The sequence below is a fragment of the Bidens hawaiensis genome, unplaced genomic scaffold, assembly GCF_021521415.1.
Source record: "Bidens hawaiensis isolate Kalapana, Puna unplaced genomic scaffold, B.hawaiensis_p1.1 tig00026781_1, whole genome shotgun sequence".
Taxonomy (NCBI): Eukaryota; Viridiplantae; Streptophyta; class Magnoliopsida; order Asterales; family Asteraceae; genus Bidens; species Bidens hawaiensis.
Genome location: NW_027494307.1, coordinates 140,288 through 201,704, shown reverse-complemented (window position 1 = coordinate 201,704; position 61,417 = coordinate 140,288). Strand labels below are relative to the sequence as shown.

At 34.8% G+C, this 61,417-nt stretch overlaps 2 protein-coding genes across 2 annotated transcripts; both read left to right on the top strand.

Annotated features, from left to right (window-relative positions):
- The first annotated feature begins 15,120 nt into the window (after positions 1-15,120).
- Positions 15,121-18,247, top strand: LOC143573965 (uncharacterized). Its single transcript, XM_077058718.1, has 4 exons — positions 15,121-15,345; positions 15,442-15,647; positions 17,401-17,659; positions 17,736-18,247. Exons 1-4 carry the CDS (start codon positions 15,166-15,168, stop codon positions 18,198-18,200), a joined length of 1,110 nt encoding a protein of 369 aa, XP_076914833.1. The 5' UTR covers positions 15,121-15,165; the 3' UTR covers positions 18,201-18,247.
- A 5,926-nt stretch (positions 18,248-24,173) lies between these two features.
- LOC143573960 (uncharacterized) lies at positions 24,174-25,630 on the top strand. Its single transcript, XM_077058713.1, has 2 exons — positions 24,174-24,614; positions 24,707-25,630. Exons 1-2 carry the CDS (start codon positions 24,174-24,176, stop codon positions 25,628-25,630), a joined length of 1,365 nt encoding a protein of 454 aa, XP_076914828.1.
- Positions 25,631-61,417: the final 35,787 nt, after the last annotated feature.

Genomic DNA, 61,417 nt, shown 5'->3' with positions numbered 1-61,417 from the left:
AGTTTAGCATGAGTACGGATTGTTAAAACTTAATTTGTTCCTAAACGTGAACAATAACCAATTACCGTACTAAAGTACTCTTGCATATGTAATTTGCGTATACGATACTAATTATACGTGTATATCTTGTTAATTGTCGTGGTTTGGAGGCTATATCTAGTCTGGACAAAATTTCAAATGAAGTAATTAGGTGTATATTTATTAATAAAAAAGCAAAGTGAAAACTGTAAAGGGCGTACATGTTGTTAGGTTGGATTTAATATAGCCAGAATTGCATGCCTTAATGAGAGGAACGTGAAGTTCATAAATGGATGTGAAATTTTAAACCACAATGCACATGCAATTCTTCTCTTCTCGTTGGACGTTCTTTTATTTAGTTATTAATTTATATTTATACTATTCTTTTTTAATTAATGATTGTTTAATACTATATTGCAACCATAAATAATTAAATATATATATATATTCCACTGATCCAGTTAATAATAAATCATATATTAGTTATATGTATTGCAACAAATGACTCAAAAGGTGGCTGGAAAGACATATAATATGATCTTAGTTAAATATGTAGCTTTGAATTAATGTCACGATTGTACAAGTAAACATATATAGTTAATTAGGTTAAAACTGCATGATAATAACTTCGTATACGTAACGGAATGTATGTGGAAGCACACACGAATAAATAAACACAGAGAGAATTTTGCAGTCACATAAATTTTGAAGAGACGCAAAAGGACGCAAACGTTTTTGGTCTTAACATTTTGGATTTTGTAGACTACGGGATTGCTTTTCTACAAGTATCAAAGTAAAAGGTGACGCTTTTCTAAATGATAATACGATATGTATGCCAGGTTGGCACCACTACAAAATTATATGAATTAACTCATTAAGAATATGTTCTTCAAATATAACCCGGTTGAAAAGAAAACTATTTTATATCAAACTAGCTAGTTGCTTTCAACCTGTGTGTTTGGCGCGGACGCAATGGAAACTCGGTTAGTAACGGTTAAACTCATGTGTTGCGGCGGCGGCTCGTTCGGTATCAAGTATCAGAACATGTATTGTTGCGGGCGCACACAGTGGGAATTCGATTGGTATTGTTTCGGTTCATTATGGTAATGCTCTATTTAAAATTAAAGTTAATTATCACTACTAGTAAATACTTAATTCAAGCAAGGACCATGAAGGAAGGGATTTGAACTTGAGCCATCACAATTCACAAGCTCATCAAGAACTAAGCCATTGAAAAATTTTCATTTTGGATCCATATCTACTATTCTAATAAGAGAAAATAACTAACACACATGTTATTTGGAGATTTATTCTTAGTATAAATTTCTTGCTCAAGCTATTTTCTATTTTTAATGAAAACATATTTTATGTTAGCGTTACCAAAACATAGCAATACATCATTTAATCAAACAAATAATTACCTAAATTATATGGATTAAAAATATGAGGTATTTATGTCAATACAATCAAAATGAAAAAAATTTAAATGATATTTATAGGTATAAGATGATAAAGACGAAGAAATTATAAATAAATAACAATTTTATTCTTACATATTAATCAACCTTTATGAATCAATGGAGTTTTCATTCATTTTGAAAATGTAATACAAAAGCGTATTTTATTCATGTTAATATTATATATGATGTTCTTTTTTTATTTTATTTATAATGATATATCTTATCATGTTTTGTTAGAATTCAATATTTCATTAAAAAATATAATTACAGCTTATAAAAAATCACTAAGTGCATTTTTTTCGTAAATATAAGAAAATTGTGTGAAAATACCCCACAAAAATTCATACGAATATTTCATTAGAAAACATAATTTAAACTTATAAAACCATTTAATTTGATAAAATACAGTATTTTTACTTTTTCTATTACATTTAATTATTTAATTTCTATAGCTTTAAACATCCATGTATCATAATGGTTCTAAAACCAGTATAAATCTATATATACTATTAAAAAAATTCATTTTGGCTCATTCTTATTGGTTGATTTTACTATATTCCAAAAATAATAAGTCTTCATAGAATTTGTTACTAGTAAAATAATTCAAAATTAAAATCATAATTATTTAATCTATATAATAAATACTATTAAAGACATTCTTTTTGGCTCATTACTATTGGTTGATTTTACTATATTCCAAAAATAATAAGCCCTTATAAAATTTTTTACAATAAAATAATTCAAAATTAAAATCATAATAATCATTTAATTAGATGCATTTTCTTCTAGACAGCCAATTATGGACCCGTATATGTTTCATAACCCTAATTTTCATTCATTTCCTCAATTTAACTTGCTTCGTGTCTACAATGCTATCAAGTTCTTGATGTTTTTGAAGAGTTTAGAATCGACAAATTGGAATCACTGGTTGGACTAATATAAGCAGAAGTTATTGTTTCTTATATAAAGGTCATCATAATCTTTCCTCTCTATATACTTTTGCATTAATTTTGTCTAAAGTTTGACCTTTTCTGTTAATAACATTTTTGTTTGGTATTTGCATATATTGAATAAACTGCATTTGCAAATGAATTTTAAATTAAAATTGAACTACTTTTCTTATCATTTGCTAATTTTGATTCACAATTGAAGCTTTAGATGTAGAAGATGAATTGCTATTCTCCACTGATAAGTCACTTATGCTCCTATAACTTGTTCTATTCTTGCTCCTTTTATTAGTAAATTATCACACATTAAACACGCGCACCTATGTTGCAAAATCAAATTTAAAATTTGGAGATTAAAAGGAAAAGAATATACAGCAATTGGCAAATTAAGAATTTATATGGACGGAAATTCCCAAGATAACGAGTTTGAATCAAAACTAGTTGTTTTAAATTGTAGAATAAACTTAAAAGGCAAATTTATTAATGATGCATTCTTAATTTTTATGTTATTTTAAACAAGCGGGTCGGGTTGGATGGAGTAACAGGCCAAATTAGATTCTGGTCAAAATGGGTAATAATGATCATAATGAGTTCGGGTCGAAATGAGTTATTAAAAAAACGATTAAATCAGAATAAGTCAAAATAGCTAACTTTATTAATGAGTAGGATATGATGGGTCGGTTTTGATGTGTATCAATTACATAATATAGACCAAGGGTATAGAAGTCGTAGCACATGCTGTTTACATTCAGACTTTCTTATCAGCTAAGGCTCATATTAGAAATTACATATTTGAGACGCCATATGTGACAATGATAGTTAGTAATAGGCCTGGCTATATTGCTGTATCCAATGATTTGGATTAGTTGATTGTTTTACAAAAGTATTGAGAATTTAATTACAAGAAAAGACATATTACAATTGAACTATTGATATTTTCTTTTAAGTTGATCCTTTCAGAGAGCTATATGTGTTTGGGGATTTTTTGAATCGCTACGTCATTATAATACTATTGTAGTTTTATCTTTCTTTTTTGATTGGTTAAATGCGATAGGATTTTGTGGATATACATAAATCTTCAGCGATAATATTTGGCAACATGACTGCAAGTTGGTCATCCTTTGTCGTAGAGGTGACAATTTTGTGCATGTTACTACTTATAATGTGTTGATTAATTTTTCCATGTAATATGTAATTTTAAGTAGCATTGTAATATAAAACGTAGTTCTATTAATAATATATGATGATTTTATTGTGTATCATATTTTGTTTACATTTTCTTAAATTGGTCAAAATCTAATACGTTTATTTCTTTTAGTAAAAAAGTTAGGGCCACTATAACCATCAGCTCTTCCAAATTACACTAACATTAATATTAAATATATAAAATAGCCACATTTGTTTGGCATACTATATTTATGATGGTTGAAATAGAAATTAGTTTAAAAAAAATTATAATTCCATAAAATGAATTTTTAACACGTATTGTTGTGACACACTAAATTAAATAAAATATATATGATTAGTTTTTACAACAAATTAATTATTCGAAGTAAAACGATCTAATTTATGAATATTGTTGTATCACGCAAAATTAAATAAATATATAGGATTATTTTTCATAACAAATTAATTGTTCAAAGTAAAACGATCTATTTTATGAAAATTTGAAAATTTTTAAGTGAATGAAACAAAATAACGAGCCCTTTTATATAGTTTTTTTTGGCAGATGGTGTTATGTTCACTAAAATGAATTATTAAAATGCATTTTTATATGTGAGTTAAGGACAAACATAACATTTATTTAAAATAATTTGACAGAAATACAAAATTTAAAAATTGTTAATATATATATATATATACACACACACACACAAAAACAATTGACACTTTCAGATAAAAAAAAAGCTTCTATTGACAGTTTCATGTTGTAGTTTGGTTTTACAATGATCATCACCAAAAGTCTAGGCCAGTCTATAGTAAGAGTTGGTATACTTAATAGACTTGTTTTACACATGCTCAACTTTATGTAGATTTATTAAGAGTGAAGAGTATAGACAAACAAAAAATAAATATTTATTTTAGATAAGCAAGAGAAAGTTGCAAACAAAGCAAAAAATATTATTTATAAGTAAAAATTTGTAGCTTTTGAAGTTTATGTTTTAAAGTATAAAATTTTGTTTGTAAACATTATGCTATGTAATGCCATTTTTTTATAAGTTCATGTCTTTCAATATTATGTTTTCGTTTGAATATGACTTACAATTATAAATTATATTGCTGTCTCAAAATACATATTAAAAAAAAGTTGTCGTTTGAAATTATATATACTTGGACGGTTTTTTATATTTCTGTCCGTGTAATACACGGGTCAATAACCTAGTATATACACTAAAACGTGGTGTATGTGTAATTAATGTTTGGGCATATTGTAAACCCGGCTATACATTCTTTTCATAGATATTATAATTTGGTGTCGAAGAACAAATAGAATCCAATTAATTTATAGTTAAAGTTAGAAACCCGATTATTAAATTAAGATTTTATAAACAGAATAAAAGAACCCGTTTTTAGTTATATTCATATATTGAGAAATTTTTTCTGTTTCCCAAATTTATAATGGCAAATGTAACATTTAATAACTTATACCATCCGGTTTTTGATATATATTGTAATCTAAGGTTAAGCCCATTAGGGTTATGTTTTCTAATCTAATTAAAATCTTGTATATGATTTGACTGGCTTTGACATGAATAAAGATACAACATCATTATAATCTTTCTCACTGGTAGCCGCCATAATTTGTTAGGCTAAGAGAAGACAATCTTGCTTAGCCGGTGTGTTTTTCTTAGCCTACAAGTTAGACAAGTTAAGAAAGTGTACTTGTAAGCTAAGCTTAGCATACAAGTGACTCGTGTAAGCTAAAAAGGTGTATTTGGTTGGCTAGTGTGACGTGGCGCAACCTGTTTTATTCTACACGAGGAACGTCTAGAAAGTTATAGGCTAAGATGTGTAGATATTTAAGAAAAAGTGGTCAACATTTGTCTATTTTAATAATTTCTTTTTAATATAACTCCGTTGTGTCGTTTAGTAATATTTTTTTTGGATTTTTTACTATTTCAGTGTTACAATGCAATTTCACAATATGGGTCTCACCCTAAACCACCTCAATTTAATCATGGCTAATGGTGTGACGTTAGAATGGTTTGTTTTAAGCCGATTATTCATGGTAGAGACTAGAGACTCATGATGCTAGTTAGGGTCTGGGGAAGTTGGCTATGACTGAAAGTTTACATAGATCCTGTTTCATCACTTCATGATATTAAAAATGAATATTAGAAAAATACACTACCAATTTTTACAAAAATATCTTTTAGCTTTACTTGTTTTCAACATTTGGACTCACAATATAATAAATTCTACCCACGTACATTGAAGATTATTCAAGACGATTATTTTAGAAGTAACCAATGTGAAGTTTTTACCTAATAAATAGAAGATGGTATCTTATTCGGCTAAAAAGGAACAATATTCTTGTGGCCTATGGGCCATGGCCCAGAGGGCTGAGTCAATTAAAATAACTTTAGTGGGATTAGTAATATGTATGGCCCAGAAAGAAAGCCTCCTTGCTCAATGCTCACAAATGAATCATGATAATGCTAAAATAAAAATAGTAGTTCACTGATTAATATTTAGGTCGAATACGAATCATAAAACTGAGCTATTTCCTAGTATCATTTTTCATGAATTCAGTGATTCATCCCCCTTCCATTACTCTTCTTCCCGACTAGTTTCCCGTAATCCAGTTTCGGTGTTTAGTGATAAGCATGCCAAAATTTAAACAAACCTTAGTCAAATGTTTTTGATATGCATATGAAAAAAATTCCTAGAAAGGGGGAGGCCCCGAGCCCATGCTTTACCCAACATATATATTGGGCGGGCTTTGCCACAATATATGCAACCAAGATCCACGACTCGCAAATAAGATTTTAGAGGGTGTTTGACCAAAAATAATAATCAAAACATCTAATCTAATCTAATCTAATCTATCTAACTATATATTAAAGCAACATGATTTTTCTACATAGCATCATTCTAGGGCTTCCACATAAAATGCCACATAGATGCCATGTGAGCAGTTTCCTACTTTAATTCTAAACACAATATGGAGCATCAACCCGTTTAGTTATATTATAACCCATGACCCGGTTTCTCATCAAATACAACCATCTTCATATGAAGAAAACACTTTGTAAAATTTTTAAAATAAATTATTGGTATGATACAAGTCTTGAACCCAAGACTTCATGTTTCAAACTAAAGATGCTTACCAACTCCACTTAAGTAGTTATTGTGTTGGATTTCTTGACTTATAAATAATATATTGTTAACTAGGATAGCGACCCATGTTACACACGGGTGGAAAATTTTCAAACGTCCTATATATATATATATCATAAGAATTCTTTACATTGTTTTATGCAAAACCACAAGATGTAGGAAAAATATGTATACATGGTGTGAATGAGAAACTGTATAAATATATAAATCATTGAATTGCTAAAGTAATAGTTATAATAAAAAAGGTAACAAAAATTAGTTATAAATAATTAATTGTAGTCAAAATCGGTTTTAAATCACTTGAAATAAAATAGTTGGTTATGATTCTAGAAAATATTAATCAGTGAAGTTATGATTCTAGAAAATATTAATTAGTGAATTATGTGGCAATTCTAGAGATGGAAACCTTGTAAGCTTATGTGGACATCCTATTTGAAGGCCATGTGGATATCTTGTTTTGCTTTAATAGTATAGTAATAAGATCAGCATTAGGATTAAAATTAATTGATTAATTATGTAGAAATTATAAGCATGGAAAGTGGATGACATGGAACATTAGGTGAACAACATAGGAGAAGGACAAGCGGACAAATTGGTTTTCCTTTAATATATTAGTTAGATGTAATAAAGTCAAAGTAAATGTTAAGGCGTGTCTTGACAACCAACATGTATTTATTCTTTTGATTTTGACACTTTTGGCTTCCTCGCGCGTGAAGCTGTGGAGTTACTTACCCGTGTTCAGCGGGTCATGCATACTAATGTTATGACTCAAAGATCAGCAAATGTAGTTTTTAAAATATTGGGTTTTGCAATTCAAAAAGGGGTAGCGACGCAGCTTGTTGCCCGCTTGCCTTCTGTATTGATGTAATCTAAACATTGAAATTTTTTATATTTAGATTGATTAAAAAAAATGTTAAGTTATGAATTCAAAACTTTAAATGTTAAGTTTGACCAATACATGTGTTATATATTGGTTTAAATGTTAATTAGCATTATGATTAAAATTAATTGATTAATTATGTGAAAATTATAAGCATGGAAAGTGGATGACATAGAACATTAGGTGGACACCCTAGGAGAAGACAGGTGGACAAATTGGTTTTGCTTTAATATATTAGTTAGATTAGATGTAATAAAGTTAAAGTAAATGTTAAGTTATGAATTCAAAACTTTAAATGTTAAGTTTGACCAATGCTTATGTTATATATTGGTTTAAATGTTAATTAGCATTAGGATTAAAATTAATTGATTAATTATGTGGAAATTATAAGCATGGAAAGTGGATGACATGGAACATTAGGTGGACACCCTAAGAGAAGGAAATGTAGACAAATTGGTTTTGGTTTAATATATTAGTTAGATTAGATGTAATAAAGTCAAAGTAAATGTTAAGTTATGAATTCGAAATTTTAAATGTTAAGTTTGACCAATGCATGTGTTATATAATGGTTTTACTGTTAATTAGCATTAGGATTAAAATTAATTGATTAATTATGTGAAAATTATAAGCATGGAAGATGGATGACATGGAACATTAGGTGGACACCCTAGGAGAAGCACAAGCGAACAAATTGGTTTTGCTTTAATATATTAGTTAGATTAGATGTAATAGAGTCAAAGTAAATGTTAAGTTACGAATTCAAAACTTTAAATGTTAAGTTTGACCAATACTTGTGTTATATATTGGTTTAAATGTTAATTAGCATTAGGATTAAAATTAATTGATTAATTATGTGGAAATTATAAGCATGAAAAGTTGATGAAATGGAACATTAGATGGACACCCTAAGAGAAGGACATGCGGACAAATTGATTTTGCTTTAATATATTAGTTAGATTAGATTAGATTAGATGTAATAAAGTCAAAGTAAATGTTAAGTTATGAATTCAAAACTTTAAATGTTAAGTTTGACCAATGCTTGTGTTATATATTGGTTTAAATGTTAATTAGCATAGGATTAAAATTAATTGATTAATAATGTGGAAATTATAGACATGGAAAGTGGAAGACATGGAACATTAGGTGGACACCCTAGGAGAAGGACAAGTGGACAAATTGGTTTTGCTTTAATATATTAGTTAAATTAGATTAGATGTAATAAAGTTAAAGTAAATGTTAAGTTATGAATTCAAAACTTTAAATGTTAAGTTTGAACAATACTTGGTTTATATATTGGTTTAAATGTTAATTAGCATTAGGATTAAAATTAATTGATTAATTATGTGGAATAAGCATGGAAAGTGGATGACATGGAACATTAGGTGGACACCCTAGAAGAAGGACGAGTAGACAAATTGGTTTTGGTTTAATATATTAGTTAGATTAGATGTAATAAAGTCAAAGTAAATGTTAAGTTTTGAATTCAAAACTTTAAATGTTAAGTCTGACCAAACTTGTGTTATATATTGGTTTAAATGTTAATTAGCATTATGATTAAAATTAATTGATTAGTTATGTGGAAACTATAAGCATGAAAAGTGGATGACATGGTACATTAGGTGGACACCCTAGGAGAAGGACAAGTGGACAAATTGATTTTGCCTTAATGTATTAGTTAGATTAGATTAGATGTAATAAAGTCAAAGTAATTGTTAAGTTATGAATTCAAAACTTTAAATATTAAGTTTGACCAATGTTTATGTTATATATTGGTTTAAATGTTAATTAGCATTAGGATTAAAATTAATTGATTAATTATGTGGAAACTATAAGCATGGAAAGTGGATGACATGGAACATTAGGTGGACACCCTAGGAGAAGGACAAGTAGACAAATTGGTTTTGGTTTAATATATTAGTTAGATTAGATGTAATTAAGTCAAAGTAAATGTTAAGTTATGAATTCAAAACTTTAAATGTTAAGTCTGACCAAACTTGTGTTATATATTGGTTTAAACGTTAATTAGCATTATGATTAAAATTAATTGATTAGTTATGTGGAAACTATAAGCATGGAAAGTGGATGACATGGAACATTAGGTGGACACCCTAGGAGAAGGACAAGCGGACAAATTGATTTTGCCTTAATGTATTAGTTAGATTATATTAGATGTAATAAAGTCAAAGTAATTGTTAAGTTATGAATTCAATACTTTAAATGTTAAGTTTGACCAATGTTTATGTTATATATTGGTTTAAATGTTAATTAGCATTAGGATCAAAATTAATTGATTAATTATGTGGAAATTATAAGCATGGAAAGATGATGACTTGGAACATTATGTGGACACCTTAAAAGAAGGACAGGTGAACAAATTGGTTTTACTTTAATATATTAGTTAGATTCACTTTTAATTAATACCAGAAAATCATTAAACAATTAAGTTAACATTCAATGTTGTATACAAAGAGGCTTTTAGAGATTTATGGATTGTAAAATTTTGTTTATCATTATTAATATCTTATGAATCTATAACGTATGTTATCATGTATATTAATAAATTTAACTTTTTTGGTGTTTTTAACCACCTGTATATCACACAAGCTCTATCTTAGTTTAATAATAGAACTCAACCCACACTTCAATAGTCCTTTCACTTTCCGTGTACACCAAGTTTACTCTGTGATACGTTGGTTTTGGTGTAGTATTTGGCTCTAAAGGCACCTAAATTAGCATAGTATGTTATAAAAGCTCTAATACAAAACCATCACATAAATAACCTAATGTTCTATCACATTCAAGTCATGTTCAATAAACTTTAGATAGCGTTTGATATGCAAAAATTACAGAGGAAATGTAATGATTCATTACATGGGAATGAAAAAAGTGATGTTTGGTTGCTCAATTGAATGGAATCATCCATTACACATGGAATCCCATTCCATCAAAGTCATTCCTTCCCACCCCCTATCTTTTTTTTTCATTCCATTCCTCCTTCACCCTACTTTCTCAACAACACCACCACTTAACAACAACCACCATCACTACTATCGCCACCACCACCACCTGACCGCCACCACCGCCGCCACCATACCACCAACGCTACCACCGCCACCACCACCACCTTACAACAAGCGTTACCACCGCCACCGTCGTTGCGGTAACAACCACACCACCGCCACCATCATTGCGGTAACCACCGCAACCATTGTCATTGCCTCAGCTTGGTCATCACCGCCACCACCACTATCGCTGCCTGACCGCCACCACCGTTTCCGCCACCCAACCGTCACCATCACTACCCATGCTACCACCGCTTGACCACCCCCACCACCTCCACCGTCGCCACCGCCACCACCATTTTCGTCACCGGAGCTACCATCGCCGTCGCCAATGTAGTTTTTTTTTTTGTAAAAAAATTATTTTGAGATAGAAATGTTTTTATTATTTCTATTTCATTCCTACAAATTTTTTGGATACCAAACAACATAAATTAATAATTCATTTCATTCCTATAGGTTATCCAAACAAGACAAAGGAATGGTAATTTTAGTGCACAGATTTGGTGTTCGCATCTGTTCGAATAGGATAGGGGTAGTTTAGTCTTTACACTTAATGTATAAAGGCTCATTCGCTAAGCATGTTTAGCGAATGAGGTCTCGTTCGTTAAAGACTAGGGCTATTCGTTAATGTAAGAGTCCATTCGTTACTACAGTGTAACGAATGGTCGCTCAATCGTTAAAGTATACCCATTCGCTAAGTGTGTTTAGCGAATGGGCTATGGAAAGTCATTTGTTAGTACTATTCTAACAAATGAGAGACCTCATTCGTTAATACAGTATAACGAATGAGGCATGCCTATAAATAGGCCTTCCATAGTGAAACTGCACAGAGATCCGTGTCATATTTATTCCTTGTAACTTTATGTTGCCGGATTGGCTCTAGATCCTCCATAACGTATCTTCATCCTCATGTAATGTATTGATTAACGTATTGATTGAACGCGAGTTTATGTATCGGTGTTGCGACTAGATTCCTGGCTCGTAAACATCCGCTTAACGTTTTTCAGGTAATGATCTATTTCATTCCCTTGTCCATTCCATTCCTTATCCCATTCCATTACCCCTTCATTCCATTATCACCAACCAAACATACCCTTAATTATTTCACACAACGTGTCTAAGACAACTTTTAAGCATTCCATTTCACAAAACCACACAATGTCATTCTTTTAAGCATGCTTTGTCCTTTACTCATGGGCACTCAATAACCGGTGGCGAAGCTTGGACAAAAACGACGGGCCGGACAACTTCTAAGCGTCATCACTAAAGCTATGATCTCAAGACAACTTCTAATGAGTTTCTTTTTGTTTGGGAACGCCGAGAAATTACTCAAACATTGCATGAATCATGTTTTTCTAAATGCATTCTTAATAATATTATCAAAAATTTCATAGTGAAATTACAAAACGAACCCAATTCCCTTGTTTAAAACACGTTTACGGGAAACAATTAAAAAAAGGTAGCCTGTAGATATACACAAAAGTTTGTACAAGAGTGGTGTTTCATAAATATAGGAAATGCACATATTATCAAATCTTAAGCACACAATGTTCTATGATATCCACACGTCACACTAAGTAATGCTCAAGAAAACTAAAGTTCTACTTCTTGATCCTAGTTCTCTCTTTGCTAACTTCTTAAAAGTCAAAATTGCTATTAGTATGCATCATGTACACAATTGCATAACCAGGAACTATTTCACTCTTTAGACATTAAAAACACACTCTCATTATATTTGGAGTGGTGTTATGTTCTATTTGATTCCAGTGAGTTACTTATTAAAAAAGATATGAATTAACTGGTTTTTAGATTAACTAGTTTGAACTAAAACATGTATATGTGCAGAGGCGGATCCAGTGTTGGGCCAGGGAGAGCGTAGGCACCCACTCAAATATCTAGTTTGTGTTATAAACTTCTAATATATTAAACATAACGACCCATGTGCCCCATCCTTATTATTTTCAGTGCCCCAAACCGAGCCTTTTAAGCTCAACTTTCCAAGCCTAAATTTTAGTTTGTTTTGAAAAATAACAACTAAGCCCAGATGGCTTAATTATCCAACCACATCATAAATTGAAAATTTAGATCATGCAAGTTATATGGGAGTGAGAGATGAAAATGTTTTCATATCTGATTAGGTATATGCCATTTAGATTTTTTTTTTAATTTCGGTTTCTTGTTTTATTTTGAAATATGAGATGCGCTCATCAGTTGTATATATTTTTTATTCTGATTTATGTTGGTTTCGTTTTGATTTGATTGTTTGCGTGTTTCTTGAAATTCAAAAGGCATGGATTTTTGTTGTCATTTGAGGAACGATGATTTGGGTTCTAGGTTTTTAAAACATTCTAGCTAATTTAGAGCCTAATATGACTATTATAATAATTAGACCGAAATATGAGTTTATTCAGAGTATCATTTTTTAATGATTAATAATTGTACACTATTTAAACAATGAAAAAAAGCATCTACAGGTGTTATGAATGAGGCTATAGTTGACCGTTTTTATAAGATAAAATCATCTAAAGGTTAATTGTAATATGTATTTTGTTTATTATGTTTAATGAAATTTGTTGCTTAAATTTCAATGCATAGTTCATTTAATGTAACTTTTTTACCCGCCCCATTTTGGATTGACTCGACCCATCTTGGGTTGACCCGTTTTAGTTTAACCTGACTCATTCTAGGTTATCTTTTTTTGGCACCTACTAGTTAAAATTTCTGGATCCATCACTGTATATGTGTATAATTAATTTAGATCATTTTCAGCCACATTTTTAACACTCTAAAAAGTAAAAACATTATGATAGAAGCAAGTGATCCTCTAAAACTAACTTTGAGACACTAGCATGTTTGGGATTGAGTTTGAAAAATGCTTATTGGCTTATTTGTTTTTTCAAAAGGGAAAACATTATAGAATAGTAACCAACTTTCAAGTTTGTTCCAATTAAGTCACTCATAGTTTGTTTGTCCCAATCAGGTCACTCAACTTTCAATTTGTCTCAATTAGGTCACCTAAATTTCAATTTGTGTTGTAAAACGAGAGGGACAACTACTATATTATCGTAAGTGATACATTTACTGATAAAAAATAAAAAAGTGTTGGTTTTAATGTCGTTTAAGTTGTTTATAAACATATAATATGAAGGTAAAAAAGATAGTTGAGTGACCTAATTAAGCTAAATTTGAAAGTTAAGTGACCTAATTGAGACACATTGAAAGTTGAGTGACTTAATTGAGACAAAAATAAAGTTGAGTGACCTAATTGAGACAAAATAAAATATGAGTGACTTAATTGAAAAAAACTTGAAACTTGATTACTATTCTACAAAGTTGTCCATTTTCAAAAAGCCATTTTGAAAAGCTATGATTTGAGGCTTTTGAAAAACTGTTTTTTAACCATTTCAAAAAACTAAAGTAAGAAAGATTTTTGTGATTGTCAAACACATTTTAACTTGTTGGCTTTTTAAAAACACCAATAAGCCAATAAACATTTTTCAAACTAAATCCCAAACATATAAAATCACTATCTCAATTTTTAAGTAAAGAATGATATAAAACAACATTCTCATCGAAATTTAAAATTCCATTCTAAAACTTAATCTTTAAACCCAAGTATATCTATTCGACCATCTTTAATCATTCTCAATGACATGCAATGATAAAATTAGTGAAAACAATCATTTTTGTCTCGTATTAGTTCTAAATCTTTCAAGAACACAAATAGATAAATCTTGATTTACTTTTATATATTGATGAGTTCTAATAGTCCTTAACTCGAGATGTAATATACTGTCAAATATGACCTTAAAAGTCATCTGAAACCGAACACTAAGAGAAAGCTCTATAACAGTACTCCAACTCTTAATGAAATACACATAGAAAATATGTTAATCATAGTTATTTTAATTTGTTATTGTTTTAACATTGTTGTAAGAAAACCATGAGCATTCCAATTGGAGTTGTAATGGTCCAAATGGACGAGTAGGCCTCGAAACCAACCAAATGAACTCGAAAAATGGTATGCTTGTATTTATTCATTTAACTTTAAACGAACACGAATACATGTGTTCATATTCGTTCATTTAAAAATGAACATGCTCGTGTTCCTTTATTCGTTTGTTTAAAATCTAAACGAACATTAACAAACTTTTTGTTTATGCTCGTCAATTTATTTTACATCGAACCGAACGGTTCACGATAAGAGTTCGGTTCGTTTGCTGGCCTATAAACGAGTGGAGTCGATTGAAACACAAATCGTCGACAGAGATATTCAAACTAACATGAAACAGAAGACGAATTGCAGAGAGATAAGGTGGTGGTCAAACCTCCAATTTTGACTTCTACACTATCCGAAAGAAAGCCCCTTTTATTACACACCAACATTGTGGCCTAACTTCCACACAGCTTCACCAAGCAACACCAGAAACAGAGAGCTTGCAAAAGCTTGTCAATCCATGGCAGCTTTTGCAGCTGCCTCTTTTCTCTCTCTTCCATCTTCACCACTCTCTTTCCGTCCACGTCACTCCATATCTTTCACCACGAATCTTTTCCCCAAACACTCCTTAACCAACGTCAAAACCCTAGTTTTCGCTTCAAATGGAATCAGACCGTACGAAGGCGATTCACGCTCAAAGGTTTGTGGGTTATTGAATTCAGTGGATTTAATTTGTGGGTTTGAATTGGTTTAGCGAGATCTTAATGGGTTTTCTTTGTTTTGGTTGGTTGATTAGAAATCGGTGCTGTTGAAATTGATTCAAGAGATTGAGCCCTTGGATGTGAGTGTTATTCAGAAAGATGTGCCGCCTACTACTGTGGATGCTATGAAGAGGACTATATCTGGTATGCTGGGGTTGCTGCCTTCTGACCAGTTTCAGGTGTTGATTGAAGCTTTGTGGAAACCTTTGTCTAAGCTGTTGGTGTCTTCCTTGATGACAGGGTAATTAAGCTTTTTAAAGTCTTTTTGCATCAGCAGCTTTAAATATTAATAATTTTGTGTGTGTGAGTGTATCCTAATTCAGATTTAGTTACTAGAACTGATAGCTGAATTTAATTAACTTATTAGTTGGATGTAGTCTGAATTTGAGTATAGTTCTTATTCAGTTAAGCTAAGAATGCCTGGGAACGAACCAGATAAGGACTTTGTGACTTATTATCATTTTTTAAATATTTGTAAGACTAAATAGGAACCTGAGGTAGATAACTCTAGTTTATATAGGTGTTCATGTCGTTTTGTAGTCTGTAGCTGTTTATTTGGGCTGCATTCTGTATGTTATAGATTGCTGATAGAAAATTGTATTGTTACAAATCACACAAACGCTAAATACAGCTACCGTTTGCAACACCGCCCTTTTCACTTATTACCACTCTAAATTTTCCGCATAGAATCAAATGGCATCTTGATAACATCTGCTTCGTGAAACACCTTTGATGGCGGCACCAACATCTCAGGTAATACGTAAACATTTGTCCTCGTCCTGGTTTTAAAAAGCGTGAGGTGTTTTGGTCATAAAAAGCTTTAGGTACGGCCTAGAAGATGCACTCTCAACCCTTTTACAGATCAACTTTTTTATCCAGTAAACCATTCATAAATTCTTCATTACTTTGGTTGTTTTTTTACATATCAACCTCCTACACACCCTAATTTTGACCAATTTTTGACCCAGATGTATGACACGCCTCCTCGTGTGTGCATTGTAAAACCAAGGTTCTTGTGAACATTCATAAAGTGCAAGTTCTGCTGCAAAATTTGACTCCAGTTTTACTAGTCTATCATTGATTTCTAATCAATTGCCTGTCATCTATCTGTAAGCTTTTCCGTTTCTACTAGCTTGCTTTATAAAATCATCTGTTTGGGTGTAAACAAATTGACCTGCACCGAGCCAAGCTCGACTTGGCTTGTTTAACTTGTAGAGCCTAAGCTCGAGCTAGGCTTTATATGAGCTTTATTTCTAATGCTCTGTTCGTTTCGAGCTCTATTTTTTAATGTTTGAGCTCAGTTTGTGAATAGTTTTTCAAGCTCAAGCTTGGCTCGTGCTCGACTTTTTTATTATTTGTTAATTAATTTATATACATATATAATTACTTTTATGTATATTTCATATAATTATTTTATACATATATTTTAATTATAACTTAAATAGATAATATAATATATATTATTTACTTTTAGTTACTTTTATCATAATTTTGTACAATATTATTTACTTTTAGTTACTTTTATCATAATTTTGTACAAAAGAATAATTATTATGTTGATTAAAGACTACATAATTAATAGGCTTGTTTAGGCTCACAAGCTAGCTCGAGCTTGATAAGTGAACCTTGGCTTGTGCTCGTTTATCGAACCAGCTTATTTTTAGGCTCGAGCCTGTTTAAGCTCAGCTTGATTTAAGCTTTTAGCAAGCCAAACTCAAGTAACCCTACATTTAGACTCTTTTTGAGGGCAAACCAGTAGAAGGACAACTGTTTCTTACATTTTTTTGTGTAGAACTCACATTTCGCAATTGTTCATGGGAAAAGTTTATGAGATGGTTATATACTTATATGAAGTGATGGTGCTGCTAATGGAGATGTTTCATGGTCCGTGAATGATGTTATCCGATGTCTCCAATGGAGATAAAATTTACATATTACACATTATCAAAGGAAATATAACTATCAACATGTTATTGAATTACGTTGCGTTGCAGGTACACGTTAAGGAATGCTGAATACAGGCTGTTTCTGGAGAAGAACTTTGATACCGAGGAAGATAAGCACACAATCGAAGATTCTAAATCTCCAGTATTATTAAACACCAATATCTCAATAAACACAATCCCGGGTCAAGATGATGAGATACATACATCTAGTGAAAACACATACGAGATTCCAGATCTTGGTCAAATGACACCGGAACTACAACAATATATTCTAAAACTACAATCCCGCTTATTCTCTGTCAAAAAGGTAATTCCATAAATAAATAAATCATTAATAAAATATACTTCAATGTTTCATTTCATAAAATTTGATTAAATTTCAGGAGCTACATGAAGTAAAAAGGAAGAATGCAGCACTGCACATGCAGCAGTTTGTCGGGGAAGAAAAGAATGAACTTCTAGACTACTTAAGATCTTTACAACCGGAAAAAGTTGCTGAGCTGTCAGAACCGACATCTGCTGACCTTAAAGAAACAATCAACTCTGTTGTTCATGGTCTACTTGCAACCCTATCACCTAAAATGCACTCACAAGCTCCACTTATATCTGAAAACACTTCTATAGGAGTTTCAAATAATGGAAATGGAAGTAATGATGATGTGGATAACAACACTTCAATGCAGTTTCAGCCTCTTGTTTCTTTGAGTCGGGATTATCTAGCTCGTTTATTGTTTTGGTGCATGTTGCTAGGGCATTATTTGAGAGGGCTTGAGTATCGAGTGGAACTCATGGAGCTTTTAGCAATGCCACAAAATGACGGTTCCGGTGGTCAACAACTTAATATGTAAATTAAGGACTTCTGTTTATATACATTTGAATTTTGTTTCTGTAGAAGGATAATGCATTGTAAGTGAGATTGTTTTTATTGTTCAAAAACTTCAAAATAAGATACTATAATATCTAGTAATATTTACATAACTGCTTATTCAGAATCTGAATCATGCGAATTGGAACCGTGTAGGACGCTTCTTGTTTGGGGTTTTGATGGTTTAAAAGATAATGATTCGCCTTCAAAATAGATAACTTGGGCTCTGGCCAATCTCTCTTCGAGTTCCTCTGTGCTAAACTCATCGGTCCCACCAAACTCGTTAAATCCCACCTGCACATATCATTATTTGGACAAGATGTTGATAATGAACGAAGAAAAGCTACAAGAAAATATGAGGTGTATAGATGCTAACTTACCACATAACCATCCGCTTTCGCATTCTTTATAAGAGCAATTGTTGGAAGAACAATAATCTTTAGCTTCTTGGCTAAGAACGGGCTTTTCTCAGCAATCATGTGTCGATATGTTGTTTTGCTAATATGTTCAAATGTTTGCCTACTACCTGCACTATGTGTCTATGGCAACATAAGAGACTGTTTCTGGCCATCAAAGGCTATGCTTATTCTTCTATGCTAATTTGTAAGAAGAGATCTTGAACTAAGAACAGTAAATTTGAGTGGCATCTTGTGCTAATTCATTTATCAGCTTTAAACAATTAAATATCATTCATGATAACATCGTTAGTTATCATTACGGTACTGTTTCCTAACAGGTGTCTGTTAACTAAGTTGGGAATGGAATGATTCATTATATGGGAATAGAAAAAACGGTGTTTGGTTGCTCAATGAATGAAATCATTCATTACACATGGAATCCCATTCCATCAAAACCATTCCTTCCCACACCTTTCTTTTTTTTTCATTCCATTCTTCCTTCACCATACTTTCTCAACAACACCACTACCTAACAATGCCCACCACCACTACCATTGCTGCCACCACCACCTGACCGCCACCGTTGTCATTGCCACCACCTCCGTTACCACCTCCGCCGTCACCACCGTCGCCGCCGTCCTACCATCGCCATCACTACCAATGCTACCACCGCCAACCCCCCCCCACCACAACCACAACCACCGCCCACCACCACCGTCGCCACCGACACCATTTTCGTCACCGGAGCTACCACCACAATTGCCATTGCGGTTTTTTTTTTGGTAAAAAAAAATATTTTTAGATAGGAGTTTTTTTTATTATTTCTATTTCATTCATACAATTTTTTTGGATACCAAACAGCATAAAGTAATAAGTCATATCATTCCTATAGGTTAACCAAACAAGACAAATGAATGTTAATGATCCATTTCATGCCCTTGTTCATTCCATTTATTCTCCCATTCGATTTCCTCTTCATTCTATTACCTCCAACCAAACATACCCTCAGGTTATTTTGGTTATTCACTTCGAACTCTAGAATAGCATAACAAATAGCTAAGAGAATCAGAGCACGCAACTATACAAGAGTACTAATAATGCAAGTTGTAAAATATGTCTACACAAAATCCCAAATGTGAACTTTAAGTGTTAAAATAATCTATCCATTCTTTGAGTCGGGTTAGTTGGAATTTCATCATTGCATGACCAAGTTCGAACAAAAACTAGGCGCTATTGGGAATATGTTGTAGATAAAGCTTGCAAACAATTGGTCATAGGCTTGATTGCTAAAGCTGAATCAACTCTATTTAGAATCTTGTGTAACTCGGTTCATTTCTTTCTGGTTCAAAATGTGTTTCGCAAGCTGCATTGTTGCAGTATCTACATCTGGGAGATGTTATCAAAGAACTAGGATTGTGTTAAACAGCAGCTACTTCACACTTGCAGATAACTTTAAATTAGTAAAACCATATACCATATACTAAAGAATGAGGGGGCGCATCCACGTTCCTCCTTTTGGTTGCTGCCAAACTTTGTTTTCTGACTTTATTGCAAATATAGATAGTTGTATAAAAATATGCTTAGTCGGTGATTGCTTACATTTGTGAATATAATCTTATGGCATTTGACTTAATATATAGATAATTTCTCAAGCGGCAACATTTTTCACATATCGGGCATGTATCAACCAGAACTAGTTGTGCATATGCTATCTTGCAAGCCAGGTCTTTTTTGGTCAGAATTGTGCACACACAACTTTGATAGTTGATATAAAATCTTCTTGCTTATTACTTTGATCATATAAAACCTGCAAAAAGGAAAGTTTAAAAACCAACTTTAAGCAGAAAACACACAAAATTAGCATCAATATTAACACATTTTGCTTCGCCTATAATTCATAATTCGATTACGTAACCGTTTACTTGTCATTTTCTCTTTCACTAAATCTATCAAACACTACATACAAACAAATGTATTATGTGGTTCTTGGGATTTTTCACTTAAAAAATAATTATGTAACAAACTCTTTCTTAATTCTTCATGTTACAAATGCTATCCGTATCTCTCTCGATTTCATCAAGTCTTGTCGTATGAGGCCTTTTAAGTTTAGTTTTAATGTACCGAATGAAAAAGAATTAAAAGTTAAATAAAACAGTAAATGTTAAATAATAGAAAAGGTGAGTGAGTTGGGCCCGGCCGGGATAGAGAATTTAAGCGTGTTATTGGCACTTGTTTTGTACGTGTGGAAGTAGGCCCATTGGATGCCTTATCTTTCATATTTGGACCACCTTTTAGGCATAGCCATAAGTTGTTAATTACTTTTTCAAGATAACTCTCAATCTGGATATATTGTGGTCACAAATACAATCCCTACCTTACAACATTATATTATCCTTATTTATTTTAAAAAATATTTCATAATGACTCAGAAGACAGAAAGGTTTAGAATGCATTTTAGTTTTATGAACTTGACTCCAAACTGTAAAATGTATAATATATTGTCTTGAATTCAACTAACAAGAATGTACATCATCATTGAATCAGCTGACTCAGTAATGAGTAATGAGTTGAATTGAAAGTTTCATACGACGTGGTTAGTCGAATCCGAGGTACTAAACTGTAACAAAGTGTTAAGGGTGTATACACCCCTCAACCCCATTCTCCTTATTCGTCACGTATGTGTCACGTCAGCTTTTCTCTCATCATTCAGCATCACCCTTCAACCAAGGAAATACACCATTTTCTATCATTCTCCTTCATTTCATTATTTAATAAGAAAAAAAAATTGATTGGTTAATGATAAATGACCATACTGACTGTCAATACACTCAGGTCACGCATGACCATTATTTTTTGTTTTTTTTTTTTTGGGGGGGGGGGGTGTTGTTCCAGGAAGACCCTTCGCGTGAGGGGTGTCATGTGGCTACCAATAAGGTTACCCACATGTGTATACCGTATAGCCTTAAAAGTTCCAAATCTACCTTAAAACTAATTATTTAAATTTCCTTTTATTATAAACTATCATATTTCTTTAAGGGCATTCATCCATTTGGGTTTTGGTTCCCTCAGTTTGAAGATTTTTTGGTCGAAATCAAAACAGACTGAACTCAAAGTTGAGAAAACCGAATTCAGTTCAGTTTCAGTTTCAAACAACATTTTCAATTTTAACAAAAACAAATTGGACTAAAATGAAACTTATGTTCCTCGGCTTTAACATAATTGATTTTCCTAGAATCGAAAACCTATTACCATATTTGGTTTCGATTTTAATGGTTTCCATTTAATTCGGTTTTCAGTTAAATGCGGTTGGAAACTGAAATACTATTTTAAGTATTCTTTATAATTAATTAAACTTCTTACTTTGAATATTGAATAGTCTATAGTTCACTCCTAGTTTTATAATGGTTTAATTCATTATCTCATTAGTAATAATTTGCATTGATTAGGTATCGTCTTTTTTATTTTGAGACAGAGAAATGTATATGACAATATTTAAAATCTACTTTTAACAGAAAAAGCATTTAACGTTTTGTTAAGTCATGATTAGAGTTCACATGTAACAATAATGTCTTATTCATGCTTGAGATTTATGCCTCTTTGTAATTCTTCATTGATTTCGACTTACGTTATTAAGTATGACTTTATATTATATATACCAAGGATTGTTCATAGCTTTCTTTCATTATAATAATTTCATTAGTATAAAATTGATGTCTATGATACTAAGTTTTTTTAACACCCTTTGCTGAAGTATTCCTTATATTCTTGGTTTAATTGACTTTTTTAAGGTTCACACAAATTTATTATTTTGGACTTAATTAATCTATACATTTTGTATTAAAAACTTGTATTTTAAGGAAATATGTAATTTTATAGGTTTGGAAAGAGAAAATATGTAAAAATCTCTCTCTCTCTCTCTATATGTGTGTGATGCATAAGTAATTACTGAGGGAGTGAGGGGCATCTTTAAAGCTAAGGTTTTTACCCACAGCAATATTATATAAGTGAAATTGAGAAATATACGTTCTTGTAACTTGTAAGTAAATTCGAGTGTATTTGTGATGATTGCATTAATGAGAAATTTTTATTTTTTAAAGAAATAAGAATTCCACCCTTTGCTCCTAAGGGTCCCGGATATGAGTCCAACAAGTGTATATTATTATTTTTTTTATTTTTTTTTACGAGCTAATCTATTTATTCTTCATATTTTGCCTTTTGTCAGGTTAATCCCTGGCATTTGCTGGATAACAGAACATCTTTATCATCACACCACAAGCGATGGGGTAAGTGTATTCTATTAAAAGCGAGAGATCGTCACTGTTCTAAGATCGAATTTGGGTAAGAAAAGATTGGTAAGTGTTATGATCATTTGTAAGAGACACTGCTGCAACCAATCTAACGCCATTAAGAAAAAATAGATGACAAAAATTAAATTTAGGCTCTGTGGTATACACTGACCCTCTTAACTTCACATAAGCACAAAATCACTCATTTTTCTTTCACTCCATCTCACCAAAGAAAATGGTTTAATCCTTTTAACTACGTCTCACCCATATTAATTGCTAATTTAATATATTGTTTTTTGCCTTTTAACCTGTGAAAAACATAATACATGACCCCTTTTTAACAAATATAGCACAAGTGAGGAACAGTTTAATCCATCTTTACAGTAACATGTCATCTTAATTTATGTTTGAGCTAAAGTATACCTCATGGCCTTAAAGACAGATATTCTAAGTACCACAAAAAATCAAGTTAAGTGCAGATACATAACTTATAACTTGACATTATTATTTTGTACATAATAATAACACAAGTGATTTATTTAGATAATATTTAGTAAGGGCATGATTTATTCCTAGACTTTCTTTTTTCTTTTTTTTTAAATTGACAAAACGACTTATTTAAATTATTAAAATTTGAAAATGCATATTTTATAATTACCATTTTTGTCGTTTAATTTATTTATTTATATTCTGGAACGGCTTTTGTCGTTTTATTTAAATCATTATTTTATATTTAAACTTTTTAATAAAACTAAGGCATATAATTTCAATATTTTTTTGACGACCAACAAATTCATTTATCATAATTTCGATATTAGATTTCAAAATAAATTTTATAGTTTATAGTGAATTTTTATTGATATCATATGTTATACTAGTAACAATTGGCCTTCTAGTTTAATGGAACGTAGGTAGACGGTTTAAAATTTGGTATCTTCAAGGTCATGCGTTTAAAACCGGATTCAAATGATTTTTTTTTTTAATAATAATGAATTTCCTCCTTCTCATAAAAACTCAGTGAAGATTGACCGTATTTTCAAAAGTTGTTCAATAAAAAAAATATTTTGTAATTGTGGGTAAAAAGTATTAAATGCATATAATACACAGAAACTGTTATATGCTTTGATCACATGCTATATGGGGCGCGCCTCCTCATTGTCACCCATAAATCCCAACAAATTTCCTGCTTCTTGATTTCACTTTTACATGTCTCTCACTACTAGATCACGTACACCCATATCTTCTAGTGAGAGACTCAAGCAAACAAACAATATGGAGAGGAAGCAAGGGTTTTTCTCCGCCTTAAAAGACGAAGTCATTCGCGGCCTCTTGCCAGTGAGGTCTCGCTCCAAGAGTCCAGCAAGAAACGTGTCCTCTATGTCAGGCCTTCTCTGCAGGAGGCCCAAACAATTAACCAATGGAGACACGTTTGTTGCTAGATCCGGCAGCCTCACTGGCGAGACGCTCGCCCCGTTGCATGAAGGCCCGGATCAAGACGACCCGGGCCTGGGTGATTCCAAACGGGTTAGGTCGGCCATTGGGAACTGGATGAAGGGGCAGCTTTCTAGAGCCCCTTTAATGACAGCCACCATGGCTTACAAACATAGGTCTGATTTAAGGTTGTTGCTAGGAGTAATGGGTGCACCACTAGCCCCTGTGCACGTTAGCTCCACCGACCCGTTACCTCACCTTAGCATCAAGGACACGCCTATTGTAAGCCTGTCTTTTCATAATTAACATCGAAAATCTTCATATTTTTCTTTTTTTTGAAATTTAATATTAGTTTTGGATTTTGTCTGTATTAGGAAACTTCATCTGCTCAGTACATATTACAGCAGTACATAGCTGCATGTGGAGGCCAAAAGATTCAAAATTTAATTAAAAACGCTTATGCAATGGGGAAAGTGAAACTGGTAGCTTCTGAATTCGAAACCGCGTCTCGGGTTGTTAAAAATAAGCACGCCGCAAGAGCCGCCGACACGGGCGGCTTTGTGTTGTGGCAAATGAATCCGGATATGTGGTATGTTGAGCTAGCTGTCGGTGGTTCAAAGGTTCACGCGGGTTGCAATGGGAACCTGGTTTGGCGGCATACACCGTGGCTCGGTGCTCATACCGCCAAGGGCCCGGTTCGACCATTGCGCCGGGCCCTCCAGGGTCTTGACCCTAGAACCACCGCTAGTATGTTCACCGACGCGAAGTGCGTTGGTGAAAAGAAGATTAATGGTGAAGATTGCTTTATTCTTAAAATATGCGCGGATCCGAGGACGTTAAAGGCGAGAAGTGAAGGCCCGGCGGAGATTATACGACATGTTTTATTCGGTTATTTTAGTCAGAAAACCGGGCTTATAATTCACATGGAGGATTCGCATCTCACTCGGATTCAAACCGCGGGTGGAGATGCGGTCTATTGGGAGACCACGATTAATTCAAGTATGGATGATTATCGGCCAGTGGATGGTGTGATGATAGCCCACTCGGGTCATTCGGTTGTGACCCTTTTTAGATTTGGTGAGATGGCTATGAGCCACACCAAGACCCGAATGGAAGAAGTGTGGTCCATTGAAGAGGTTGCGTTTAATGTCCCCGGCTTGTCAATGGACTGTTTTATCCCTCCTGCCGACTTAAAATCCGCATCGTTTAGTGAAACTTCCGAGCTCCCAGAGGGCGAAAGGGGGAAATCAACGCTTATGGTCGCCGGTCATCGAGCAAAGGTCGCAGCCCTGGCTTAAATTTTAGGGGCAGTTTCATGTATCACTCTCTAAACTTGCAAAATGTCATATTCCTAAATCATGATAAAACTTCGGTTTTAAGGAAATATAATATTTTTGTAACTTCAGGGAGCAATATATGAAATTAATCCGATGCGGGGGTCGATGATGGTAGTTCATATAGGGTCTAAGGGTAGTTTGTGATTGACTTTTAACACGTTAGAAGTTACAAAGTAGAAGGTTTAGGTTATTTAAGTAATTTTGCAACTCGAGTCTTCACCGAGCCAAAGGAGGGTTTGGAAGCTCACTTATTAGAAGCAAATGGGGGTTTCATTTTAGTTCACCTTCCATAACGTACACACCACCGTACCATGTCTGTTCCTAGTAATGTTTTACTTCAGTTGTTTATTTTACTAGGTATTTTTGTATTTGTTGTTGGTGTCAATTGTAAAGATCAAAGATGATGGCTCTTCTGATCTATTGTTTTGTGTTTTTACTTTTTACCCTTCTGTAACCAAAATGTTACTAATGTAGGTTTACTGAAAAGTTATAATATTTGTTTATTATATAAATTTGGATTTATTTTGTGAAGAAGATTCTTTAAGGTCCCTTTACTTTTGTAAAAGTTGCATGTTTGGATAGAAAGTTGCTAAGATTGTCTAACTTTTTGGTTTGGCTTTTTGAGTGGGTTCGCATCGTTTGAAGCGAAGCAAAGCGTGTTTGTGACATATGATTACGACGTGGCCACGGGGTTAAAGTGGTTTGTTTACAGCTGTAAGATGGATCATGTGCATTGCAACTTATACTTTGTGCTTTAAACTACGCATTTTATTATTTTATTAAAGTAACAAAGAAAACTTAATTAATTTTAATGTAAGGTTCTTGGTTTGACGGTGTGTTTGGAATAAGATACGAAGATTCAAAGGATAGATGTTAAGCTTCTGAATTAGCCCAACGTACCTTGAGATTCCTTAAAGTGGTAACCATGTGACCTTAAACTTTAGTCATGTGACCTTAAACTTTAGTCATGTGGTCTGGTTTCTAACTAATTCTTAGAAGGTGACTTGTGAGATTCCTAGACAAACTGTAATCTATTTTTTATATACTTTTTGGTTAATTATAAAAAGAATTATTATTTTGAATTTTTTTTTGTTAGGCATCCACTAACCACAGCATCAGCGTAATATCAAATTCTAAACATTTGTCAAAAACCTTCACTTTCTTCAACAACATTAAACATACACAAACCGTATTAAAATTACACATACACATATATATATATAAATCGTGTGTGTGTGAGAATGAGAGAGTGAGGGTGTCCGTGCATCTACAAAGGTAGACTTCTTTTTGGCAAACCTGGTCTACAACGGTGGCGCCTGGAACAAGTTTTATCTAGTGCTATCCACATAATCCGGACCTCGAAAATTGAGGTACGTTATGGATGCTCTTAGAAGTTAAGAATTTAGAATGCTAAATGGTTGTGCTTGTGGATTTATGTCAATATTATCATATTATTTATATCTTTAATAAATTCATATCTACCTTTTTTATTAAAACAATTTATATATACTTTTGAGTGTAGTAGATGAATATGGTAAAACTTAATGAACGATATTTATAGGTTTAAGATAATAAAGAGAAGTAAAAATTATGAATGAATAACAATTTTATTATCACATATTCATTTAATATCCATGGATCCATGGAGTTTTTATCCATCTCTTTAGAAATCGTAATACAAAAGTGTTTTTTATTTATTCTAATTTTATATATTATCTTTTATATGTATTAATAATTAAACATCATATCATTCTTTTGTTAGAATTCGTTATTTCATTTAGAAAAATATAATTACAACTATTAAAATCACTGTGTGCATCTTTTTCGTGATTATGAAAGATAATACACCACGCATTCGTACGAATATATTTAATTAAAAAATAATATTTGAATTTATAAAACCATTTAGTTTTATAAAATACAGTTTTTTTAATTTATTATTTAATTTCTATAACTTAATGCATTTTCTTTTAAGCATCTCGTGATGAGACATGTTTTAAAGCTAGTTATTTATATATAAATATATTGTTCGGATTTATTATTTGATATTTTGACTAATTTTTTAAATTTTATATTAGATTGATGTGCAAGTGGAGACCATGGTCTGAAATGCTGGAACGATGTTTCAAAAAATGAGCATATTTTATTGGAAGAGACATTTAAATAAGGAAAAATTTATAAAATAGCTTTTTTTTGGAGAGAGGGTTCTCAAAATAGCCCTTTTTTTTCAAAATAATTTAAGATTTGAACCGGCAAGACACATTGGGAAAATATAAAAATAATGAGGGAGCAGTCCAAATTCTGAAGAAAAGTAAGGCAGGAGACGGGATTTAGGAAAATAATGAAGGGAAAATCCAAATTATTTTGTAATCTTGGAGCAAAAGTCCAAATTTTTCCAAAACTTTTTCTTTCAAAAAACCGTCTTGAGAGATTGTTTTTTTATATTTCCTACCTTTCCCGTCCATATTTTCAAATTCTTGAAAATATATACTTTTTACAATTATACCCCTGAACCACCACCACCACCACCTTGAACCACCACCATCACCGACACCGTTGGCCCCACACCATCACCACCACCGTCACTATCAGCATAGCCGCTCCACCGTCAATTTCCGTCGCCGGAGAAAACCACCACCACCATACCCGTTACAATTGCTTTGATTGAATCTGATAAAGCAATCCTTTTTTTAACAGATTTGGTTATTTTGAAACACCCATTGTTGCCCATGGAAAGAAAGATAGGATTCTTTGAGCTTTGAGAAAAAGCAGCCAAGAAAACTGCTTTGTGCTTGCTGTTTTTTGCTTTTCAAGAAACACAGGTGTTTCAGAGTCATCAAGCTCTAGTAAAGAGATGTTGCTTGATTTGTCTAGTGTGACTACCACAGAGCTTGGTGCCATTTTCTTGAACTTAAATCCACAATACCTTGATGGGATTTTGCAAGAAAATGGATCAAGAATTCAAGATTGATGAAAAAGATGAGATTTTTATCTTAAAGACCCATGAACCGAATTAGGGGGATAGAAGGGTTTTATGGTGTAAGTCTGGATCTTGATGACTTAAATTGGAATGTTTCTTGACGGGTATGGTGGTGATGGTTTTCTCCGGCGACAGAAATTGACGGTGGAGGCAGCTATGGTGATAGTGACGGTGGTGGTGGTTCAGGAGTATAATTGTAAAAAGTATATATTTCCATGAATTTGAAAATATGGACGGGAAATGTAAGAAACATAAAAAAACAGTTTCTCAAGACGGTTTTTTGAAAGAAAAAGTTTTAGAAAAATTTGGACTTTTGCTTCAAGATTACAAAATAATTTGGACTTTACTTTCATTATTTTCCCAAATCTCGTCTCCTACCTTACTTTTCTTCAAAATTTGGACTGCTCCCTCATTATTTTTATCTTTTCCCAATACTTCTTGTCAGTACAAATCTTAAATTATTTATAAAAAAGACTATTTTAGGAATCTTCTCTCTAAATAATAAATAAAAAATGAAGGTGGGGGAATACTTTATGATGAGGTCCCTAATAATGGGAGTGCTAAATAGCTGTAAAGAGGTTTATTGCCCTTCAAAGTCGTAGTCTTCGTTTTGGGATACTAGTCCCCACATGCTACACTCGTTCATCATTCTATTTATCATCAATTTTGTGTATATAATAACAAATATATTTGATAAAAGTTTATAATAATTTTTGATAAACAAAACCAACGAGTCAAAACAATAATTGCCAGAGAAGTAGCTAAATTTGATACATGTATCTAAAACCACAACGAGAAGCCATAAAACCATTTGACCAAAAGTTTTATAGATTTCCAAAAACGAAAAATCTTTCAAATTTAAAAAAAAAAGTAATATCACTGTTATGGAATAACTAGCAAAAGCTACTTATCATGTCACGTCACAGTCATGTAAACAGTTACACAATAACTAGTCTTCTATTAAGTTACTAGTTTTAGAGCCCGTGTCACATAAGAGATAATTCAAATTATAAAATTATAAGTAAAACAAATAATTACATAGCGTATATGAAAAAAATTGTATTACATCTATGCTTGTATCTATACAATGTGTACATAAATTGATTTTATTTATATCACAAAATAATTTTTTAAATGAACTTAATAAAAAATGACCGTGCAAAAACGTACCCGAGAATGCTTCTTTCTATTGAAAAATTCATTCTCGGTGTCATATATGTATAATTGAAAGAATTTTGGTTATGAACTAATTTCGGAAATAAGACTTCTCATACGATAGTAGTTCTAACCACTTAGACTAAATACAAAAAAGAGCGTCTATATTTATCAATTTATCACCCATCAAAGAAAAGTAGAACATTAAATTGTAGCAATGGATGTTCTTCAAGAACCATGATTTTCTGAGCCACGCCATGAAAAATATTTTTATAAGTTTCAGAGGGTTTCTCGACTTCGTCATAATGACAACATAAAAAACATGTTAACCCATTCAATGTTGTGAATATTTTATTTCATTTTAGCATAGTTTAGCATGTCACGCTTCTCATACAATGTTCTAATTACCATTGAAAGAAAGATTAATGCTGACATAAATATTTCAAATTTGATAAAAGTTAAGCATTGATAGGCATGGGGATGGCGTCGAAAGTGTTCGCAACGTTTTCTTAAATTTTAATAGTTGAGGGGAAAATAGTTAGTTTGCCAAATCCCGAACATTTTGATTATTTTAAAAAATGTATTTAAAAATAAATTTGAAACCCAAATCATGTTTAAAATTTTAACTTTAATACTTTTGACATTTTAAAGTCAACGCTTTGAACCCGTATCAAATTTGACGATAAATCTATTTGCATTCTCAAACTTTTAAAAATACTCAAAATTTTCATTTTTGGCCCAAACAAATTTTTACCAAAATGTACTTAACTTGTACCAAACAATCTATTTACCAACTTTTGACCCATAAAATCAAATTTAAGTTCCACAAAAAAACCCGAAACAATTTTCATTTGAAAAACATGATTTGTTGTTGATTTTTGAAATTCACTAAATATTTTGAATATATGGTAAAATAATATGTTAATATTTATATTTATAAAAGTATATAAATATAGTGTAAAAGGAAAGTGAATAATTATTGATTTATTACATATATTAGGGTATATTAGTTTTAGAGGAAAAAAATTATAAGAATTAACCAAAACATGACAAGTGTCCACATTTATTTTACTTTATTATAATAAGCAGATAGATAGATTCATTGTTTGTATTAACTAAGAAACTTATCGCCCATGCCACTAGGTGCTCGAGAGTGATGCAAGAGTGAGAGTTGAGGAGGCGCGACACCCTTTCTGGTCCGGGCAGTCCTCACTGGTGTTTGCATTCAAGGAAACTATACTCTAAGTGTCCTCATTTAGATAATGTCTAGTGGGTGCTTTGGAGAGGGTAAAAGTGCCCCAAACACTGCCCTGTGGGTTTTTTCGGCTGGGGCTCTTTGTACATTACACCCCTCATTTGAATGTTTTAACCAATCAAATTTATTCCCACAAACTTCAACAAATCACACATTTGTCTAATTTATATTTAATTTAAATTATAATAACCGAGTAATGATTAGTGGGGCTCCATCCACGACATTCTTTTTTGACAAAAAAACCCCGATGATGACATAACATCACATAGCACAAAATACTCCAATAGGGATTGCATGTACTACACATGCTGTTATAGACTTCTCAAAGTTTCCCCACTAATGGGACATGTTCCCTCTTGTTCCTTCGTTTTTACTTCTTATTTCCGTAGCTTTCATAATTCATATGTCCAACTTCAAGTATCAATATCTCGTTATCTTAGCTCTGTTCTGAACATGGTTTGGTTTGTTGCCACATAGAAGTCAAATGAAATGGTTAACACTAAGACTATTAGGTATGATGCCATTTTACTTCCCACTTAATAGTGCCATGCTAGCGTCATATCATACCATACTCCACTTCATTATCTCTTACAATATCATGAAAATGGTCACCAATTCACCACTTACCTCCCTTTTCAAATAAAATAATAATATTTATATTACAATAATTTAATACAACTAAAATTAAATCTTAAATAAAAATAAAGTTGCATTCATTGAAAAAAATAAAAAGAAATAAAAATACTTAATTTAAAACATAAAATAAGAAAAAAAAACGCAACTAAACATATTTGTTGGCGATTTGAGCTTGCAACGCCTCCAGTGCTCGTTTACGTTTCTAAATCTTTAGCTATATTTATGAATAATTCTTTGCTCAAACGAAAACGTTTCTTAAACATTTTTTCGTCATATACCGGATTGTCGTCAAAGTAATCAGCTACTAGGCGCTCGTGACCCGCTTCATGGTCTCTGTTCAAAGCAGCTCTTCTCGTTTTTGGTGTCGAACTTTCGCCCTCGCCGGTTACTGTATCGGCTGCAGCAAACACAATTGTGTGAATAGAAGCGGAACGACCGAACTCGACTCGTCATCGGATGAAAAATCCATCTTTGTTTAGAGAGATTTATAAGTTTTTGATATGGAAAAAAAAGAGAAAGAAGGGTTTATAAGTTTTTTATTATATCTTATTAAAAAAAGAAAAAAAAAGTAACCATTTGACAACGGTTAAATGATATTAAAATAAGTTTTTTTTGTCCTTTTGCTAGGGTCAAAGATCGCATGGCTATAGGAATAAACATTCTCTTCCATTTTGCAATCACAGCGGCAGTTTAAGCGGCAAACTGAGATTCAGAAGTTCACCGCCCTCGGTGCTGATTTGAGCGGGGTGGTGTTCACCGCCGACACCGCCTGCCACATTAATATGTTTATCGGTATAATGGCTTCCATACCTTGCAGCCTAATATTAGCATAGTTATTACATATAAATATTTGTGTCCGGAGTTGGTAAGAAATCACTTTTAACACTTGTAAAAAACACTTCTCTCACTCGTTTTCCAACAAAAATAAGATATTCTTCACCTTTATATTCAACTTTTTTTAAAATATAGCTGTTTGGAAATGCATTTCCAGTACTTTATTTCACTTGAGAAATATAGCTACAAAATAACTTTAAATCTTCAAATTTTTTTTCTATAACTAATTAAAACTTACTAATTAAATTCAAACAGTCATCTTAATCAACAAAACACAATCACGCACTGTCGTCCATAGCATTTATTATATAGTATAACATCATCATATTCAAAGGGAAATAATTTTGATCGATATATTTCTTTTGTTCTATATGAGGTAAATTGTATTTTTTTTATGTAATTTTGTGCTTATAAAAGAACACTCTCTGTATCTACCTATACAAATAAAAAAACATAATGAGGATGTCGTGTCAGTCTTATATTCCTTATTGGCTAATTTTTACGCTCAAATTCTTAATCTTTTTATAGGCATTCTAAAACATTTCATATAAATAAATATGATATATTCTAAAATTGGACAATTCCTAATAAAACAAATAATGTTTATTTCAATTTAAATGAGAAAATATAAAACTAAAAATGGAATTGAAATATTTAGCCATCTCAATTTTAATTTATAAATGTCATGCATAATAATATAAAAAGAATGTATCAATAATAATAATAATAATATGATTTCTTAGATTACGTGTTTATTTAAAAATTAAATCACTTTCCTCAATATCTTAACTTTTCTAAATATCTATATTTTGTAACGTAACAATAAAAATATGTATACATGTATATTTTCTAATTTAAAAAACATTTTCATATGTAAAAAACGGATTTAAACCACAAAAGAAAAAAAATGAATTTAATGGATTTGTTACATTAATAACTAATTAACCTAATATTTATTTCATATGACAAAATCCGGATTGTTTTTACATACTATTCTCTAATCCGTCTTATATATATCAATACAATTTTAATTGAGAATATTACTATTGTAATTGATCAATGTCTTCTAGATTATATCAAGTGTATCACACCTTCATTATTGTAACCTTTTCTATTCAAGTCTCTTCTTTTGATTTATTATGTAATCACATATCAAACATTCCAACGGAAATTAATGTTTCAATGGAATCCTAATCAAATTCTTTTGTTTTCAAACTTTTACAATAGTGACATTGGCCGCGGGTGAGCTTTTTTATTTGTAACTTTTTTGCTAAATTGATAAAAAAAAATAATAACAAATTGTCATATGTTTTCAATTATGACTTATGGTTTACAATAATGGATAAAAACGTGAAGGCGCTGGACGTGGAAATTGGGGTACTGCCATTGATGAGATTGAAGTGCAATTATTTATAAATTTGAAACATATAGACTTGCCACATCTTGTAAGTCAACTTCGTGCATTCATATATTGCTTTAATATTGAACTTTTACGTTTGCGTTATCTTACAACTTATTTTATTAACAATACACAACAAAAAAATGTATGTTTGGTCCAATGCCAGAGAAAATGCATTGTGTGGTTAGAATCATTAGTCCTTTTGCACATTTAGGTTTTTTTATTTTATTTTAAATAATTCATTGTATTAATTTGCACATTGACAAATCCCGTGTAATACACGAGTTCTAAAGCTAATTTAATTAATAATAGATTATTAGTTGCTTACATACATACCAAGCAAATGCTAGTTATCTTTTTAACAAAGGATAGTTGGATCCAACTTCAACAAACAAGAAGTGTGTTTATTTTAAAAGGTGTTTTAAGTAAGAAATTAATTTGTACCCAAAATCTGATACGAATTAAAGCTAGTAGTGGGTCCAAAAGATTTAAAGCGCCCTTACAAGCAGGGAATGTTAGCACCAACAAGAGTATGGTTTGCATCACCATCTCTGTCACTAAATCATTCGTATAATCAATCATTCACATACATAAAAATAACAAATAATGAAATCTAAGTTTTGCCTTGTCCGTTGGTTATTAACTTATTATTCAATGCTTGCGAATAATATCCAATGACAGTTATTCAGGTAGTTGAAAGTTGTCTCATGATTTCAATATTGTATTTCAGCATCCTGTAAGTCAACTTCGTGCATTCATATATTGCTTTAATATTGAACTTTTACGTTTGCGTTATCTTACAACTTATTTTATTAACAATACACAACAAAAAAATGTATGTTTGGTCCAATGCCAGAGAAAATGCATTGTGTGGTTAGAATCATTAGTCCTTTTGCACATTTAGGTTTTTTTATTTTATTTTATTTTAAATAATTCATTGTATTAATTTGCACATTGACAAATCCCGTGTAATACACGAGTTCTAAAGCTAATTTAATTAATAATAGATTATTAGTTGCTTACATACATACCAAGCAAATGCTAGTTATCTTTTTAACAAAGGATAGTTGGATCCAACTTCAACAAACAAGAAGTGTGTTTATTTTGAAAGGTGTTTTAAGTAAGAAATTAATTTGTACCTAAAATTTGATACGAATTAAAGCTAGTAGTGGGTCCAAAAGATTTAAAGCGCCCTTACAAGCAGGGAATGTTAGCACCAACAAGAGTCTATGGTTTGCATCACCATCTCTGTCACTAAATCATTCGTATAATCAATCATTCACATACATAAAAATAACAAATAAGAAATCTAAGTTTTGCCTTGTCCGTTGGTTATTAACTTATTATTCAATGCTTGCGAATAATATCCAATGACAGTTATTCAGGTAGTTGAAAGTTGTCTCATGATTTCAATATTGTATTTCAGCATCCTGTAAGTCAACTTCGTGCATTCATATATTGCTTTAATATTGAACTTTTACGTTTGCGTTATCTTACAACTTATTTTATTAACAATACACAGCAAAAAAATGTATGTTTGGTCCAATGCCAGAGAAAATGCATTGTGTGGTTAGAATCATTAGTCCTTTTGCACATTTAGGTTTTTTTATTTTATTTTATTTTAAATAATTCATTGTATTAATTTGCACATTGACAAATCCCGTGTAATACACGAGTTCTAAAGCTAATTTAATTAATAATAGATTATTAGTTGCTTAGATACATACCAAGCAAATGCTAGTTATCTTTTTAACAAAGGATAGTTGGATCCAACTTCAACAAACAAGAAGTGTGTTTATTTTGAAAGGTGTTTTAAGTAAGAAATTAATTTGTACCCAAAATCTGATACGAATTAAAGCTAGTAGTGGGTCCAAAAGATTTAAAGCGCCCTTACAAGCAGGGAATAACAAGAGTCTATGGTTTGCATCACCATCTCTGTCACTAAATCATTCGTATAATCAATCATTCACATACATAAAAATAACAAATAATGAAATCTAAGTTTTGCCTTGTCCGTTGGTTATTAACTTATTATTCAATGCTTGCGAATATTATCCAATGACAGTTATTCAGGTAGTTGAAAGTTGTCTCATGATTTCAATATTGTATTTCAGCATTATAGTTTGTTTAGTCAGTTCCAAGAATTTGTTTATGGGCACAACGATATCTTCATTTTCTATAATGCTATGCAAGTACCGAGACAAAATTAATCAGAATAACACAAAGCAATGTCCATGTAAAACAGTCTATACAATTGACTTATTACGAGTTTCAAGTTTACATGTTTGTAAATTATAAGTTATCAGATGAAAATTAGTGAAGAAATGTTAAAATCACAGAGGAGGTATGGTTGCAATTTGAGAAGAGAATGGTATATGGAAGAACGAGAACAAAGACAGGGCGAGGTATGAGAGCATTCCTAGCTCGTGTGAGAATGGTATAATACTTTTTACACATATATTATTACAAGTTATATCTTCTCTACCCACAACCAATTTCCACAAATATTAAAAAATAAATACAAGCAAACTAATTATCCCTAAATTTAAAAAAAATCAACAACTTTTCTCTCTTATCTACTTACAACCATTTAACTCCACCATATAATTTGCAAAATATCTCACAGAAATTTAAAAGATAAGCTGGGAATGCTCTAACTATGTAAAAGTACCAGCATGCACGAGGGCAATGTAAGTGCTTTTTTATTTACGAATAACATAGCTAATCATTTTACTTCATCTTATTCCACAACTATTTCACATTTTATCACATTTTAACACATTCTTTTTTATTTTTTGGATGTAAATCGTAAAAGTGTAAATCTATGGAATTTCTAAAAGTGTTTTGAATCTTGTTCTAAAAGTGTAAAGTGTAAATCTTTGAGATTGAAGGTGCTTGGAAACAAGTGTTTTGAATCTATGAGATTTCTTTCCTCAAGGACGTCATATTTATTATTGCACGTGTGTGCCTGTTTCTATCCATGCATCCACCTCTAAGACGGTCAAATCCGGAATTTATTGTAATGTTTTTATTGCTATTATTATTTGTAATTTCAAAACTAAGTGAATTCTCTCGTATGTCTTGGGACTTGGAACAAAAAAGAATATACCAAAAACAACTTTCATGCATGTCGTTCTCATACCATATTAATTTCCTTGACGATGTCAGATGGATCTTTGCTATCAACAAGTATCACAAACCATAATTTGACAAAGTTTATACATTATACTAGTCATTCATTAAAACATAGCTAGAAACATGACAATGATGCGAAGTAGGGGTGCTCTTCAGGTTAGTTTTTCGGGTTCTGGGTTATTCGGGTCGAGTTGTTTGGATTTGAGCTCAAAGCAAATTGACCCAAAAAACCGACCCAAATAAGTTCGGGTTGTTCGGGTCGGGTTTCAGGTTTAGGAAGTAAAAAAATATTCACCTTTAACTAGATAATAAATAAATATATCCATTTTCCAAACGTTTATAAAACCATAGTCAAATCAAGTTCAACATACAATTATACATACATATTCAATTATAACAAAATACAAATCCTTCGAGGACACTTTGGATTGTTGTACTGTAGATCACAATATTAGTTATTGAGTAGTATAGAATATGACTTGTCATATGTAAATCTCTTTTTTTCCCTAACGAAATGTGAATCTTTCAATTTTTAAATATTACTCACATAGTTAATATGGAATAATACAAGATTTAATAAAATAAAATATTAAATAATTGTTAAAAAAACTCAGTAGATGGCTAGAAACTCTTTAATGCAAGTGTACATATGGCGGTGACCGAATATAATGAATAAGTTTTTAATTTTGATTTTGAAAGAATTAAGGCTGATAATGAATATGTTTTAGATATGCGGCTATGCGCGCATGCTTTGATATTAATTGGAGAACACGCATAGGTGTGTGTTACATGCATACATAATAAGGCCCCTTCAATGCTTCATGATTCATCGCTACAGTAGCCTACCTATAAAAATTCTGAACGCATGAATACTATACTCTATTACGGGTTATTCGGGTCAACCCAAAATCCCAAATTTGGGTATTTCAACCCAAATACAGACCCGACTACATGATATCGGGTTCAGGTTTGGAGTTGGATTGTGAAGAAACACTAGCCTGGACCCCGGACAGATTACTGGTAACCTGGGGGCTAGATAGATGTTTCCCACGAGGGGTTAGACCCTTGGAAGATGGTTCTTCTGATAACCTGCAAAACAGACACCGTGAGCTCGTCACTGAGAAGGGGGGGGGGGGGTTCCTCCTTGTGACCACCCTCCGGCGTGAGAATCAGACTAGATTGCTCTTTAAATATAAAAGTATATTAAGAGATTGCTAGAGCAGATATCAGGTATAATACGATGATAATGTGATAAGATATGATAGGATCAGATGGTCATACCATTTGTGGTATTTATAGCCGAAGGTAGGTTTCCAAAGAGGTATGGCCGGCTGCAACAGTGTTCATGTTCCACCAACAGTAGCCTACGCACGTGCCCTGCTGGTAGTTGGTGGGTAGGTAGCGGCTGATAGCGACCAGGCCTGCTGTATACTATTCCTGTTCCACCAACTGACGGCTACGCACGTGGTATGGCAGTAGTTGGTGAGAAGGCAGCGGCTAATAGTGACATACAGTGCAGGAGCATGCTGCTCGCCATACTGTTGTCAATAAGCTGTCGTATCTTTAGTCAGATCTTTTTCCAATACCTCGTCAGGTACAGTACAGAAGATCTTCCTGTATCGTACGGACTGGCTTATTTGGGCGGGAGTATTCCCCCTCCCGCCCTTGTGCGGGATTGTTCCCGGCTTCGCTCATTCCTTCAGGTGACACTGAGTGATTGAGAGCTAAGTGCCTTGTGCGTGTAGCCTTGCTGCGCGGGTGGCCTTCCCTGATGGCTTGTATCCGAGGCTGCGGGAACAGGCGGAGTCCTTCACCATCGGGAGGCATTTCCTGCGGGACCAGCTTGCGTACTGCGCGTAAGGACGTTACGTCTCTGAGCATGGTTGGTCCTGCGGATCCAGTTGGTTTCTGCGCAGACGTCCCTCTTTTAGGTGAGTCTTGCGGGTCCAACTGGGCTTTGCTGGGACCTACCTCTTCAAGTCCCCCCAGTCCAATGTTCTTCTCATGAGTGTTTAATAAAGTGAGGTGAACTTTTGGACTTAAGCAGAGGGTTTTGAAAAGGGTTTTTCTAAGGTTTTCCATGGGGATTCTTCCCGCGGAAGTCCTTGTCACTTGTAGAAATGCCCGAGTTTCCTGCTTGGTCTTTGGGTATGATGCGGGTAGGCTGTAATCTCCTCGCACGTCAGGAGCGTTGAGTCCCACTTGTGTGGATTCTCCATAAGGTTTTGGTGGTTTTGAACATAGTGATCAATTATGTTAAGACCACCAATTCCATCCTGGAGCTTCGAACAACGTAGTTCTCGACGTTCCCGCTATGCGGGGATGTTATTTCCGTTTCCGCAAGCATTGCCCAGAAGATCCTTCTTGGTTTCAATTCCCAGCGGAGCGCTAGGTATGTGAAGGGTTTTGCCTTAACACTGTACCTGCGCTCGTCTTACGGTTATTTTACTTCCAAGGTATTCCTGGCGTCAATTCCCTGCGGGTGCTAGGTTTGTGAAGGGTTTTGCCTTTACACTGTATCCGCACCCGTCTTATAGTTACTTGGTTGCCGAGGTACTTGGCTTCAATTCCCTGCGGGTGCTAGGTATGTGAAGGGTTTTGCCTTTACACTGTACCCGCATCCGTCTTACGGTTACTTGTTCGCCAAGGTTTTCTTGGCTTTAATTCCCTGCGGGTGCTAGGTATGTGAAGGGTTTTGCCTTTACACTCTACCCGCATCCGTCTTACGGTTACTTGTTCGCCAAGGTTCTTGGCTTTAATTCCATGCGGGTGTTAGGTATGTGAAGGGTTTTGCCTTTACACTGTACCCGCATCCGTCTTACTGTTACTTGTTTGCCAAGGTAAGGGGGGTATTTTCCCGCCTACTTTATGATCTTTTTGAATTTTGAAATTCGAAAGGTTGGTGAGGATAAGAACAGTCCAAACATCTGAAACGTCGTGCGACGGTTTCTTCTGACTGTGTCAGGACGTGCAGGAAGTTATGGTGACGTGACAGTACATGGTCGTTTCAGACGCTTTTTCAGGCGCGTGGGCGCGATTTTTCGGGCGCGTGGCCGCGAAATTTCTGGCACGCGTACTTTTTACAGCTGTTGCCAGCTAGCTTTTAGCCACGCGTCATAGTTTCATTGCACCTTCGATTTCTCTCTCCTTCGCATTAAATTCACCGCATTAATTGCGATCACTATATAAAGGGGAAGAGGGTCATTTGTAATTCACATCTTCATTTCTTCTCTTTCATCTCTAAGGCGATTTCTGGTGAATACTCTCTTATTCAGTTGAGCATTCCTCCGAAATCGTTTCTTCTTCCTTTGCAATATGTCTTCACATGATACTGAAGCTGTAGTCGATGATAAGAGTACTGCTGGCGAGTGCCAGTGTGCTCTGCCCGGCGATCAGTACCGGTATGTTGTTAGGAAGTTCATGCTCGATCCTCTCGAGCCTGAGTTTCCTGAACCTCATCAGACCGTGTACGATGCCCCCAGCGGCAAGATCGGGGTATATGCATCATTCTTTGTCTATGGGAATCTTAGGTTCCCATTGACAAAGTTTGTTTACCGTGTCCTGGAGAGGCACGGTGTGCATTTGACCGAGTTGCACCCCATGGCGATCGCCAAGATTCGCCACTTCGAGTGAGTGTGCCGGATTTTGGGCATTGAGCCCTATGTGGACCGCCTGATGACCTTCTATACTTGGAGGTGCATCCAGGGGTGGTACACCCTGACAACCCGGATCAAGGGTTTGAAAATTTGCGCCACCGAGCGCAGTCTCCGATCGTGGAAGCGGGAGTTCTTCTACATTTCTGCCCGCGCCGTCCCCATTGCCATGAAGTTTAAAAATGGCCAAGCCATTCCGAGCCACCACGCCACCAACTACCAGGAGGCGGAATGGTTTGCGAAGATATCCCGGGTCCAATCTCCGGTTTACCGGTTTGCGGAGTCCGGGATGGTGATGCTGGGGATGAGCCGGGTATGGAAGGAGGCGTCTCAGGTTCCCATCCTTCTCGAATACGGTTTGAACTCTACTCCTTATGGTATGTCTTGTCTTTCTTGTTGATATGAGTTTGTCTTCTAACTGTTTCTTTTCTTTCAGAGGGGAACAATTTGGAGTCGCTCCTGTACCCGCGGGAAGCTGACGGTCCCGTGCGGGTGGGTACTCGTGCTCTTGACGAGAACGAGTTGCCCATCCTGGAGCAAACAGCGGATCGGTTTGTGGAGGTCTACCCGCTGGGCCACGAGATCCTGAGCCACCGGCGGCCAGGTAAGGCGTTATTCTCTCCTCCACCCCTCAGTGCTGTACCCGCTGCTGGAATTCCTTACATCCTGTCTTCTTCTGAGGAATCCGCAGATGGTCCTCTGTTAGTGCGGAAGAGGAGGGCTGCCGGCGGGAAAGGGAAGGAGAAGGCGGCCTCTACAGCCGATCCGGTGCTCCTATCTGACACTGAGTCAGATAGTGAAGAGGTGGCGGGGAACCCCGGTGGTGAGAAGACCACTGTTCCGGAGGCTACGACTGTTACCTCCGGAGAACCAATGACGACGACGGTGACCGGCATCAAGAGACCGGCTCCATCGGGTTCGTCCCCGCCCGTCCGTACGTTCAAGCTCAAGAAAACCCGTAAGTACAACTCTTGGCTTTTATCTTCGTAGTTTAATCTTCCAAGTCTTTTAACACTTTCCTTCTTTACGCAGGTGTGGATGTTGGCGCATTCCAGGGTGAGGGGCCGAGTACTACCTCTCCGCCAATGACGGTAGGCTTGGTCAGCCTACCTGAGGCGTCGACCCAGGCGTCTGCGCCTGCTTCCGCTGGTTCAGTTGCTCATTCTGAGCCGACTGTTCCAGCCGAGATGACGTCACCGCCGGCTGTGAGTGCGATTTTTACAGCATCCTTCACAGAGCCGGCGGTTACTTTTGCCGCGGATTCTGCGGCAGCGACTGTGGCGGCTGCCACTATGCCCCCGCCACCGGCACCGACGGCCGGCCCATCAGGTACGCATGGGAGTACTCGCCAATCTTTGCCACCTTCCCATCTGCCTGACCTTTTGGATGGGTTTCCTTTGGGTTCAGGTGATGGGTTCGGCGGCTATCGGCCTGTTATAGACCCTACAAGTGCGTAGGGTTCCTTTGGCCCTTTTTCACTTTTATTTTTTATCATCTTTTCCTAACTGCTTTTTTGTTTTTTGCAGTGTCGGATTCCAATGAAGTGTACGTTCCGCGATGGAACATACGCCGAGGAACAACCCTTCGTACCCCTGTGGAGTGCGTGGAATGGGCTCGCCACGCTGCTCCCCATGGTGCGTTGGGGGAAGCCATGGCTAGCTACCAGGAGGGTAGGCTACCAATGAGCTTCGGGTTCTCCAGGCCCGGATGCAGCCGCGCGTCGAGCTGCTTTGTCGTGAAAACGACAAGCTAAAAGCAGCTCGCGCCAAGAAAGTATCTCAAGCGCGTGCTCTTCGGGAGGAGAACCAAAAGTTGGCCGCAGCTGCTGCGGAGAAAGAGAAGGCCTTCAAGGCCCTCGAGGTTGAGGTTCAAGCGCGACTCGAGGCCCGCTCCAAGGCTGCCCAAGCTGTTAACGAACAGCTTCGGCTGGCTAAGGAGACTGCGAGGAACGCAACCGAGAGGGCCACCAAGGCTGAAGCCGTTGCTGAGCCTTTACGCGTGGAGAACGAGGAGCTCAAGGCCAAATTGGAGGCTCTCCAACGTGCTCATGATGCCTTGGCGATGGAGGATGCCAAGAAACTTCAAGAGATCCTGGACCAGAGGGGCGTGCTTGATCACACCGAGCGGAAGCTTAAGGGCGTCGAAGAGGCTGCCGCAAAGGAAGTGCTACTTGCCAACCTTAACAAAAGCGAAGCCGAACGCGCCTGTACCCAAGCTCAAGCCGCCCTCAAAGAAGCTCTGGTTGCCAAGGAATGGCTTCTTCGAGAAGCGTTGTCTCAGGTATGTCTATCTTCATGTCTTCACGCTTTTCTTTGTAAATAGGGTGCTGACACTTGTATATTTTCTTATGTAGGTTGTGCATCGGGTCTTCTCAGAGACATCCTACGACGATGCTATGAGCGCAGCCCTCAACGCTTCTCACGAGGATGGGGAACGGGTCGGCTTCCTGCTTGGTCTAGGGTTTGTTGAGAAAGGCGTCCCGCCATCCAACTTCCCTTTGTACAATGTAGATACCGAAGCCATATATGACCAAGCAGTAAATCAATACGCCGCCTTCCCGCATCCAGTGGTGGAGAAGGTGAACCAAGTAGCTGCTGCTGATGATGGGTTAGCTATCCTCAAAGCCTTCCTCGAACCGCCCCGTTCCTCCGATGGAGCGGGTCCAAGTGGAAGCGGCCCTGAAGCTTGATCCTGAAGATCCCTTCCCATTGCTATGATAGTCTTGTACAGATGTATTTATTTTCTTTTCGTAGGCGGGTAGCTACCCGGCCATTCTTGTAATAATTCGTTTGTGAAATATTAATCTTTTTGCGTATAAGATTGTTATTTCCTTCTTTGGGTTTCTTGCTTTATAAACTTATGACTTGCATACTTAGTTTAAATTAGCAATTTTCCAAGTGTGGAATAAGTTAACCTGTTGAACGTGGTTGATAATGGGTTAAATCTTTGCTTCCTCTTTCGTGATTGTGCGGGTAGAACCGTTACTTGCACTTAGTAGGATGGCTAAACTTTAACCTTCATCTGACCTGCGTGTAGGTTTTCCTCATCTTTTGAGGATAAGTTAACCTTTGAACGTGGTTGATAATAGGTGTGAAGTTTTGCTTCCTCTTTCGTGATTGTGCGGGTAGTACCGTCACTTGCACTTAGTAGGATGGCAAAACTTTAACCTTCATCTGACCTGCATGTAGGTTTTCCTCATCTTTTGAGGATAAGTTAACCTTTGAACGTGGTTGATAATAGGTGTGAAGTTTTGCTTCCTCTTTCGTGATTGTGCGGGTAGTACCGTCACTTGCACTTAGTAGGATGGCAAAACTTTACCCTTATCTGACCTGCGTGTAGGTTTTCCTCATCCTTTTAAGAATTTTGTTTTGAACCGTTCGACGCGCGGTTGTCAATAGGTTAGTGTTCAGTTTCCTTTCATGATTCATGCGGATAGATCGACACTTTCATTTAATGGGATAATTGAACTCTTCCCCTTTAACTGACCTGCGTGAAGGTTTTTTCCTGTTATTGGGTTTGTGCGGGTAGGACCGCCTTCCCACGCAACGACTTCACGTAATGTGAATGCCGTTACCAGTGTTGCATAGTTTAACCGTTCGACGCGCGGTTATTGATAGGTTATTCAGTTTCCTCATTATGATTCGTGCGGATAGACCGGCACTTTCATTTTTGGGTGCTGAACTTCTTCAACTGACCTGCGTGAAGGTTTTGTCCTGTTATTGGGTTTGTGCGGGTAGGACCGCCTTCCCACGCAACGACTTCACGTAATTATGCGGTGAAAGCCGGCATATTAGTGTTCAGAAAAGTAAAATCATCAGCTTCGATGTTCTAAAGAGAATCATTTCCATTAGAAGTGGCTCTTGGCCTTTTCTTTACAAATTGGAATTGATTTACATGCAAATTGTGTAAATGAGCTCCCTTCCATGTTGGGATGGGAGTGCCATCGAGCCGATACGCACCTGGTTCGGGATCTCGTTCTTTACGCAGCATGTAGTGTCGACATTGAAGCTGGAACTTTTATTCGTGTTTTCCCCAGCTGAGGTTCTACACGCACCCGCCTGCTCAGCCTTTATTGCGCCACGAGGTGCGCGAGCGTCCCATCTCTGACAAATGCTTCGACCATGTCTTTTACGTCTATACATTCTTCGGTGTTGTGGCCTTTTGTCTTGTGAAAGTCACAGTATTTGCTCCGATCAGCATCATGACGATGTCGGATTATTGGAGGCTTTGGCCACGGGAGCTCTTCAGTAGCGAATATCTCAGTGACGCTCTTGGTGAGTGGCGTCCATCTGGAGTTCCGGTGCGGATGTACATTATCCCTTCCGCCCAATCGATGTTGCAAGCCGGATGAGGTGTCAAAGTTTACCCTTGACTGCCAAATGCCTAGCTTCCGCTTTTTATTTAATCGGGCGGTGAGGACGTTGTCTTCTCTCGTCTTCTGAGTGTAGAGGTTTGTGCTCTGGGGGAGATCTCTACCCAGTTGCTTCTCCGTTTCCGCATAGCGTTTTGCTGCTGTCATGATGGCATCCCATGTGGATGGCATGCCATCTTTACCCGTTTGGGTGCGGATGAGCTCTGGGTCATGCGCGCCCTGGATGAAGGCAGCGCGAACAAGATCTTCGCTGATATTGCCCAAACTTAGCTTCTTTGAGTTGAAGCGAGTGATGAAGTTTGGCAGAGATTCATCTTCTTCTCGTATGCATTTGAGGATTGTCCATTGCTCCTCGGTATACTTCCGTTGCTGGCTGAAGTGTTGGCTAAACTTCTGCTGGAAGTCTGCCCAGTCGTAGATGTGGTTGACCGGTAGACGATCAAACCAAGCTCTAGCAGCCCCAACAAGCGTCATTTGGAACATGTAGCACCACGTGGGTTCCGTCCAATTGCTGACGGTTGCCCCTGCTATGAACCTGTTCAAATGATCGTCTGGATCAGATATACCGTCATATGTGCCTATGTTAGGCATTTGTTTGGCACTCTTTGGGGCGATTGCTTCCGCAATGTCCCTTGCAAACTTGGACGTTCCTGCATTTGCAATGTTTGGTCTGAACGTTTTGGAGAAGTCTCGTGGACTTCCACCTGTGCTTTTTGGTTTGAAGGCTTGTCCAAAATGCCTTTTCGGTTGGGATTCCATTTCCTTACGCTTCCCTTTTGCCCTATGGCGAGGGTTCGCGTCGGAGTTGGATTCCTCCGAGTCATCTAAGTAATCTTCGAATTCGTCAGCCTGTTGGACGGAACGCAAGCGTTCGTCCAACTCAGCCTGGAATTCCTTTTGTCGTGCCTCCGCCCATGCCTTAACTTCATCGAGAGTTTGGCGGTGGAGTCTTTGTTTCTCAAACTGGGTATCAGTGAATCCCAGCGAGCGATTGTTTACTGCACTTGCCCCAGTTTGTGTAACTGGGGTAGTGTTCGTAAAATTTACTTCACTTGCCCCGGCTTGGGCAACCGGGGTAGTGTTTGTAAAAACTGTGTTGCCGGTATTCCCCCCAGTGGCTGGGGTTGTGGTTACCGGAATTTCTCTAACCATCTTTGTGGAAGTTTGAAAAAACTGGAGAAAAATAAAGTTCTAGCTTTATGCACGGATGGCGCCAATGAAGAAACACTAGCCTGGACCCCGGACAGATTACTGGTAACCTGGGGGCTAGATAGATGTTTCCCACGAGGGGTTAGACCCTTGGAAGATGGTTCTTCTGATAACCTGCAAAACAGACACCGTGAGCTCGTCACTGAGAAGGGGGGGGGGGTTCCTCCTTGTGACCACCCTCCGGCGTGAGAATCAGACTAGATTGCTCTTTAAATATAAAAGTATATTAAGAGATTGCTAGAGCAGATATCAGGTATAATACGATGATAATGTGATAAGATATGATAGGATCAGATGGTCATACCATTTGTGGTATTTATAGCCGAAGGTAGGTTTCCAAAGAGGTATGGCCGGCTGCAACAGTGTTCCTGTTCCACCAACAGTAGCCTACGCACGTGCCCTGCTGGTAGTTGGTGGGTAGGTAGCGGCTGATAGCGACCAGGCCTGCTGTATACTATTCCTGTTCCACCAACTGACGGCTACGCACGTGGTATGGCAGTAGTTGGTGAGAAGGCAGCGGCTAATAGTGACATACAGTGCAGGAGCATGCTGCTCGCCATACTGTTGTCAATAAGCTGTCGTATCTTTAGTCAGATCTTTTTCCAATACCTCGTCAGGTACAGTACAGAAGATCTTCCTGTATCGTACGGACTGGCTTATTTGGGCGGGAGTATTCCCCCTCCCGCCCTTGTGCGGGATTGTTCCCGGCTTCGCTCATTCCTTCAGGTGACACTGAGTGATTGAGAGCTAAGTGCCTTGTGCGTGTAGCCTTGCTGCGCGGGTGGCCTTCCCTGATGGCTTGTATCCGAGGCTGCGGGAACAGGCGGAGTCCTTCACCATCGGGAGGCATTTCCTGCGGGACCAGCTTGCGTACTGCGCGTAAGGACGTTACGTCTCTGAGCATGGTTGGTCCTGCGGATCCAGTTGGTTTCTGCGCAGACGTCCCTCTTTTAGGTGAGTCTTGCGGGTCCAACTGGGCTTTGCTGGGACCTACCTCTTCAGATTGGATTCCTACTAAAGAGGCTTTAACGATCCGGGGTGTGGCCAGTTTTGTCAGATTTAACATGCATGCATAAACTGTGGACTTGGAGATGAATCGGTTAACCACTTGCTGGTTTTGTGTCCTTGGTCGAGGTTGATTTGGACACAAGTGGGGATTTGGCTGAACCTTCCTGTGTTGATGGATGCGGGCTGGGTGAAAAGTAATTTGGAACTTAGTGTTAAGATAAAAGATAAGGAGAGGAGAAAGGTGGTTCAAGCAGTCTTCCTAACTACGTTTTGGATTCTTTGGAAGTGCATACATGAAATTATTTTTAACAAAAAACGATTGCACGTAGTTAGAGTTTTGAAGCAGATTAAGGAAGTGGTTGGTTTGTGGTTAAAAATTAGACCTCGGACCCCATTTTTGTTGTAATTTGTTAATGTACTGTTTGTACTATTTGTTTGTTTGATCCTAATTTGGTCCTCTCTTCCGGGCTTTGTTTATAATATACTGTCGTTCAAAAAAAAAAATTCACCGTCAGTTTTAAAAGCATTGTAATACCGTTTAGCGTTTAAAAATAAAAGAAATTATTTCTTCTTATCTACTTTCATTTTTTTTACTTTGTACTACTTCATTCTCAAATAAATACAATATTTTTTGCTTTCTTCTTCTTCACTTTTCGCTTTTAGTTAAAGTATATCGTCAATGAAATATATATTTACGTTATGTTCTCTACTCGTTTTTATAATTAAATTATAAAACTGATTAGTATAAGTGATATGCAAAATAATGTGAGATAGATGAGCTGGATAATGTGAAATATTGTATATATTTTGTATTTTACTACTTTCCTACTCTCTCCTTTTCTTTTCTTCTATATAATCATATCTAGAATTCCCTACGAATCCATATAATTGACATTACTGTGTCTTGGCTCTTGCATATTTGACGGTATTTCTTTTTTTTTTTATAAAGGCCAAAATTTTAAATAACCAGTACGTATACTTGACAGTAATACATAACACTTGTCAAAGTATTCATTATTATATATTAACCAGTAATCACTACATATCATTTCAGTGAGAACTAGTAACGGTTTAGTCACCATATACGCAATGCTGATATATTTTTGTTTTAAGTTATAAAACATGTCAAATAATTTAATTAAAATCATATTAGAATAGTAAGCTTTTAGGTACTTGACAATATCTAAGTTAACGTTAAGGAATAAGTCCATCTTCTAAATCGTTTCTATCAAATGTTGACCGTGAAGTTTCAGTTTGAATTCTTGAAAACATAAACTCATGGTTGACCACACTTGTTTCAAATATAATAAATCATTTTATCGTTTTCATCTATTTAAACACCGATCTTTCTTTAACACGTGCTCCATTTTTTTTTGTAAAATGATAATCAATTATGTCAATAAATAAAACATTTTCAATGTATCCAAATTTATTCATTATATTTCATCTAATGTAGGAATGTCGTTTACATATATATATACTAGGATAATATATTACACACGGGTGAAAAACATATCAACAAACAATATAAAATATTAGCAACATATTTAATCAACACAAATATTTGGCACAAGTATTTTAGCTTCAAATATTACAAAAGATGTTAAACCATGTCTATAACATAAAAAGAAAATCTATCTATCTATCATATATATAAATGAAGACCCTAAAATCCTATGTGTCGCGATGTGGTCGCTCCCCCCTTTATGAAAGCAATCAGATTGCTTAATTTCTAAATGGTGAGCTCTCATTAATTTAACCCGGTTTCAACCTGTTTAAGCATTAAAGTTCGCGGGTCATGGGTCTTGTGATGGGTTTGGATCGGGCCAAACTGCCTAACTCTTCCATTCCAAACCCTACATCTCTCTTCTCACAACTCCACCGTCCCTAGCGATAATCTAACTTGGAATTGTAGTTCATTCCAAAAACCCTAACTGGAACTTGAAATCTGCCTCACGATTTGAAGGTTATGTTTTTGAAGCAAATCTCGAGGTCTCGCTGTTACCGCTAGCTAGCGATTGCAGGTAATTTAGGGTTTTTGTTTACAAAAATTTGAAATTGATTAGGTTATGGTCAATACACTCTTTAAGGGTTTGAAGCTACTGTCTGTCTCATCTGGTGTTGTTTGTGTCGCCCAAAAACAAATAACTTACTAACAAATTAGAAAGATTTTTAATACAAAAATCAACTTGAAGCTTTGTTACTTGATTGTAGCAATTGATTCTGTTTCTTCGGCTAGGGCGTCGTTACTTAATCTTTTTCATACTTATGTTGTTTAGGGAATTGATAAGGAGAAACTGAAGTAGTTAGTATCAGGAATGTGTTTTCTTTTATGAGGCAAATAATACCTGTAATTTTGTTACCTATTACAACCCATTTTCTATAACAAGCGGTAATGAGATTAAGGTTAACATACACCAGAGGGAACAACTTTGTGACAATGCAATCCCAACAACATCTGCCTGTAGGCCCCACTCTAATTTGTTTATGATGCATATTTGAATTTGTTGTTTTTTATGTGATTGTGATGCAAGATTTATTTAGGTATAATGAAATTGATTGATTTGGCATTTAACTTCTCAACTTCTTTAATTTTGTAAACGTGTTTTAGATTTCTAACTTTGTATAACTGTTGTGCTAGACATCCTCATAAGATGTAATCTTATTTTGCTTACTATTATTTGTTTATTTGCTGTAGGGTATTTACGGACTTACGCATATGGTTTTACTCACTATTAGGGTTGTGAAAATTGAAAAAGGTTTGATCATAATATCTTAAATATTGGTGAACAGGTTTCGATGTTTATATTCTATATTTGATAAATTAAGCGTTATGTTTTATATAAAGATGTTACGTTTTATATAAAGATGTGTTTTAGACAATCAGTAAATGTTAAATGAATTGAATAAGAAGCTTTTAGAGATATATGCATTAAATATGCACTCTTTTATATTTTGGGTGTAAAAATTGTTATACTTAAGATTGGATAGTAGTTTTTTTAAGCACTTATTAGGGTTTCGAATTGACTGATTTTTAGTCCAACAGATCGAGACGAGTGAGGTGAATTGAAGATGGCGTCTACAAAAGCTGAATTAGAACCGGACGAGTGAGGGGAATTGAAGATGGCGTCTAAAGAAGCTGAATTAGAACAATATCTTAAGGAAACGGGGAAGCAGTTATCACATCCTCCGGACTCTCTTGACAAACTCCTCCCTGTTCTTGATGTAAGCCCTAATTTTGAGTTGTATTGTTTTCTTTGAAAAAAAAGCCTATTATGTTCCTTAAGTTTTGTTAATTTGCATATTTAGATTAAACGTGATTTTTATCTTTTGTATGGTTATATCAAATGTTTGTGATTAATAATGTTGTTTTATATGTTAAAATTAATGTATGTTTGTTTTTTTAATTTGAATTTGTCTAGAAAGTTAACGAAAGAACATGAACACAAATTTTCATTAACTTATGTGTTTGTGAACCGTTCATTTATCCGATTAAAGCTTAACGAACAAACACGAACAAAGCTTCGTTCATTCAGTTCGGTAATTGCATTTTCGTTCATTTATGTTTGTGAACGTCCGATAATGTGTTCGTTCATTGACGTTCGTTAATGTGCGTTATCGGTTGAATTTAGGAAGTTCAAAAAGTTAAAGTGGATCAATTTTGTTGGAAGGAAAATTAAACTAAAACTAGCTTGCCTGACTTGATTTTGAACTTCAAGGAATGTATGTGAAGGCCTAGGCCATATATATATAATTGAACTGGTGATCTGTTGACTGTCTATGACAGTCAACTGTAGAAGGAAGCTGCAAACGATAATATCATAACAATGTAAAAATGAAATAACACATGCTTATAAAGCCAAAATTAGACTACTTAGTATATCCATCAATGAGCCAATAGAAGTTTTAACAATGTTCACGTATAAGACAAACGATAGTCATCAAGTTACTGAGATTGTTTGACTATATTCATTATATTTTGTTTACAGAGACGAAATATATTATATAACTTATGTATATAATGTCTTAGGGTGTACTTACCAGGGGGATCAATATAACTTTTGTGACGTTGGCATGGGCAACGTATGAAATCAAGATTGTACAAGCCTGCCCCATTGTGGATTCCTCACTTAAGCTTAAGTCATGCTCAAGTTGAGACGACTTCATTATTGCAATTTTTTATAAACAAGTTAAAGTAACCAATACATAGCAAATGTAATTGAAACAGTCTGTGCAATACAAATTATGTACAAAAAATTAAATTAACCTTCTTTGAACATTTCTTCTCTTATGATTTTTGCTACTATGTTTAGTTAATTAATTTGTGACTATGAGAATTATTTATCTTTGATGTATTTTTCCTCTCTTAAAAATTTTATATTTTTCCTGTACATCTAAATTTTAGTAAAGTGTCAAAGTCTTTTATGAGTCTAGAGTCAACTATCATTTTTGGCAGTGTTGGCTCTTTGGGTTATTGGGCTGGGTTGAGGTTATAAGAACGCGCATGGGTGAGATCAGTGGAATTGTTGATACCGGTAAGAATACCAAGAGCAATTTGGTGAATTTAAGTAACAGGAACATGGGTATTCAAGTTAGGAGTGAAAAGACAGATTTTCTGGATCTTAATTTCTAGATCTTTAGAAGGTCAAGGGCATTAGGGATGTAAATAATAAAGCTATGAAAGGTAAAAGTAAGCATTGCATTAATCAAAGTCAACTGTGCAAAAGTCAACCGCTGAATGATTCTTTAACTGATGAACGATGTATGCTACCTCTTTTCATGTAGGTTGCTGCGATTACATATATAATTTCACCTCCAGAAAGGATGGCATTTGATGATGTCTACATTGCTTATGAGCTCATATATACTGATCTCAATCAAAATCAAATGATACATTCCAATCAATCATTATTAGAGAAACATTTCCAAGTGTGTTTTCCCTTAATTTTTATGTGTATTTTAACTTCAAATGGCCATGATTTTAACATTTTTGATGTGTATTTTAACATTTTTGACCGACATTGATATCACCGTTTATTGCGTGCATGTTGATGAAAGGTTTATTAATCTAAATCTTTATACTCTTTATCTATTATGTTTCATGGTTTATTTATTTAGTCTGAAATGGATGGTTGTATTTTTACGCAACAGTATGTTATTAATTTGTATGTTTTTTTCTTTTTTTCTTTTTTACCTTTTTTGGTTTAACTAATAAGACTTTGGTTTCCTGTCGAGTCTATAAGGAAATTGGTTTTTTGTCCTTTGATATTAAGCGTTTTTTTCTATTTTTATTTTTTTTAATTTGAGCCTTTACAGAACACATGCAAAACTTCTAATCTGCAGATTTATTTAGCATCCGGTGATAATTTAGGAAAAATATTTAAAAAACTGCAAACGGGTCAAATTTGGTAGTGTCAACAGCTCACAAAAGGTAAAAAATCTAATATGTTTATTTTGAATCCAGTGTTAAGTTTAGGAAAAATATTAAATAAAATAAAAATTGCAAACGGGTTAAAATTTCGGATCAAAGTTAAAAGGTGAACCGTCAAAGGACATTTTTAAGACAAAAAAAGTTTATAGCAACATGTTTTCAGGTTTGTGGTCAAAGATGGTTCCATTTACTAATATAGTCACACTCCATATTAAAGGTTAATATATGGGATTACAATTGAAACTAGGGGGTTTTTGGGGACTTCAAATTCAACGTGAATTTCATTAGTCATTCCTCAGTTACTAATTTGCATATTTATTCAAGGTCTATGTAGAATTGTTTTGAAAATCAAAAGGTAAGGAAAAAAAGCAATTTTTTTTCCTCTAGGGGCATTTCAGGTGTAATTTGGTTATAAAATTCATTCCGGGTCAAAACTGTTAATTTTTTGGTGCATCTCAAAACTAACTGAAATGATTGGCATATAACATATTCATGCACATTTGTCTTGAAGTATAAGACAAACAAAATAACTGTTCTTGGATATAAGTAGAGCAATATTAACCGCTAATGATCAAAGTTACAAAAGTCGCTTGACGGAGCCTAGACGGTCGATTTGGGAGTTTGGTGTACTCGGACACGGTAAACATAAATAAAATTAATTTTTGGATATTATATATAAAAACAACCTATGGAATACAATAAAACTAAACAACAAACATTAAACATGTACCAAGCCCATACAAAATTACTATAAGCACAAAAACTATACTTAAACACACCAACCAAACTATAAACCAATGTAAATCCAAAACAAATCCAGAATAACAAACACGTACAAATATAGTAACCACAAACTAACTTAAACTCCAAGTCTCCAACTATAAACATACATATCTCAATCAAAGAGGCCAGCTATAAACTTCAACTCCAACAAACTATAAACCTATTAATCTCAATTGAAATAGTCAAAACGCTAAAAAATATAATTAATGTAATAGACTAATATATACATATTAAATCAAAACAAAACTCGAGTGAAAAGTAAAACAAATAATTACAAAATAATTAAAAGAAAAAATAAATAAACCCGTGTAACACGCTGGCTAAAAGCTAGTACTTTATAAATAAACAATGCAGTGAATAAGAAATAATATAACATAAATGAACCATTAGACCTGAGAAAATAAAAAACACATATTAGTAACAAATTTTGTAATATTAATTGAAAACTAAGCTTACAAATCATACTAGGTTTAAATTTTATCACATTAAGTTTTCGAAAATCTTCTTGTAAACAACGTTTGTAGTTTTAGTTGTAAGCTGTGATTCTTTGTCGACTATGACTAACTTAATACCGGCTCTACTCTTCACTCTTGACAAAACTACATAAAATCTTGTAGCAACCAATTATATTGTTAATACGCTTAATTATATAATAATGTCCAAATTAAAAATCTTGTAGCAGCTAATTATATTGTTAATATGCTTTTGGTGAAATGAAAATTTTTGAATATCCAAATACATGAAACATCCCAATTATAGTTAATTATATAATATTTATAGTCAATATATAACTAATTGAATAACTTAAATTGCAGTCAAACAATATGTGCTTTAATAAGTTAAATAGACTAAACGACACTGAACGTACAAGATCATTTGGGATTTAGGGTTTGTATGCCAATTTGGGGACTTGATTAGAAGTTTGATATAAATGGCTTTAAATTATATTCATAGGCTAACAATTATAAACAGACAACTGGTTACGAATTATATTAATTTAGAACTTCGTAACTATTTTAAAATATGACGAAGCAATAAGTAACTAACGATGCTGTTAATTTGTGATTAACGGTTTCAAATAATTTTGACACTTAAAAGTTACACAACAACAATATTAAGTTATATGAACATAAATCAGCTTATAAACGTTTCGCTTAATTTAAACGATGATTATAATAATGAGTTTTTTTAAGACCAAAACGAATGGTTTAGAATAAAGAAAAAAAATAAACAAATTTTTGAATTTTCAAACAAAACTGAATTTGTAAGTTTATCTAACACTTACTTAGTGATGATAATTAGTTTTAAGAGACTCGAACCTGAGTCTGGATCGGCTTTTTAAGAGACTCGAACCTGAGTCTGGATCGGTTTGGAACTTTGGATTTAACCCGCAAACCAACTGGACTACAATAAGATTTTTTTTCAAGGATTGGTTCTGATTAATCATAAACACAACTTAAGTTTTATTCCCAAATCCACATAAACCCTAGAACTATAAATCACAAATTGATCAAGTAAATACCTCTGCCAATCTAAATTGACAGCGGCTTTGTACCTGCAGATAAAACCGAACATGAAGTACAATTAAATTACCCATGTGTTTATTGGATTGAAGGAGATTAGCTTGGTCGGAGTACCGGAGTTAGAAGAGCTTGAGTTCGTTCGCAGAACTAAAGCTTAGAAGAAATTGAGAGGATATGCGAGTGCGAAAGGATCACGAGATGGTTCTACGATTTTATACAGAGCTAAAAGTCACGTTACAATCAGTTTGGTCAACTCACAATTTCCGCTCCGTTAATTGGAGGCTTAAAACACTGAATTGAATTTCAATCATGGTGGCGAAACGCTCGGTTTCAAGTTACGAGTCAAATGGTCTCATCAATTGGCCGTTTTAAGTTTTAATTCGGTGTTAAATACTTGCCGGAAAAGCGCCAATATGTGGCCGGACTTCTTGGTTGAGATGACAACATAACAGGAGGTTTACTCCAAGTTTATTAAATTTTGCACAAAAATCCTTCAACTTTATTAGCATTTAAAACTATTATTTACAAAATTGCTACTTTAACTTTCATAAAACTAAAATATAATAATAAAATATCAAACATTTATAACTTTAAAAAGTTATATGAACTCGGATATAAAAATCCAAAATGGGCCGGGTTTCGGTTTCGGAATTTGATGAATGTCACATTAGGGTTGAGAGGATGATAACAAATGGCTTCAACTGGGTATCGGATTATAGAAATAAAACGGGTCGTGTGGTTTTAGATTTTGTTTATTAAAATTTTATTGTGAATATGTGGAAATTAGATTTATGGAAGGTTGATGACATGGAAGTCTATGTGGACAACTTAGATGAAGGATATGTGGACAAAATTGTGTTGCTTTAATATATTAGTTAGATTATATATATATATATAAAAGAATTAAAGCACTTGAACTTAAAACAAACGCACCATTGCTAATAACGGTGAGCCGAAAATATGAGTAATCGAACTAGAAGATGTGGAGTACACATTTGTCCAATAGTATAGTAGTGACTCACTTTGATACTGAGGAATTTCTTTGGCTTTCGTATCATGAGGGTGTTCCAAAAGGCACCACCCCTTGTCGGGTTCGAGGGCAAGCCCCTGGTAGAGAGACCCATGTCTTTTGATATGATCAAATGAATCCTTTATATATTGTGATTCTCCAAAAGACATGTGAAGGTTTCAACCGTTGCATTTATACATTTACATCAGTTATAAAGCATTATATGTTCACCTTGTCGTAACTGACACCAGTTTCCACTGCTTTGCCACTTTCTATTGATCATACATGCGATTGAAAATTGAGTTGCATCTGATGCATAGTAAAAGTGATAAGATGTCACTGTTATCAGTCTGTTGCTACTATCATTGATTAGTTGTTGATTCCACTTATTAGTTGCTACTACTACTGATAAATTACTTCGCTTTGCCACTGATGATTCCTTCCAACTAACCATCAATTTTCAAGCCATTTACCAATGATCAACGACACCCAGTCAAGGGCATTTCCCAGGCCAGGCTCTTGATCCTACCCATGCACTGCTCTCGAACCAGACAGAGAGTGGTGCCCCTTGAAAACCCTCATGGTACTAAAGCCATAGAATTTTCGTAGCACTGAAGTCACGGTAGTTTTGAACAAGTGTGTACTCCACACAAATGAAGAAAGTTGGGCCAGGCTCTAGAAAAAATAATGGGCTCTAAGCTTATGGGCCATAAAACCTTTTAACTCTTTTATTTATATTGGGCCGGCCCTAGTTAATGTTATCTATTATCCTTCTAATCGTCATGAGTGCCATGCTGTTAAGATTTGAGTCTTTGTTGCATTCGGTTCATTTTATCATGTTTGGTTTTTTCCATGTTATGTTCTTAGTTAGGCATTCAGTTATGTTGTTGTACAATTATTTTGGATTAGTTAAACAAATTTAGATATTTGTCACATCCATTTGTTCCATTTACAGTATTTCCTAGAATCCAAAGACATATATAGTAGAGCCTCTTTAATTTAATACTTGATAAATTAATACCTTTGATAAAATTAATAACTTGTCTAGTCTAACTTGGGACCGGTACAAAAGTGGACCCTAATCGATAAAATATTTTATTGAAATCCCAATGTAAATATATTAGTCCAGCGAAACTATAAATTAATAATTACTAAAATATTCCAAAATTTTATGATGATCAAGTTAAAAATGAATATACAGTCACTTGTTTTTTTGTGAACTTTAAATCTATATTGAGTTCATCTTTACATTTCCCCATTGCACATAAGAGTTGAGGCACTGCACTCTCGTATTGCAACAAAAAGTTGTGAAGAGTTGTTAACGCTTACAATACTTCTTTCCGAGTGACCGGTTCCAAAGGTACCGAATCATCAACCAGATTTTGAACGGTATCTACTATAATTTCTTCAATGCTTTGAACTTAGTAACATTCATTATTTTCACCAGGATAATCCAAACAACTCATAACATCCATTTTTTGCCGATAATGCATTCACATAATCAAGTTCTCAGGCTCACGAATGTCTTCTCCATAATTTTCATCGTTTAAATCATTTGAGCCGGTTGGATTAGCTAAATGAATTTTATAGTGTCGAAAACAACTTGCCATGGACTCTTGTTTTATTCAAATAAGTAAAGTGAGTGTGCATGGAAATTTTGAAGGTCGATGCATTAACTTGAGAGTTGTCACGAATATAAGTAAATTAATAATTTATTAATTTATCGATGTAATAATATCTCGCTAAATCAATAAAATATCCCGGTCCCAACATTATTAATTTATAGAGGTTTTACTATACATTAAATTCTATTGTTCTAAAAGACGTTGTAAGGCCCAGTCACCGGTAACCCTACTTTCGTGTTGGATTTACTCATAAACACAATTCTAAATATCAGAGTTAATTAAAAACTTTACGCGGAATATAGAACTTTCATAAAACATTACATATCAATTCATAATCATGTCTTAAAACATTCCTCTTGTCTTTCAAAATCAAAACATAACTTATAAAACATATCAGATCTTCAGATGCCAGGCTTTAGTCTTCTGCCATGTGTCCTCCACTCAAGCCAGCTGTCTCATCCTACTCACCTGCGTGCATACTAAAAGTCAGCTACGCTGAGTGAGTTCTAGTTAATCATACAATACCATACAATACCTTATTACATACATACGTACTTAACCTCATAACTTTCTTTCATACACACATAAGTACTCATACCTTCATTCTTACTTACATACTTTCTTTCTTACTTACATACTTTCTTTACATTCATAATCATACGTTTTAAAGAGCCTTTCGCCCTATAACCTCACAGATATTATAAGGGTCTGGTCCCTAACATCACAGATATTATAAGGGTCTGGTCCCTAACACCACAGATATTATGAGGGTCTGGTCCCTATCCTCACAGATATTGTAAGGGTCTGGTCCCTAACATCACAGATATTATAAGGGTCTGGTCCCTAACATCACAGATATTATAAGGGTCTGGTCCCTTGTTTTCGAATATTAGTAGGGTTCGATTCCCTCTTCGTTACCATACAACCATACATCATACCTCGAGTATTATTAGGGCTCGGTACCCTTTTCGTAACCATACAACCGTCATTTCCTTCTTTTATTAACTTTATTACGTTCATACACATAAACATACATATCATACTTACCATATTTATAACGTTACAACCTGACAGTACGTGCAATATCCGAAGATCGTTCACGTACCATCAAGCAATCATTCATACATATCACATATATCACATATGGCATACACTTATTACTTAGGATAAATGTATTAACAACACATCAAGTATGCACACAGCCCCGAAAACATAACAAGGAATGGGGCTAGAAACTCACCTGGATCCTGTTACGCTCGCCGTTGATTGTAATTCCTTTCTTTAACTGGGCTCGGCTAACTGTATAATATTTACACATATCAATTAACTACTACTACTCGTTTTGTATTTCTATCTATATATGACCCACAACGAACGGGGGTCCGGGGGCAGCGCCCCTGGCAGCGGGGTTCTAGGGGCGGCAGCCCCTAGCGGGGTCCAAGGGGCAGAGCCCCTGGCTGGGGTTAAGCTGCCAGATCAGCTTAGAAAAATTTTATTTTCGATAACTGCCTTAACACATTTTCCATTAGGTTTTTAATTTATTTTCTAAACGAACTTCACTTCAGGCGAAGTTAAACCTCGGGCGAACTTGGCTTCAGGCGAAGTTAAACCTTAGGCGAACTTGGCTTTAGGCGAAGTTAAACCTTAGGCGAACTTGGCTTCAGGCGAAGTTAAACCTTAGGCGAACTTGGCTTCAGGCGAAGTTAAACCTTAGGCGAACTTGGCCGTAGGCGAAGTTATCCTTAGGCGAACTTGGCTTCAGGCGAAGTTAAACCTTAGGCGAAGTTACGCTTGAAGGCGAAGTTCATCAGGCGAACTTAATCTTGCAGGCGAAGTTATCGCGCTGCAGATCTGTTTGCCCATAAATCCTTCGTTTCTTAGCCAAATAACTCGATTTTGGTACCCACGGAATCGTATGATCGGCGCCTACAAATCCCAACCATCAAATTGGCCTAGAATCGACGTTTTAGGGGTCCGATTTGGGCAGTTTGGGTTTCGGGTCCGGTTAACCCATCCAATCCTAACCATTTTCAGTAATATTAGCTTTGGAGGATTTGTTCTTACCTTACCAACTCAGATCTATCAACAAAATCTCGGGTCTCGGCTTCGAATCTTGATCGGTTAGAATGTGTGTGTTTTGAGTGTGTGAAGAAAGAAGGTGGAAATGAAAGATTGGGTTTGGGATGGGATATTTATATCCCTCAAAGCCCACGGACCCGAGGCCCATTCTCATTTAGCCCATCTTACGCAATCTAAGCCCAACTTCCTCCTTACTCGACATTAAATAATTAACAACGTGAAATCACTAAACATAACTTTCTTTATTTATAATTAAAATTTTAGGATGTTACAGACGTTTATGATAGATTTTCAAAACCTGTTACGTGTTTCAAAAAATTAAAGATGTGTTTTCATAGATTCCAAAGGTATCGAATCATCAACCAGATTTTGAACGGTATCTGCTATAATTTCTTCAATGCTTTGAACCTTGTAACATTCATTATTTTCACCAGGATAATCCAAACAACTCATCACATCCATTTTGTGCCGATAATGCATTCACATAATCAAGATCTCAAGCTCACGAATGTCTTCTCCATAATTTTCATCGTTTAAATCATTTGAGCCGGTTGGATTAGCTAAATGAATTTTATAGTGTCGAAAACAACTTGCTATGGACTCTTGTTTTATTCAAATAAGTAAAGTGAGCGTGCATGGAAATTTTGAAGGTCGATGCATTAACTTGAGAGTTGTCACGAATATAAGTAAATTAATAATTTATTAATTTATCGATGTAATAATATCTCGCTAAATCAATAAAATATCCCGGTCCCAACATTATTAATTTGTAGAGGTTTTACTATACATTAAATTCTATTGTTCTAAAAGACGTTTATGATAGATTTTCAAAACCTGTTACGTGTTTCAAAAAATTAAAGATGTGTTTTCATAGATTTCAAAAAATATGTTACTATTAACTTACATCTTGTTATCTCTTGTACGTTAAAATTTATGTTTTTTAACCTAAAACATACAGGCCTTTTCGTGTTGCAGTTTTCAAAATTTATTTTATATAATCAAAGGTTACATAGTACCAAAATTAAATCAAACAATAAGAAAAAACCGAACAAGGGAACAACCATGGGCTACAGGTAAATTGTAAGAGTTTAGGATTCATCGAAAATGTCTAGAATTTGCATCACATAATGTCAGATTTCTTATCAGAGAGTTCTTTGTGTGCAGGTGGCGGGTGCACATATTTACATGTAAATTATTATTTCATCGATTTATACAATACAACAATGGAAATTTATACAGATATAGAATATAAATGGTCGTTTAAAGCAAGTTAAAACCGTTAAAAGCATGTCAATTAGGCCTGTTTTGACCGACCTTTACTCAACCAAACATGTTTGGCGGTTTACAGTTTGGAATTTGGATAGTTAAGCAGGTTGTTTCAACTAAGACAAATATTTAATTTTATACTGCATTTGCAATAGTTTTGTGTATAAACTGTTTTTGTTTGGTTACTATGACAACTTTTTGTTTCAGTTATTCTTTTACAGTAAAAAGGTAAGTTCCATGTGTCATACATGTAACATGTTATTCATTTATGGCTTAGTACATTCTTCTACACATATATCCCAAAATTGTACCATTAAAGTGTTCAAGAAAATTCAGTGAAAAAAGGGAGTGAAAACATAAATTCGGACATTCGAAGATGTCCTAAGCTATAAGTTA

Coding starts and splice junctions, on each gene's coding strand:
- LOC143573965 (XM_077058718.1), top strand. CDS start 15,166: ATGGCAGCTTTTGCAGCTGCCTCTTTTCTCTCTCTTCCATCTTCACCA. Junction 15,346..15,441: donor AAGGCGATTCACGCTCAAAG/GTTTGTGGGTTA, acceptor TTGGTTGATTAG/AAATCGGTGCTGTTGAAATT. Junction 17,660..17,735: donor GCTTATTCTCTGTCAAAAAG/GTAATTCCATAA, acceptor ATTAAATTTCAG/GAGCTACATGAAGTAAAAAG.
- LOC143573960 (XM_077058713.1), top strand. CDS start 24,174: ATGGAGAGGAAGCAAGGGTTTTTCTCCGCCTTAAAAGACGAAGTCATT. Junction 24,615..24,706: donor GCATCAAGGACACGCCTATT/GTAAGCCTGTCT, acceptor TGTCTGTATTAG/GAAACTTCATCTGCTCAGTA.